Below are 61,576 nucleotides of genomic sequence, written 5' to 3' on the forward strand. Positions count from 1 at the left end.
GTCATCAAAAATGCCTACGCTTCAAGGAGCGCATTCTCCGTACGCTATACGTAGAGACATAGTCAAGAACGACGAGTGCAGATGGCCACTATCCGCCACTCGATGTGAAGGTGCGAGCTCGTAAGGTTCCGAGTGTGTGAAATTGAATCGAAGTCGATATTGCTGCGCCTCTAACTTTTAGGCTATTTTTGTTTAAGGTCAGCTTTTGAAGTAATATTACTAAAGCCAGCATGAAAAGGCGGTATCTATGCCCTGTCGAAAGTCCTATTGCTTTCAGTGGGGCCTTAAGTTACACCGAAGGAAATCGAACGTAGCAAGTACTATAAACAGAACGATTTCCTCTAGGTGTACTTGTAGAGTTTCGAGTCGAATTCAAGTGACATAGTTATAAGGTAAGTTGGACGCTTTGCTCTATGGAAATGTAGCCATCGAATCTTGATCTTAATAGAAGAATCCCGTTTTTTCAAACAATTCGTCGAGCGAACTTCACATTGAAAATGCAGATCATTAATCTAACGTCAGTGTTATCGAGAAGCAGGTGTTTGAAAGGTGCTGGTAGCTCTCCAAGTGAGCTCGTACAAGCTGTACGTCTAAGAAACAAGAGAAGGTGCAACTTGGCAAGGGGTAAGCAAAATTTGGGAACGATAGCGAAGGACAAGGGAGATGTGCAGAATACTAGAAGATATCTGAAAGTGCACTGAGATTGGAAGTAAAATGCTACTTAAACTAATAGGGTTCTTAGAAATAGAAATTGCTCTTCAGGGATTACAGTTAGTCCAGAAAACTCTTTTACGGAATTTCAATAGCAAACGTACTCGTAAAAATTACCGCAAGTCTACTTATTATTAAGAAAACCTTTTATTCGCCTCAATAAATAGACCCACATGTGCTTTCGTTAAATTTTCAAAAATGCAGGCTTATTATTCATGCCATATTGTACGGGCTCAGTATTCGATGTTACCATAAAAATGGCTTTAGCGTATACAAGATAAGCACGAGACATTTTTTTAAAATCTCCGATTCGGCCTTCATATCCTTGTTACTTGTGCGATCTTGTTCTCATTATCTCGAAGTAAGACACCTTCAACGCTTCTCACCTGCCCGACCATCTCAATCCTCCCTTCTTAGTTTTCACACAATATTAAATGAGACTCGTTTTTTTGTTTCAACTGTTTTGAGATGTTCTTGTTACTTGTTAATCATCAAACATTCAAATCGCATTGAAAGGTGCCATAGCGAAAAATAATGAACCCCTAATGTCAACTGGGTGGAGTCGAGGATGCATACAAGTGATTGTTTCGTAGTTGAGAAACGCTACACATGTATACAAGTTTCTTTTCTATAATCATAATATACATGCCTAAGCGTTAGGTAGGCTTACGGAAGATGCCCAAGCTTTTACTTAAAGAATGACAGTTTCGTTTATAATCTAATATATATATATATATATATATATATATATAGTCTTGAATAATACAAATCTTGATTGAATTTTAATTTTCAAGCTAATGACCGTCAACTTACGAGCAAATTCATCACAGGAATATAATTAGCAACTTGAACCGATGCTCTACCTTATGGCTGTGCATAATATAATTTGTCTATCTTAATAATTGTTTTTCTTGACGGAGCAACTAGTACTTGTATAAATACTGTTTATTCAAATAACATCTTGCGTTTATATAGCAACAGTAACGAAAATGTTTCGGGTTAGTGGTACAGGCCGAAACACTCGTCCGCGCTACACCTAGAATACTGCGTGGATACAACAAGTTGTCCGCGCTTTGAATTGACGCTTATTAATATTTGATACATAAGGTAAGTTATGGTTGATCATCGTGCAGGCTGTAAGGTTATTCCCAACAGTGTCGAGCCGTCATTGCAACACTGCGTGCTCCACTTGTCCGAACCAAGACACTTCTTCGGCTCTTGAGACCGTATTTGCTGAAGCACACGCGCATGTACGCACTTCAGCATTTTCTGCGACCGTCGAGTTATGAAATCCTAGTTTCCATTAATAATTTCCTTTACGCTTAAAAGCGATACCACATACCTAGCCTTGTAGTTTGGACGATCCCTCCGTTCATGCTTAAATTCACGAGCCTTTCGGCTTCGATAATTTGCTCCTCTCTGGCTGCCAGCACTAATAATGATGGTGCACTATGGTACCGCCATAAATGCGATTCAATCTGGCAGCATCTCGTCATTGTGTAACAATGGCTGAGGCCGTAGCAGGGTATATATATGTATATATATTGAAGAGTAAGTTGGGTTTCCATGGGATCTGGCTATATAGTTATATATAATAATGTTACAGTACGCGAAGTATTCTATTAATTTCAGTTCTTTTAACATTCTTTTCGAAGTGGACTATTTTTTCAAGAGGTCACAGATACAGGATCTCAGTGTCATCATTTTAGATCATTTCGACCTACCACGGCTACTTTCCTGATGTGATGGATAAACCGCCTAAAGCTTCGACGTCCCGCATCGATTTCTGACGTCACTCGTACTTAATTCTTTCTCTCCCGCCCTCGTCTTTCTCTAGCTATTTTTTCTCTGTTCTCCTACGTTTGTTGTTCAGCTTCTCCAGGTCCACCCCTAAAAACCTCGACCCATTAGAATGCAAAGGAGAGAACTTCTTCGAACTAATTTTTTTTCCAAAATTCTCTCGGGGGTCAGCGTTAAGAAAAACCTAGTAATGACCCAACCGGCGTCACCGCAAACTAGGCAAACTATTTGTAAACCAACACGATGGAGCCATTTATTTTATATCTGCTTAAGGAACTGAGCTCAGCCAGGATGAAGCGGGATGAGCCCGGCAAGGAGGAAGACCAAGAACAAGCATATGAAGGCAAGAATGAGGTTCTCAGCTGCCACCCAGCCATACTTCATTCGTAGTGTTTTTCCTAGACACGAAGTCCGTCCATTCGCCCGGTTTAGATTATCATTTTCTCGCTTGCATGGTTCCTTCTCTCTTTCATCCTTTTTGCTGTATTATGGAACTTCCTCTGATGGTGTGCCCTAATAGTACTGGTTTTGAGTCGCTGTCGACACGAAGCACGTGTATAGGTTGGCCGGTCGCTGGGTCGGTCGACTGCATGAGAAACACGGATCAGCAGCGCTGGGGTCTACTGCTTGGTTACTCTTACTGGGGCTACTGCGGTATCTCAAGGCTCCCACTGTCGTTGCGGCAGCATTAAGTCGGGTTCACACTCTTGCTGAAGGAATTGGGAGAAGGGAAAAACGAATGGGCATGGCACAGCGACAATAGTGGAGTGTGGAAGTCGGCAGTTCAATTGTGGTTCAGCTGACATCTCCCGGCTGCTCGCTGGCTGCGGCAAGATGAGGAGACTGAACCACCCCAAGTAACCCCAACGCACCCAGGCACACACTCAAGTTCAATTCCATACTATGCGGAAATGGAAAAGAAAAAGATTCAACTCTCACACTGGGATTAGTAACAGCAGCTGAACTTTCGAGCAGCTAGGCGAGTTGGCGTTGAAATGGCTTGCGTTGTTGGTGCCCTGGGGCGAGACTTTTCACCCCCTACTGGTTTCTATTTTCCCACGTATCTCCGAGTCGCACACACACAGATCCGCCGCACAGGCATTGGGAGTCAGCTCAGGCGTCAATGCGCGCACGACTGGCTGGCCTAAACATAAAATAGAAGATAATACACGTGAATAGAGACAAACGTAGAGTTTTATATATTTTTTCACTGTCCAATAACAACGTGACGTCTGTCAACCGTAGTACAAACGGGTACCTCCGTCTAAGGCTGCGTTCTTCCAAACTCCAGCAACAGTCCTACTTGCTTTTTTTTTCTCTGTCTACAAGATCTGCAAGATTACAGTGAGCAGCGGCCGAGAAAGCCCGGTGTCGCATGTTCGGACAGTCATAGCAACAACGTCAGCAATGCTAGAAACCCCAACATCAGACCTGGTCGTACCCAGCAGATCATGTGTACTATGACTGACGCTTGCCGTTTAGTCCTCATCTTTTCAGGAACTTTACGTAGCTCGCAAAGGCATAGAAGAAGTACGCTGTACGCATTCCGCCGTCACTTCTACATTGGTATATGTGTACGTTCTGTACGTATTACATTTGCTGTCTATTTGTATTGCGGTTGAAGTCGTAGTAGCAGTCATGCCGGTACCAGTGATAGTAGATGGTACTTGCCGCACAATCGTGTTTACTTCCAGTTCAGGGTCGTTTACGTTATTGTAACGTATGCACTGCAGGTATTCACCCAACTTTCTGAATCGTCAGTCTCAGCAACAGCAGCAGCACTGAAGAGTGGCGAACATGTTTGCTGAAATTGCTCCGGTCGCGAAGGTATCGCGGCTAACGACAAGCTTCATCTGCTTTATTATTCATTGCCAAGGATAAGATCAAAAAAGACGTTTTCTAAGGACAAAAATGTTCTAAGACCTTTGGGAAATTCAGACCGGTATTGGAATGGCGCTTTACAGCGGGATAAAAAAATAGGAATCTTCAGTGGAGACCGCTAAGGTCGTATGTATACCGTATGCGCATACACATCATGTGTTCCTGTATGCTAAATGCGTTTGTTCACTTAGAAGCTTTTCTCTGGAAATTTAACATCAACCTATTCTTTTTTCTCTTCTTTATCGTCTAATTGAGCCACTTAATTTTCCAAACACCTCCTTGTAGCCGATAGCTATGAACTTCATACATGTTCTTATTAAATATGTTCTTCTTTTTTTAGACGTACTCATTGAGTCGTCTACACGTGCTTGAAAACCCCTGAGCTTTTTTCTCTTCCCTCTGCATGAGTCAACATATATTGGCAAATAGCAGTTACGATTCTCCAATCTACCACACGCACACCAGTATACGCCGCTGGCTTAACTGACAGGAGATACCTTATTGAATTTGTTAACATGAATTAAGTGCCATGTTTCCGACCTGCCGATTTCTCCCGAATTTGATATAAGTTTTCTATTTATTTAGCCAGCGTGACACGTGAAATACGGCGACTTTATAAAAGACATCTGCTGTGACAAATATGTGCTAGCAGATTCTATTTACTTATTACCAATTGATAATCAACACTAGTTCGCTACTGTGAGATCCTTTTGCTTCTATAGTTAGAGTGGGATCATTCAGGACTTGAGCGTAAAGGTCCCGCAAGTCATCCGATAGTCAGACACTCCATTAGTCGATTGCTCTGTATTATATGATTTCGTTGGTAATGACGACAGCAGATAAAGTCATTCGGTCAAGGTCCATTGGTGTATCTAATCCGCTTTTACAGCTATTTTAAAAGCTTTACAGCTCCTGAAAAAACCCACGTGGAATTTATACCATAATACAAACAAGTCCGCTATTCATTAAACCTGTATAGTCAGGATATGTGGGATATATAGAGAGACACGAGTGATCTAGTTCACTGGCCCACTGGTCCCGCTGCATTCCTCTATTTTCATGCTTTGTCGGTTACTATCTTGAATATGTGCGGACGACCTGAATACTGATTGAAATCTATACTTGATACTACTACAAAACATAATTCTAACACTGTTAAATTTCGCACTTAGACGCATGTGATGGCGGCAGCTATCATTGTCGCGTACTAAGTATAGGCTCCAAGTACCTGATGTGCTTGCACAAAAATAGAATTGTTACCCAGAAATAAAAATACCTAATATCTGCCCGGTTTGTTCTGTCGCTATAAGAGGCAGTCAGTAGGTTGTTATAAAACTTGTTTCTTTTGCACAGAATTTTAGCTAAGCCTCAAGCAGTCGTGTGGAGTTTACTCGCTCCATCGGCTGTCGCTGACTTCGCCAAAGATACTTAACCTGGCAACGTCTAAAGCCCCGCTAATGTATTCATCCCGTACACGCTTGCCCCTCATCTCCGTCGAAACACAATTTGCATTCCCGCCGTCATTCAACTTAAAAATACGTGCCACGTGAAACCTCTGCCGGAAATAGGTCAGGAAGTAACTAATCAAGCTTCAAACCCACCCTCAATCCCAGAGCCCACGCAAACTCAGAGCGCGTTACAGCCTCAATTATTTTCGGTTCGAATAAGCTCAACTAAATAATATATATTTCTTACTGAATCACCGTTCCACAGATACTAGAATTAAATGCATGTTTAGTTCGGGAATGATGAGAGAATGTTTGTCTCGTTCGTGGACAACAATACTGCAACGATATAGCATTTTTTGCAAAAATCTGCTCAAGTTTTTCTTGGGTTTCGGCTCAGCTTCATAGTATTTATGGTAACAGTGAATACTTCTAGGAGACTTGTCGCCTCAAATGCTTTCCTTTGACATTTACAGCATTTAAATCTGTAAATTTTTGCGTTTCAGGCACTCGTAGGACCGTGGTCTATGCTTGGCATACTCTGCCACGTTACTCACGTCGTCATAGAAAGGAACAGGCCAACTGAGACTTAATTGAGGCCGACACATCGTACGAAAGGTAAATCAAGTCAAGTAGTAGTCCTTTCGTCCGTTTAACAAGCAGTTTTTTAGTTAGTTGTTCGGAAAATGTTGTGCTCTTCCAGCATCGTGTTGAATGACGCTAACCATGAATTAAGCAAATATATGAAAATACAACTAAATCTTAATAGCGCAACAAATTATAGTACTAAGTTTTTGCATTTTTTAAAAAACGTGTTGTTGCGTCTGGCAACGAAGGCTGGACCCGACCCGACGTATTCGTTAGTAAAGCATTTATATAGCTTATTTTCTGTATATTCACTCATTGAACTAGAAGTTCGATGAGTGAAGTTTTCTGCAATATGAATTAAATAGGTATATCCAGAGCTATATCAATAATCGCCCAAAAGGCCAGACATACTAGAATCACAATTTATATGTAAACGAATTTCGGTAAAAGGTAAAATCGGAGGTGGAGTCTTTTGGAGGTCTATTCTCTAACTAAACGAGCTACATCTCCAGTATTTACATCATGTACAAGTATGGCTTTGTCAGTTGGTCCACTCGAATTCATCACGGCCCCACCTTATTTTGTCGAAACGTTACACATTTACCCTTATAGAAATTTTTCGACGCGTACCTACACATGTATCTCCTTAGTATTTATTAATAGAGAGCATTGATTAATAGAACTAACATACACAATGAAATGCCAACGAATCAGAACAGATAAGGTTCGTCATCGCTGCCAGCTATTATCTATATAACGCTAATTAAATTGACGGCAGATACACCAAAACAAAGAAAGTTCTATTATAGCTACAGACATTTTGACAACCCTGGGTATTTTTAAGTAATTAGCATCCATTCGCTTATATCATCATTAGCATGATATAAAAGCATTTAAATCTTCTGGAAATAATTTAACTGTACAAGTTAAGTAATAAGAATAATCTATAAATAGATGGGTTACTGAGATGTCCACTATATATTTTTTTCGAAGCTGCTTAAACATCCTAATTTGTAGCTTTGCATACGAGAGACTACCATTTACAGTCAGTAAATAGACATACGAGTTGTCTATTCGCTGAAAAAATTGTTTGCTGATCCTACTCGCATGGGAAAGCAGAGATTTTTCTAAATTATGCAGAGTTAATAAATACCGAATTGGAACGTCAGGCGGTGAGCAAGCGTTCCAACACAATGGACATCAGTTTCTATTGCGAACCGCGTAAGGAATAATGAATCTAGGTCTTAGAGCAAACGAAATCTACTATATGCAGATGTGAAAATATTTCGTAGGCATTACTGATACTATTTATAGACCCCTTTGTATAGCCGAAGCTTCAGACTTGTTCTAACCTAGTCGCGATTCCGTTTTCTCAACAAACCGATGCGCTCGCAACGCGACAGGGATACCTGATCTGGCCGTATGGAAAGGTCCCGTGGAAAAATATCGCAAACAAAATTTATCGTTTTGCCCATCGATAGGTTCTCCCACAGGCCGGGAAGCCAAAATAGAGGTTTCGAAGGCGCTATCGTGACAGCTTTACAACGAAGGCTTTTTTCTAGTGCGCTAGGTCAGCACGCTCAAACAATAAAAACTAGAAACAGATCAGCGGCGTTCATTCTAAAAGGTACACTTCCCTGCAGCACTTCTGACACGACAACACTTCTGGTACTATCTTCTGTCCATAAATAGTTCTAGATTCATCTTAACTTGAACGCTTCAGCGAAACGTTAATTTCTTCAGTCAGTAGCCGACATATATGAAGTGTATGGGCAACATGAATGTTGTCTTTAAGGCTGCTCGGTGCACAAACTGTGAGAAATTGCCTCTGCCGGACTCGATCCTATTTCACCGCCACCCCCTCATTAGAAAAAAATATCAGCTTGGAATCATAACAACAAAAGGAATGTCTTTTGTTTACATATGGATGTTTATATATAAAGGTGAACATTTATTAATTTTAATGAATGCCTTCAATTAGACCCTGTAGTCATGGCCAATGCCAAATATACCTGCTTGGATATATACAAATGGCAGAGACATAGGGTACATATTGTTATTCGTGTGACGAGCTTTTACAGGAATAGGGAATAATTTAGAAGGCCCGGGTAGCGTGGTTATATGCGTACCCATAGACTCCGTGACCGATGGTACCCAATGGCGTGAACACGTCGGCTGCTTATACTGCGGGAACGGGAATCTTGGCCTCAGCGGAAGCTGCAATCGCAGCGGGGACAGCATAGTCGACCACGGCGGGGGCGGCCACAGCTACGGGAGCCGCGTGAATAGCTCCGTGCTGGACTGCGGTCGAATACGAGGTGGCCTTTGCTACGGTAACGGGAGCAACGTACGTAGCGGGAGCCACGGAAGCCGGATATGCGGGGGCGGTCACGACGGGAGCGGCAGCTACAGCAAGAGCAGGGGCAGTGTTGTATGTAGCTGCTGCAGGCAGCGACAGAGCAGTTCCGGGCTCGTTGGTGGCGATGTTAGCACGGAATCCAGCGCCATCAGCGACGTAGTGCACGGTACGAGCGCGTCCGTCGATATCGGTGAGTCCATAGGATCCGGCTTTTACGCCAAGCGAGCCAGTCTCTTGACGAAAAGATCCGCCGGTCGAGTGCTTCTCGTCGTAGCTGAAAGCGTAGTTGCCAAGGCCCTATGAAACAACAAAACATATAAACGAACGAAGAAATGATTTAATATTAAATCATTTATTATTATCATATATTTATTATTTATTATATTAAAGGTCACAAAATGTTTTACGATAACTGAAGTTTGTTTGGTTCACTTCAGTATTTAGAAATCATGGCTAATACATACTAGGCCGTATGAGAAGTTGCGTTTGCACTGATATGTTCGTACCGCATTTACACAACTGCTACAATGACAATTGGATGCAAACTTTCACAGTTAACAGTCACTACTTAATAACTTACATATACTTTTAATATGCTTTTATGATATTGACTGTACTTTGTATATTTACGTACTATGTACTATTACTTGAAAAAGATGCGTTAACAAGTGTTTTATGTATCTAGTAACTTGTTACACTGTTACTGTGTAAGTTACTGTGTAACTTCAAGCAATTTTACTTATTAACTCACATCCTCCGAGCGATGCTGGGTAGAGTGGCCCGAGGAGAGGAGGACTCCGGCGTTGGCTGCAACCGCAAGAGCGAGGACAATAAGGATTTTCATGATTGTTCCTTTAGAACACGATCTAAAACAGAAAGATCTGCGTCTGCAGAAGCCCAGCGATCCTTTTATACCAGGTGTACCCCAAACGTGAATGGGCTGACGGAGATTTGTCGGAACATGTTTGCGCGGCCTTCCAAGGTCAGAAAAGAAGAGTTTTAATGATTGATCTCAACAGCATCGGCACCAGCAGCAACAGAAGCAGCGGCTATACGATCACCACTACCACCACGACGGCTTTAATGCCGCTGAGGAGAGATACAGTGTGTACCAACTACACAACAACTCGTTCGGACGAGCGACGGCCACGGCCAGCGAATACCAGTGGATTTCGCGCAGCCACGAGCACTGCTTACTAGTCGTTGGCGGCCGCGGCCGAATGTGATGCCGGCGGCCGTAAACTTTCGTTTGATTCGACCCGCACTCCCCGCCCTCGACCTTCAGCAACGGTGGTTGGTAGTAGCGACGGCAGCTCAACGGCCGCGATAATTACGTGTGTCCCCATGGATCGCACCCAGCAAAACGCTAGGCTGAATGACCGATCGACTAAACGAGACGGCTAAGTACTGCCAAACAGATGACTCCGGTAGACGGCGCTGCTACATCTGTCGTCTGCATAACATTGCCATAACAACGTCACTGACCACTAAATACGAATAGAATCTACGTAACATGTAGAGAGTTGTCTTTTCGCTGCAGTTCAAGGCTGAACACGCTATTGAGTGCCGCAATTAGGAGATATGCAGCTGGAAAAGGGAACCGTAATAGGACATCGATTGTTTTGTAAAGGCGGTATTATTACGCATAGACGCTGATTTGTTAATACCCTATACTGTGTATTCTAGCATTAAGTACATATCTACATATAAACAGGACACTTGTACTGGGGAAAAACAATTTTTAATTGCATTTGATTTTTGAAGCATTTCTAAGGGTGTCTACTCCTTATACTAATTGCTTAAATCAAGTGGCATACTTTTTAATTGAACGAATATGTTTTGCTTTTTGTTAAAGACTTATCTAATAATTTTGTATAGAATTATTATTCAGGCACGATCTCAAAATACTATCAAGTCGTTTCATTCAAATGACTTAGTAGCTACAATCCCTTCAACTCAATTGAGAGTAAATGTTTTTTTATTAATGACGTATTTTTAAAGGTCAGCATACGATTGAGCCTTATTTTGAAACGAAACCCGTTTGAATTTTGCGTTAACGCAAGAAGATATAACGGTATGTATGTAATAGGAACGAGAGAGCTAAGACGCCTTAAAGATGAGACCCTTGAACAAATTGCAGTTTGATTTGATTTTAAAAATTCAATAAAAGCCATAGATATCTTTGTAGAAAAAAAATGAGTCACTAGATTAGAGTTGTAACATGCTGGCCTTTGCATTACTCTGTTTGGTTATTTTTGATCGAACAGTATTATACTACCATTTAATCGTTAAGGCAGTCCTCAAAAGAAAGGCCCTTCACTAAACTACTAGCCTAAGAAAGCATCCTGCTGATATGCACTTTCTCTGTACCTTGATTTGAAGTAAGATATATACGACTTGTCGGATCAGAAGTCCTGGTAGTGGGCGCCATAGCAACGGGTCATTGTAACAAATGCTAGATTTATGTCAAGTACCTTATCTCTTTGTGAGCTACAGAAAGCAAACAAAATGGCCAAATTTTTCCTAAATGCAGAAGTCATTGTCTAGAGAAACAGATACAGAAACACTACCCGTGTGACTCACGTATAATCGATCGCGTACCTCGTCTATTATCTTTTATAAGTTAAATTGTAGTTTAAACTTAATACGGTCGTCCAATGTTCAAGTTGTTAATAGCGCAGATGATTAAAAACTGTCGAAAGAAATACTTTTAATTATTGATAGGGTTTTGTGTTTTATCTAAACTTTTCCACTTAGTAAATAGCGGTTTTACCTCTATCACCATATAGCATACAGACGATCAGTAATATTTCGTGCACCTATTAAAACAATTGACAAAACCCTACCATCGCATTGCCAAGAAAGTACCAGAAACGTCTCTTCCTGTTTGGTTTAAGATATCCATATCACTAAATGCAATCTCAGAGGTACTCTACGGGGTTCAGTATAGCAGTACAACAGAATTACTGTGACCTGAAACTGTTTCAGTCCATTACGCTTGATAAAAGTATTTTTTTTCAGAAGAGTACTTTTACTGTATACTGATACCTTTCTCGTGCAAATCCGGCATAGGTAGGTAATTGAAGATAACTCAATTAGCTTGTTCTTCTTGCTAACCCAGGGATGCCATATGGGTCAAAGTAGGATTATATTTGATTGGTTATTTTTTAAATATCAAGTCATCGCTGTAGGGCATAATGCTATCTGACTGTAAAGATGAACAGGTGGGCGAAATGCAACAAATGAAAAAATCGTATTTAGAATGTCTAGCTTGCGTAGAACAGAGAAAAAAAAATAAATTAATCATAATTTAGAGCCTGAGAAATCAGGACGTTTGCGTTAGGTTTACAGAAGCCACCAACAGTTGCAAAATATACGTGTGCTTTTTTGTAACAGAATACCTACAGCTGAAGCACGACGACGTACTAAAACAATGATGAATTAACCTTACTTGAAGACGCATAGAAGGCCACCACGGTATGCTTTAAATCATATCTAGTATAATGATATTTCAGGAGACAGGAGATCTTGCAGCCAAAAAAAGAATCAACTATAGATGAGCTGTGTCAAATTTTTACGGGCCAAATTTTATTTTATACGGTTGTGCTTATTAATGAAAAGCTTCGTTTTCATTGCACCGGGTAAGGACGCTAAGGAAAGCTCGTTGTAGAAAACGAACCCCTTAAAGGAACTCAGAGAAGCAACCCCGGTCCTAAGCTTTATTTGAAAACTGTATTTAATTAATCGCTGCACCCTCTTTACATGTAAAAAAAAATCAAAAAGTCTGAAGCTGATATTTGAGTAAAAGTGTAGGTCTGGAAATTTCATTAAATATTCATAAGCAATTTTGTATATTGGTCAATAGACGCGGTCGTTATATTTTATGCATTATAAACGACATTTTATAAATAATGCTTTCTTGCTTTAATCGCTTTTCAAAGCGTTATAAAAAGTTTGTTCGTTTAAAAATAAGGAATGATGGATAAGGAGTTGCGAGCATAACAAATTGTCGTTGAATTTTTTAAAAGACTTCCTGAAAATCTCCGTAAGATTTTGGGTTGTGCTAAAAGCAAGGGCAGTTTTCAGATTGAAACGGAGACAATTATTTTTTGCTTTCCGGCTAATATTTTTGAACTAAATAAGCCCAATTTTTATTGGTTATGTTCGGACATTTTCCTAGTAATATTACAATACCACCACCGTGGAGCTTCTCGGCCTTCTAGGTGAAAAATCTGATAAAAACTCGCATCTCTCCTTTGAAACTAAATTAACACCGTTAAAATAGTTCTGCAGGACCAAAATAGATGATAGTCTCATGGTGCTCAACGTTTGAGCTGTATGGCGAACGCATTAGAATGCCCAATTTGAATTGCCGCAATATTTGCGGGGTAGTCTGAGGTATTTGTAGCTTGGGGTTGTCGTGGTGAAGGACGACGCCCTTCTCTGTGCACTGGTTCCACTCTGTTTTAGATAACGTCTCATTGTGATCCTGTTAGTTGTTTATCGTTTCGTTTTGTCGAATCAATCGTTTTGTCAGGCAGCAGGAGCTCATAACGCGCGATTCTCTGCCAATCGCCCCGATCATATAGCACCATCTCCTTTTTGGTATTAGCTTGAATTTGCTGCAAATTGTCGAATGTCTTCTTTTTTCTATATTTTTTACCTGCACATTATTTTTGTGTGTGACCCACTTGTCATCATCCGTCATTGACCGTTTTAGAAATGACGACTCGTCGTGTTTCTGTAGAGTCTCGAAATTACGATCGACTCAATTCTTTCGCGTCGACTCGTGTGGCACCCAGACATCGAGCTTTTTTGTAGCCAACTTTTATCCAACTCGTTGAGAATTGTCTGTTGGTGGATGTTTAGCCCCTTAGTGATACCGTGGCTACTCGTTTGTCAGCCTTCCTTGAACTTTCGCAAGAAGTTCATCAATCTTTTCCGTAATTCGCTGATTACTGCGAGGAGGACCTTTCACAGAAATTTCCAGAACCGAAGGAGCTGAACCATTCTTAGGCCTTAGTTTCTTTGGATAACGCATATTGACTACAAACAGGATGCATGTTTTAATGGGCCTGGCCAGTATTGGCGCCTTTAAAAATAAAATAATAACGAGTTTCTATTGAAATTTCACTTAGCTCTAGGTGCTCTATCTTATCTTTAAATTCTATCGCATCTATCCATAATATCAAGCCAATGTTTGCCTATGTCTAGTGTATTTTTACAGTTTTATATATATATTGATAATTAAGTTTGGGTTAATGGGAAAAATTCACTAAAAAATTCAAGCTAAGAGAAACAGAATAAATTCGTGTTTTCACTACTGAAAGTCATCCTGAGTTAGTGACAATTACTTGTTTTTGGTCAGCTGGAATATGAAATTGTACAACAATATCTTTAAATCAGCCAACTCTTTAAACTATCATATTTTTTTTAAGTGGCCGACTAATATTTACTCGATAAGAACAATCTTCAGAGGACCGTCCCGTTCGTGATACGTAGACTGCTGCCTAAGTCGTTTAATCTTCCACAAATCCTTGAATTAAGTGTATAATTGAGAATGCTTATTTTATTACTAGACATTGCACTGTTTTCGGCAGTCTTTGCCTAAGTTCGAAGGAACTACATTTCTAGAACAATCGTAAACCAAAAGTTACAGTTTGATATCACTTACTTGAACGATGTATCCTCACGTAGAACATAAGTTTTGCAAAGCAAAGCTGAAAATGGTCATCTTTATCAACGTTCGAAATTCAGATAATATGGCGTTGTATGTAGCAAGCATTTGTTTGGGTTGAGATTGTGACACGCTTTTTCCGATCGGCTGCGAAGATAACTGAAGAAATCTATAGTTTTCAGCAAGGCAGGCTCAACGTACTATCCGTTCCGGTCCTTTTATGGTTTTCAGGGGATACGCACTTAAATTGGAAGTACAATGAGTAAATAAGCTTGTAATGAAGGGTCCCCTCGAACTTTCTATCTTAGAAGTGAAAAAATTACTGTTACCTTTAATCCAAAACTTGCGGATCGCTTTCTAGACGAAATGTGAAAAGGCCAATGTCCAATAGCCTAAGGACGAGATGTGAAGCTCGAAATATTTAATTTTTTAGGCCCATTGCCTTTCTCTCGTTCTCCGAAAGCTCATCACAGTAAATATATACAGACATACTATGCTGGAAAACTTTGTGCGCAGGATAATATAAAGCAATTGAAAGACAGTCAAAATCGTCATAGTTGACAAGACTTTCCGCCGGCTTCCGCTTCTATTGTTGTTATTGTGATACTGGTACACGACCAAGCATTCTGTTGATTCGTTACGCTGTCAAATATGGCCGCCGTTGCTGATGCTCGAGATACGGAGCAGCGTTTGGCGTGACCAATCATTATGCAGTTCTGTATATGGACCTCATTTGTTCTTATAGTCGAAGATAGGTTAAGGTCCTATAATAGCAGGTCAAACAATCGGTCATCTTTATCTAGTGGTTTTGTCACCAAACGTTCACTGAAGCTGTAACCATCGATATTTTTCGAGGATGCTTAACAAAGGAACGTTGTTTTTAACGGGATGTTTAATTAAGGGCAACGATCAACAACGGCTTCTTGCTTATTGGATCCAGTTGTCGCAGTTTTCCTGATGCTTCTGATCTCACTGCCCGCATCGGACTGTGGCCAAATGCGTGTTAAATGTTTGCTAGATTTTTTTGGGTGACACGAAAGGTGAAAACACCATGAACGATGTGTAAAGGAAAATCAAATTGTTACAAAATAGGCCATTTACTTTAGTGATATGGTAAGTATCGCATAGTATTGAATGTAAATAAGATGGATCACCATAGATTACATGTCACTTTCGTAGTCATGACTACGTCACATCATTTCTCCCTAAACGCGCCATGTCTACCATATCACTTAAGTAAATGCTCTATCTTGTCGACCAGCTATTTCCCTCTGAACAATTAGACGGTACCACATCTGCGCAGGTCTTCATTCATTTTAACGTAAAGCCACATTCGAAAGGAGGGTCGAAAAGTAACGATTCAAAAATCAAATGAGAGAAGCTATTTCTGAATGTATTCTCCCTGGAAACTGTGTGTATGGCAGAGGATGGGATGATTATGAGGATGGTTATATTTGGCACTCAAAAATTAACGAGACAAGAAGACTATTCCTGACGCAGTTTTTCTTAACTTGCGCCCCCCGTTATATTTGACGATACTTTTAATAGTGCAAAGCTGAGTAGGACAATTTCGAGTTGAAAGATACTCTTTCCGTCTGACGGATAAGATGGGTATCGTTTTTCAGTTTTGATGAAATTGAAGATACAGACATATAAACATGCTTCGTAAATCCATATAAGTTTCTAAGGAATAAAGCGTAGTAATATCAAGTACATAAATGAAACGAAGCTTTACATATGCATCGCTTACGACGGTAGAATGAGGATAAGATACACTTCCCGTAAATACGTTATAATTGACACTGCAACTAGAAACTAATGATTACGCTTCCACCGTTGGCGTTCCACAGGCACTTGAATCGATAAAAGGCCGTTAGCTTAACTGGGCGCTTACCACGTTCCGGATCGCTGGAGGCGTCCGGCTAACTGAAAGACTTGGCCGGATTATAAACTAGTTAGAGAACGACCAAATTGTTTTGCAAAGTTTTTCTAATTCCTTTTCGACATATGTGTCTTCAAGAAAAAGTGCAAGTAGTACGCGCCTAGCGCTTATCTTTCCAAGCAGCCAATTTTCGTTTCATACGAGATACGTAAGCGTTCCAGTCGATGAACGTAAGCAGAAAAAAATCAACACCTACTAGGGCCAAATGGGTCGCGACATACGATACTATAGGGTTTGATCTTCAATCTTCATCAACAGAAGAAAGTACTGCACATTTTCGTTACTTGCAGTACTCCGCGAGGACTCGTGGTTCCATAATAGAAAGAATAATACATCAGTATTCGCCTGCGTGCTTTGCTGATGTCCATACACAAACGCTTAAAACTAGACAAACGAGTACTAGAAACGGCGTTCCGTATTAGGAAAATTGTGGCTCTAGAAAAGAAGAGAATGTTATGTATATGGAATCTTGGTTGGTATAATATTTTTGGTTTTACCAACAAAAATCGAGTTGTCTTACGACTCGACTTGGAGTTACGACTTTGTTTACTTAGAACTAAGTATATAAGTGCATCAGGGAACTGTGGAGATCAGGGCCTTTTGCGATGTGGACGAACGTTCGGTGAATCAATGCAGGTGTTGATAACGTGAGTATTTAGAAATCCAGTAGGGATATAACGAGCAGCGATATGTTAAATTTTAAATACAATGAAATTTATGCCTTAATTTACATATTTTTAAAAATTGACATATAATTATTTATGAAATTTTTTATAACTTGTGGAAATCCATTGCATGGTCTTAGCAATCGATACAGGCAGACGGAAATAGCTGTTCATTTGTACCATAAGCAAACGTTAGAATCTCGCAACTGCTAAAAATAGGCACAATATGGCTGTGACGCCATCCATTATATCAACGGCGTTGTTGGGTTCAGGCCCACAATAGAGTGCACATAAGTACATAACGAAGAGAGAATTTTTTCATTTTAGATCCGCGACTGTCGATCAAACTGACATCACTACATTATTCTATGAGTCTAACTAAATATATGCCAGAATACGCAAGAGACCGCTTAAATACGAATAGCTTATAGGGTACTATTTGGCTCTGTTGTAATATCGTACCTAACTATGTCAACATATAAGATCCCCATTTGTTGGTTTATCTGTTTAACAGTTCAACAGAAAGGCAACTGTTTCACATCGGAAAGAAACCACTCCTGAAACACGTATATATGTATATATATACATATACAGTTTGTACTAATCTGTATTATTCAGGTACGCTAGTGGCGCCTGTGCCATAGAAATTTTCCACCTACAGTGTACAATGTCACCGGTAGTATCCTACTGTTTTAGCTATCATGTTAGACGTCAAACGCATCAACTAGACAATCAATGATACAATTTATATCTGCGTCCTTCTACACCTAAGTGACTCTGCGATTTCACTAATTTTAGGTCTACTGGCATATACCCTAAGGCAGTCCTATAGGGAATAATCTAACACCTGACGAAAACTCGGGAAGGGTGGCACAAAAGGGACAATAACAGCATCGATCGGTATAGTTTCGCGCGAGCGTGTTTACAATGGGTCTTTAACGTGGTGTTTTAAAACTGCGCGATCAAGTAGAGCTTGTTCTTGTTCTTCTTGCTTTTCTTCTTCTTGTTATCGTTGCGGGTAGTCGTCGTCATCTTGAAACATTCATATTTGGGGTGGGCCGGGATCCGAGCCATTATTCAAAGTTGGTAGACGCGCACATATCCCGCGATGCTTCAGATCTTCTGTATCACCGTATACTGCTAAAATTATTCTTCCTCAAAATTAGGAAGCATAATTAATAGAGAAGTAACAAGGACAGCAGCAGTGAATGTCGGAAAGAAGTGGATGCGAAGATACGACGTGAAGGTATGCTCGAACGTATATGAAGTAGAGACGTAATTGACATAATCTAAATCTATTATGATGATACTTATGATAATTCTGTTGAAAATATACAAGATATCCGTTTCAAATTAAACATAATCGAGTATTGACTCGTGTAACCTATATACTGTACAGGGAAGATGTGTTTAACCTTTCAAAGAGATTATAAAGGCCGATCTACACCAAGCTTCCACTGGACATCAGGAGTTGCCGTGAAAATACGGTGCATATATTGCGTATAAATTTCAATTCCTATCAAACCTATCTAAAAAACTATTGTGCGTTGAGAGAGCGCCGCTTGCTGCTATATTCTTGAAGATCTGAAGATCGAAAAGTAAGCTTGATAGCACGCGTAATAATACAGGACTATGCTTCTTGCAATGTTCCATTCTATAACATATACCCGGAGATAAAACACATAAGCCCAATAACTCAATCAGACAGCTATTCTGGGGGTTCGGCGGAACTGTTCCTGTGGTCTGAAATTGATTTCGGGCATAGAAGTTGACCTTAACGTCCGCGCACTTCGATCCATGTTCGGTACAAAAGCTGTTTGCTATATTTAATTGGAACAACGCTACTAGTAAAAGGAGCTTCTGCCGCAAACGACTTCAACAGGATGACAGGAAGTAATCTGCAAGCGAGAAAGACTCTAAAGGTCCCAGAAGTTTTCTACTAGTCGATATATACGTCACAAGCTGGAAAACCTGGGCTGCTAAATTAAATAGAGAAACAACTGAGTAAGCCAGCGACGCAGTACAACAACAAATAGTTTCGACGTTCTCCGATCAATTGCAGAAAAAAGAATCATTCGACACTAACACAAATTCTATGACTTGTGTCAGTAAACGCTATAGTTGATATGATCAAAATGCGCTTGACACTGAAGATCATCATCAGTAAAACATGAGTGAAGATCAGCTGACAAATCGAAACGGTAGACAGGGTTGGGTATTAGAGAAGACATGCAAATAGTGATACCGGCTCGACATGAAATCTTATGATTTGATGATAAAACATAGTCAAACAGGGAAACGCCGACGGTGTCTTTTCTGTGTCTATGGACAGTGTACACTTCAAGGGTGAAGGACATACATTCGTAACTACACCTAGGCATACATGCAGTACTTCAGATATTAGTTTGCTGGACCTATTCTCAACAGTTGAGAGTTTATAGCCTCTTACATAAATGAATAAGTTAGGACATTCTAAATTCTATCAATGCATTAAAGTTGATTCGCTATTTAGAAGTCCTTCAATCGGTTAGAAATACTGCGCTCAAGATCATCGCTGTCTCCGACAACGACGGTTAAGTTCTTCTTGATACTACGTTAGATTTTCTTTGCTGACTTTTTCTAGCAACGCTTAGCAACTATACGAATAAAAATCAACAACACTATATCCCAATATCAGAGGAAGTATCTAGGGTCATTTCAAACACGTTGCGTCGTATGACTTATACGAGTCTTCTCGAGTTTATAATATTAATTTGAAAACTCTTCCATAATGCCCTAAAAATGGTACCAGGGGGCAATGAGTGGCATGTCTAGAAGGTGAGAAATCTATATCGGTCTCCGGGAATTTTTGCAGTCTTTTAGGTTCGTTCTAAAGGTTTCCGTTGCTGGGAGCTCAAAACGATAATGAAGGCTCCCGGACAGTGGAGCCAAGTCAGCTCAGAAATACACGAAGCATTTTCGGATTACTGTGCAGTTCCGCTGTTGTTTTGAAAAACGATGCTCCGACGCGATTTAATTGTTTGAAGCCGTCCGCCGTAACATCTGAAGATTTTCGTATGGCACACACACTGCTACGGAACAAATTAAGAGAGACAAAGCGATTTTATCGGCCATCCAGCCAACACTGTCTTCCTGCATTCTTCGATAACGTGAACAGTGGGATTTCGGCCTTTTTCGAAGAACTGCAATTTCAAATTCGGAAAATGTAGAGTTTAATATTACTCTGCTTGTTGCTGTCTGCATTTTGCAATTATATTCGTATGCAAGGAGTTGTGTCTAGGCCGCAGTCAGTGTTGCGCGGAGTAAATAGTTACATGTATGAACGGTCGGCTGAGGACTAGAGGTAACTGGATGAAGGTTGGGGTAGCAATTAATTAATGCTAAATCTTGATTACTGTTTATGCACCTTTACCGACGCGCGCATGACTGCAGACAATTTACCCATTTCGTATATTCGAGGTACTCTCGAGATCAGATCGCATGTCCATCATTTAAAACAAACCTGTGCTGATTATATAAAGCGGGAAGCCAATGACAGGTGTGAGTACACACCTGCATTGCGTCTAGGAATGGCATAATGGATAGCAGCAGTACCTATAAGTTAAGAAGATAAATTCGAAATTTTAGCTTTTGTTGAGCGCAATTCTGAGGGGTTATGGGCGTCCAAACTCCGACGATATTGTTCAGACTCTAATCGAAAACTACGTATAATATCTTTAGGTAGAATTGTCGAACTCTGAATAATCTCACACGGATAACGTAGACGAGGCGTTCGACACGGTGGGCCTCACGGACACAATAATTACATAGGTTCCTGCTACCAGAATAGTAGTAACCTATTTTTTTTTATTCATGTCCCATTTACAATTAGCCATGAGTGAAGTCAGCTAGCACTTCAAGCCCATCCGATACCATCTTTTGCTTCTAATATCAACAACTCGACGGAAACAGCTGTTGCCGTTCCTACACAGCTTCATTTTGTCAGTAAACTTTTTATTTTTCCCAGTTTCGGTCTGTGTAACTTCAGGTTTTCGGGCGAAAAACAAAGCAAGTAAAGGAACTCCAAAGAGAAGGAGGAAGCGAGCCTGCTGAAGAAACTGGAAATGAATGAGTAACGGCAGCAGCGTTGCCATCGCTATAGGCATCAGCGTACGTTGAAACTTGCTGGCCGTATCGAACCCAGCAGCGAACGGCAGTGTCAGCTTCTCTCTCTCTACCAGTAAAAGAGTTTTTCCCCTGCATGTGGCAGAAACCCGACCAAAGCAATAATGGTAGCATCTGTGAACTGACTTTGCCCCGTCGACTCGACGGATAGTCCAGATGGGTTGTGTCACGTGGCACTACATGATAACGGTTGACCTAGTCAGTGGCTTGTTAGGGTAACATCACAACTGTTAAGGGCTCCGTACTTAGCCAGGAGAACGAAAGGAAAGTAAACGTAAAGGAACATGGCCAGCTAACGTTCACGAGAGCCGCACCGATGGCGGCAGCTGGGTCAGCGGGCGAGCCGAGAGCGAGGAGAGAACAGAGACGTTTTTAAGTGCACTATTTGTTCGCATGCAGCAGCTTGAAATCCTGCAGCAGTGTGTGCTCTTGCAGCAGATTGCATGCCCAGGATCCTTGTGCGCATCTTACTTACTCGCTCACTGTCTATTTGGAAAAGAATATGGGCAAAGCCACTGACCCACTATTGCAGAATTCTCACCAAAGATCAACCGTATTATTTAAAGTATTTGGACCCAGTTCAATCAACTCTTGTAGTAGACGAGAAACCACTTTACTATTAAAGTCGAGTAGTAGAGAAACGGTCGTGGTGAGTGATACAATCGAATGTACGCTAGAATAATAAAATGTAATAAGCAGAATTTGCCGAAGTTCCAGTTTCTCATAATTGTCGCTAAATATTGGATCGGCAGGGGTAGCCTGAATATTTATGAATGTCCTTAACTAAGCACGAAAAAAATATATTGCACGCTTTTATGCAACGAACGTGCTTCTGCTATAGCTGGTGTTCCGCAAAGGACCCAACATTTAATACAGCAGTATTCGAACTGAGAAAGCAGCGTGGCTTGGTTTACGGTCTAAACGTACGAAAAAATACGTAAGAATTGGCATTTCAATTACACTTCCCTGTCGGTAATTTCCTCGCTATATATACTACTACACGGCAGTTAAACGCCTCAGACAAAACCACAAAAGTTGGAAAACACTCTCTTCATCAGTGAGCTCTATCCTCAACGCTCGAACAGCGCCAGACGTAACCTCCATCCCTTGCCACCTGCTCCGTGGATCTCTAGGGAGAGGATCTGCTCCAGGGGAAAGATGGCTCTACGACGCACTCATGCCTTATAAAACTCTATACATAACGACTACTGCAGCCCCAGCGCCTTCGGAAGATCTAAAATTTTATTCACCGACGACTTAGTTCGACGCACGTTTCACCCTTCAAGCTTGTTTGCTTATTTACTTCTTCATTCACACTCCCTCTTCCCGCAGCACTACTGTGTTTGTCATGTAAGCGAACTGATGGCAAAAAGGGTCCGGTAGCGAAGGATTTATTTCAACTAGTATTCTCCAAAAAGGTATCAGCCAGTCCTTGTCTTGCTTCAACGCCCTACACAAACTTTTTATTCTATATTACCATTTGCTAGTGATTCAGGAGAGACGGAAGATAGAAAGTAACTGCTGGTATTGGAATTGTAGGTTCAAATATTAGACTTATTAGTTGCAACAGAGAGCTTTACATGAATTTACGACAGTAAATGGGACTATGACCATATAATTACTTTACTATAGGCATGGTTGCCTCTAGCTATAGTCATTTCAAGCCTTTTTTATACTTCACTAAGCACATTCGTTTAATCATCACCGTAAATGAAATAGTTAATATAAACATATAATGTAAACGTTTGTAAAAATTGTTATAATATGATCAAAGGGCATTGTTTTTCTGTTGTAGTTCCCTTAACACAGCATATATACGTAGGAGAAACGTCTCATTGGAAAAATTAGTGTTTTTTCTAGACCCTTTGCAACTACATAGACTTGCATAAATAACACGCATTTTGAATTTGAGCTAGGTACGTTAATGATTTACTATTTGAAGCCTATTTTTTTTTTCGTAAAGGGAAATTCATTTACGAAGTAGATATTTGTTTGAAAATATATTTTTTTTGTAGTTTTTCGTATCATCTTTTTACGACACGGGCAGGGTCTTTACCACTGAAGTGAACCAAATTTGTTTGTTCCTTTCAAGATCTGTCTACTTCGCTCATTTTCTGGTAACTCAGTTTTACTTGTGTGCGTCATATAGAACAAAAATGACGTTGATAGACTCGCCCCTCTAATATAATAATCTTAGGAAGCTTCTTAAATATAAATTCTATTCATAATTCAAACAGGTCGTGCAGAGGCGAGCCGCATAAATGGACCTTCCCGTGTCTTACCAGTAGCAGTAATCACCTGCAGCCAATTTCGAGATGGCCAAAAGTCCCTCTACGTCGCGTCCTTTCTGTCAGGAATAGTGACTTTTTTAGCATTATTAACATCAAGCAACATTAGAAGATCAAAATTTCTAACGAGCTTCTAATCATCATATTAATTCCTTAATCTAATGTTGTCCTGCCAAGCGAATCTTATTAGGTTTAATTAAACACCAGCAGTGTATGATCGAATTTAAATGTTGTGCATTAAGAAATACGTCTAAAAGAATATAATATAAAAGTGTTTTGAGTAAGTATCAAACAATGTTGTTCCTATGCGCACAGCTCTGCGGATATCCGAAGTTAGTTATACTGCGAAATATCAAGATGTCGCCCGGTCTGAAACGATTGGCGCCATTTTTTAAATCTATGGTCATTGTTTGATATTTGCAAGTTCTGTTCACTTTAGGATGATCCGAGGAGATCTGAAACCTTAAGTTTCTTCGTCTGGGTTTGATTTGGGTAAACTATAGTAAGTTTAAAAACAAGTACTTCGCATTTGATTGCATTGACGTACATTAGCTACTGCAGCAAAAACCGTAGACATAATGTTAAGCACGACGAAGATGAAACTGTTGATTACGAAAAGTCCATTTATAGTCAAAAATTATTGTTACTGCGCCGATAATTCTTAGGGTCAAGGCGCTCGTTTTCAATACTTTCACACTATCTAGAGTTTTTTTTTTCAAAATTGTGCCTTCTATAGATATTACTGTTCCGCAGTGACACTTTTTTGGTAATCCTACTACTTAGTAAAGGGATTGTGTATCAAGCACGCAAATTCTAATTGGTGCCAACGAAACAGTAAATTTATTCAAATTTATCACATCGTACCCGAAGAACGTCAAGAAGGAAAAACGTGACGGCCTTAGGAAGAGATATGGCCGATGTTGCTGTTGTTGTTGTCGATGCTATGTTATTAGAGTCTGTACGCGTGAAGTGCATAGAGAACAGCATTCGCTGACGAGATGGTCACGAGGACCGCGGGTCTAGGGAAATGGGCAACGAGACCCGATAATTCAGAGGGTGCCGGTTATGATCATGTCGAGCGGATGTGACGCAACGCGTCTTCTCTTAATAAGTGGTTGTTGATGAAACTTGACCCTCCTTTCTGCTGGTTTTCTCAGTACTGATGGCTTGTGCAATCTGAGCTACAGAGGAATAGCTGCCTAACTGGCTGGCTGGCTAAATCGTTTCGGCCACGGAATAACAGTGTGGACTGATCGGAGATCGGTAGCGGAGAGTCTTAATGCAGCTTGCGTCCACACTTTTCGTTCAAGTTTTGCCGATTACGGGTTAGGTGTAGTTAGTGGACTAGGTAGAAAAGAAATAGGCGTTGGCGGGATTGGCCAAACGTGTCCTTCCGGAAAGAACTTTATACCACATACATTTTTCACATTACGCTCACATGACACACATTACAATTACACTTTAACTTACGTTTTTCGTAAGTGGATGATTTTAACGAACTAGTACTTCTAAAATGTTTAGTAATTTTGTTGATTTACTAATAAGCGCCAAGAAAGCTTATCCTAACAAAACAGCAGTACTGCATAGAGAGTGAAATTTTTTCAGAACTCTCAAGTTCACGCTTACCCAAAACACTTGTCCTATGGGCAAATTCATCTAAGTATCATTGTACGAAGCATCTAAAAATTATAAAATTGGATAACATACACTAGTAGTATAATCTTTTCATGTAGAATACAGTCCTTTTTAACAGATTGGTACCAGATCATGCTTTTTCAACACAAATTGGAAAGTATTCATTGCTCTGTTTCATACGAGTCCTTATATCCGAGAACTGGATGATGTTAACATCTAATCCCAAGATTATTAGCACCATTTACAATATGAAAGCACCGCTCGATAAGCAGTTACGCTTCTCCTAGTACCCCAAGCGACTAAAAAGCCTCGATTCATGTAACTTAAATCATTTACAAAAAACATGTAATTGGCTCAGATCGATTTATTCTAACATTAAAGTCATACAATAATATATTTATGATGATTTTGCAACTTTGATACACAGAATAAATGTTTTCGAAAAGGAGAGTATTTGCTGCCAAACGGAAGTACTGGAAATGTTTGCACCTTTTAGTCTTTTTAGCTTCATAATCCTCTCGTTTTTTGAAAAATATTGCATATGAAGTTATCTAATGCAAGCAAATACAAGGCCTGATGTTCTTTAAGTCTACTTGAAGTTGTAGTATGCACCTGGGCAGTCACTACCGCACACCGCAGATATATAATTCGTCTCATTCGTTACTAGATAAGATATTGGTTATCTGTGACGTTACGTTAACAAAACTCTGAGAGCTAAAGCTATGATGTTTCGTTAGATATTATTTTTCCAGACATTCTTCTGTATCTCTCTAAGATTTTGTGCGAAATAGCAAGAAGATCGTCCAATTCGACCTTTGCTCTGCACATAGCGCACAATCGTACCTATTTCAAACTCTAAATAAGACGAGCGTCAATTAATACATGCGGTTGTTTTGAGGTGGTAAAGCCAGTGGCTTCTCGGAGATGCCCGTGCCCCAGGTTGGGCTTTCCCCACGGAGTTTTTCCACAACTCTCTCACGCCGCAATGCCATCCTCTCTGCACCCCGCCGCTCGTCCACCCACTGTTCAGCTGCCCGTTCACTGAGCTGCTGTTCATAAATTTACCGCACGCTCGCCAATGACTGGTCAGGATTAGTTGGTAATTTCGACACAATTAAGGGTAATCCTCCAGCTTAGATTTGGGCAGATGGGCGAGTTTTTGGTCTTCCGACGTCAGTCGTTGATTGCAACAATACGTCACAATACAGGATAATGATGCTTGGCATCGTAGCTCGCATTGGGATATTGGGGCAGAAAGGGGGCAAGGAGTTAAACGATTGGACACACGGACCGAGCACTGACAGCAACGTGAACGCGTTAGCGTATGCAGCGGGCGCCATAGCGACTAATATACGAGCAAAACTACAGCAGGCGAGCGGTGAGGGCACACCGACGATGAGAAGGACAACAGACGAGCGGAAGAGACTAGGACAATACAAGATAAATACGTGGACGTGCTTTCTTGCGTGTACTAAGCCATAACTGCTTCTACAGTCGCCGCTGTTGTTACTACTAAGGCCGCTACCACAGGCTCCGCTTGGAGACGCACCCTCCGTTTGCGGTAGCGACGGAGTCTTTGCGAGTCGCAACGAGACGAGATGGCTATTCCTGGCCTCACCTAGAGCCTATGTACCGGCAATCGACCATCCTTTTCGGCTGTATCCGACAAGCCGAACGACGAAAGGCTCTCGCCAGATCGACCGTATGCACAGTCCTCGTTGTTGCAAGCTATGCTTTTCTTTACTCTCCAGTATCTATATGAAGGCGGCCATTCCTGTGGACAGACGTGCTTTCGTATGAACGATGTAAGCGCGAGCATTTACGTGATGGCGGGCAGGAATACCTCGCGGCAGAATTTATGTGCCTTTAACCAATCTGTTGGAAGGATTTACACGAAACCCTTTTACGGTCTGATCAGCGGAAGCCCGTTAGCGATCAAACTCTAACAGGAAGTGGAATGAGGTACACATGGAAAACTTCACTGCGTACGTGGATATATATGCCATTTTTATGAACAAATTACTGGCCACATACATCGTACATTCATGATGCATCAATAACGGATTTCAACCATTAAACCGATTATCTTAATCTAGTCCGTGATAAAACAGTCTTATTAGAGACGTATACGCGAGTTCCAACACAGCGTCGAGGAACTATGAACATAATATCAGCATATGTCTCCCTATTAGTTCTAGCTATATGGTCTATGTTGAATACGTACGGCGAAGGGCAAGACGTTGAAATAGCAGGGTGATTAAATGGATATGTAAACATTTTTCATTCACCTAAGAGAATCATGGTGTATATATATAGTAGGTGTCGACTGGACATTATGGCTTGCCACCTGAATCCTTCACTAGATTATTTACCGTGCCAATTCCCAACTCGTGACAATACGTTCCGTCGTACAATCGAATAAAATAGTCAGCGCACACTTCACGGCACTTCAACCAGCCAGAACGGCGAAGCACCTGTTGGCGCCAGCGGGGGATTTTGGTGAGAGCCCACCAGATGTGCACACAACAGGTACTGCTGGCCCTCTGATTTTAGGTACATCCGATTCGAAAGTGGACACATGGACGGCTACATTGTTACACTCGTCTAGTTCTCTGTAAACGCTTCGAAATTTTTGTAAGCAAACTCGCGCTCACTATTTAAAAGGAAAGCACGTGTTTATATTTGGGTCCCTACAATATGTGTCGCAATCCATCGTAATGTACATACAATGAATGATACGCTTCAATGAGAAACCATTGTCTACACACGGACACCGATTTGTCCCATCGTGAATCGCTATGTGCTCTTTGCCGTTTGTGGCCGATTTCCGAAAATTTGTTTTTCCGTAATCTTTTGGCGGAATCTGGCTATTACTAATAGAATAATAACTAATTATTATTAATTAAATCATAAATAACAAAGCACCCATTCGCAGGATGATACGACGTTCGAACGACTACTAGATGAAGTAATAAGGATTTCCCGCTGCGGCCTGGCTGTACGCATTCAGGTATCGTCCCTACCTCCGGTACATTCGATTCTATCTCTTAATGAATGTCGCGCCGAGACCTAATACGAAAATGTCCTTTGTTTTAAACCTATACTGGTTTAAATCGTTCTTACGTATTATATTTACGGTTAGAGTTATCACTCACGTATATCATGAGCACTATTTCAACTTCTTAGCCGTCAACTTTGAGTATCTTTCGAAATAATTATTTTTTGTCAAGTCAGTTGCGATTATTTGGGCGAGTAGTTGAGTGCTGCGTAAAAACAACCGCCTTGCCATCCCTAATTATTTCCTCTGCCTGAAGACGGTTTGTATAATAGAAGATCGATTTACTGAGATAATTTGCTGATTTGCGATTTTTTTTAATCGTAACTTCTGCTTGTAGCAGGCCCATTTGGAAATACCACTGAACGACTTTGTAAATATTAAAGGTAATTTGTACTGAATATTTGACGGGATATATTACAAAGTTCTACGTAAGTAAGTGAGCCGGTTAGACTATCTTAAATTTGCCCGCTTAATTGGATGATTTGGTTTATCATAGTAAAACTCATGAATAAGGATGATACAGGAAGTTAAATATATTTTTGAATTATGATGAGCTAACGAATTTCTATCGTTTGTTGTCAGGTATACGACACCTTTCTACCCATATAATATCATACGAAGTTATTTTGTGACTGCCTGTTGTTATGTTATGTTACAGGATGGCCTTCTAGAGAGCTCCCAGAGACGTCGCCATGCTTCTAACTTGCGCTGGAGGCAACGTTAAAGAAAACAATCAACTACGGTGCATTATGCACCGCACGCGTCTACTATCCGCAAACAAAGCTCACTATTTTCACCAGTCTTCCCTTCGCGTAAAAAAAGGAGAGAGAATTAATATTTTATTAGTAATTCTTTACTCGATTCAGCGATACTTAAGGTAACAAGCTGCTTCAATTGTAGTGCCTATATTTTCTGACACTATAAGTTTTTGAGCGATTTAATCGCGTTTACATAACAAATCCCCATCTCAACTGACAGGCCAGATACGAGGCAGACTGGTTAAGGGGTCGTGATTGTTCGGGAAGTGCTTTTGCTAGCCATAGCATGCATGATGAGGCCCCTTACATTAGCGGCCCAATTCGACAATTTTCAACTTTATCCCACATTTGAGGTGACTTCCTCCTCAAGAGCTGTAAATAAAAGATAGCCCAGCAGCATTAACACTGAGACCCTCTGCCCATGGGCGTACGCATTTGGCGTTTAACTAAAGCTAGAAGATAGTTCTAGCTTTAGTTAAATGCCAAATGAAGCGGTGTAATATGGCGGTGAAGGCGAGCTAAGTAGCGTGTGTACTATTCTAATGCAAGAAGATCTCTCTGTTAGACACTGAATTGGCTTTCTGCATGGATGAGATTCTCTTAGAACTATTCCCCTCCAAATCACCTTTAGATGGAAATAAATAGAAAACTTAGCTGCCCCCTTTTCTGACCTTCCGACATCAGCACGAGAAGCTCCTTTGAATGAAGTTTGAAATCAAGCCGCTAGCAACAATTGAAACATTCGCTCCTAGAAAAGTTCTGCCATTCAATTGAAATTATCTAACTTACTGACGTTGAAGGGGCGAAGTGAACTGAATAATCTCAAGAGAAGACTATTTGTTATTAACTAAGTGAGGGCGCACATTATAAAATGCTTTAAGGCGGTCAAAACGCTAACAAAGGGTTACTCATACCAGAAAAACAGACGGTTTTAACTTCAAAGTAAGCTGCTCTGAAGTACTATTTATATACGGCACGAACGTAGATTTGTTTAACCGAAAATTTAGGAATAATATATTTTTAGGATGTTTACCTTTTTTTGATGCAAGCGTTTTTATAGCAGCACGATACTTAACTGCGAGTGAGTCCTTAATCTTTTCTACCTGCTTGTTCTATTATTTCGATTCTTATCGCTTTCTGTGCTGTGTGAACCTTATATACTTCACTTATAATATCTTGGCAACAGTATGATCGTTGCAGACACAAGGGATGCCTATTTAATATTTTTTACCTTAGTGAGGGTAAGCAGCCAACAATAAAGATACTGAAAAAGCGCATCTAGAAGAAAGGCCAAGAAAGGGTTCTGGTAGAATTTGTTTCGATACAGCTCATCGCCTTAACCGAAGCCCGCACTCAAGCTTTCGAGTTTCTGCTTGAGACGCCCTCTAAGCTTTCGGCGAAACAGTAGCACCTGGAAGCTACGGTAGCGTAGATCTTCCGTTTTCTCGATTGAGGACTATCGGTAGAGCCCAAACATCGAATTTTCTAGCTTCACCGTCTCGCCGTTTCCGTCGATACGAACCTGAATCCTATCCATACCGTCCCAGTTCTCTCACCTAGACACAGAGAGAACCTAGGCGAGAAGGAAGAAGCAAGCCGCTATGCACCCATCGCAAACATTTTATCCTCTCCAATACATCAGCTGCTATCACCATAAGATGTGCGCTAGAATAGGCAAATAAATAGAAAATGACCGATCACTTTTATAGCAGCTGGAGTGTGTTGATAATAGAAAGAAAAGAGTTACACTATTTCAAATGTATTCACATATGCGTTTTAATTGGTGGATCTACGTGTAAATAACGATCTACGGATATTTAATCGGATCAATTCTTATACTTCGCCTATCCACCTATCAGGTGGTTTAGTTAAAAGTGTGATGTTGGCCTCTGCAAGCAGAGAACACTCAAAGAAAGGAAAAGAAAAACCGGAAAGGCCACATAGTGCACTATTTCTTTGTACAGGTTCGCCACAACTGGACAAACGGTAGCGATGATTCCACGACACAGTCACTAGCCTAACAATTCTGCATGAATAAATTTTGCAAAATGCTTGAACTACGCCTAGAATAGCCGTTAGATAACAGATTGACATAATATCTTTCAGTCATTCGATACGGTGTTAAATAAAGGAAACAGATGACTTTAATTATGGACTCGAAACGTTTCGACCGTCAAGGGAAAATAATTCCTACTTTTGTATTGCCGAGGTTTTATCGTTGCATTGATTCTTCCCACAGTTGTCCTGAGGGCAATTCGAAGTGTGCAGGATATTTAACGCAGATGAATCGGCCCGATGCACTGAGCGAGATTAAGCCAAATCGAAAGGAGGTACGAAGAATAGTTTCGAAAAGCTTCAGCATTTGGTAGTCGGTCCACGGTGGAACTAAACAGGCACTCATTGCATCAAGCTGCGAGAGAGAAAGTCCTTAAATGAAAATAAATGTAACATAGACAATGTTGTGTTGTCTACTACACACACTACTATACACCTATCCATCCTTCGAAGGAACAATTCGACTTGAGTAGGCATAGCGTAGTGTTCTACGAATTCTATCGGACAATTTAAGATTTACACTTGGCACGCCGAAGTAGCTCAAATCATTCTTGAGTGCGAACATATCCTAGCGAGCAAAAGCTCCTCAAATCAATCGCACTTGCATCATGACTCTTGGTATTGCTATCGTTTCTGTAAGTCTCGCCACACCGTCCTAGCATTTGGCCCTCAAATGAACCGAATAGATTAGCGATAGGATCGAATGGCGAAGACGAGGAACATATATATATATATATATGTATGTACCTATTTACTGACGCTTCCCTAGCTGTTGCTCCGCGCTTGTTTATCACCCAAACTTATACAGTAAATTATGACAGAATGCATCCACTGCTACAACACTCACGAACAACCGATGGTCAGCGGGTCATTACTGGGAGAGCACTAAAGCAACGCGAAAGACGCGGCGTACATTAACTAACGGCGTCATCAGGCGACGCAGGCCAAAACATCGAAAAGATTCGGAGTCCGAGTTGTACCGGTAATAGCATGTCGGTAAAATAATTGCCGGCTTGTATTCACAGCACTGTACGGCAAATCGTCTAGTTGTCGTTGATCGAAACGGAGAAGCTTCGATCCCCACCAGCCGCCGGCCACACAAAGAGCGATACCGAGTCGCTCTGTATATACTGACCAAACGACGAAAGAAACTTAAATAGACTGCATGAAGAGAACCGCGACGGCACGAACAAGCTGCCCATGTAGTATAACTTTCAACATGGTGATTCGCTAATATTGTCGAGACATAGGCAAATAAAGTTGTGTCTAATGTATGTTCGTATGCGTTTGTCTATGTAAGCTAGGTGGTTTTAGGCCCTTGAACTACTGAAGGTAGTGGTTGTATGAACGAACGACGGAAATAACGAGGAAAAACAAAACGCTAATGAAGCATCGGCAATAGCAACAGGTTCAGAAACCCTACTAAATGAGTAAATATTTTCAAGCAGCGTAAGAGACGGCTAGAAGAAGGGCAACTGGAAGAGCAAGCGTCAATTATGTAAACTCGACATGCGCAAGACCAAAAACGTTGCGAGGCGTGATCTTCGAAAAAATTATTCATCGTACTGCGCTACTGTCACCAAGATGAGATAATGGTGCTCATGCTATGGACGAGAAGAGCAAAAACTAAATACAAAGAATAACATCCTGAGACGACCGATGTCTTCACAGAGGCACATCAAGACAGCTAGAACCCAACGTATTCTTTTTCTTTGCCTCATTAATCAACTTGCTCTAAGTACCGAAAAAAATTTCGACCGTTCATAGGGTGACAATAGACCCTAGATCGACCGGTAACAGGAGCAAACAGCTACCTATGAATAGAAATATACATTAGTGGGTTTTTCTTTTTTGGGGGCAGTTTTCTTTTTCTATTTATTATAGAATACTTAGCTAGATAATGACGAACTTGTGACTTATCAACAGTCGGAAGATGTTGAGGTGACAATCGTACCGGGGACCCGTTTGAGGGGCATTCCTCTCCTATGGACGTGCGAGCTGACTGCAAGCTAAATCACTGACTTGCCAGAAACGACCTAAAGGAATAAAACTAAGGAATAAACATAAAAAAAAAACTAACTAAACGACTAAAAAATAAAGAATAAACATAAACATATATTGACGCACCAGGAATATGATCCTGTGACGTAATGTGTGCCGGCGTTACGTATTTATCAATGAGTGAACATTTCGTCTGAGTTAAATCGCCAGCTTAAACATTTCGCTGATAGCAGCGGTCGGATCACATCTCTTTTCTTCTTTAGGGTAAATTATTGACAATGAACTCCGCTCCATTTGTGGGTGGTAGGCCTATCCTTAAAGTTCCCGAAATTTGGCGTATTGATGACGATCTATTCTTGAAGTCTTTAGCCAGAAAAACTAGGAACTCAGCATTAAGAAGGAAGTACCGGCGCTATTTTTAAGAGAACAAATTGCATCCATTATTCAGTTGTATGGTAAACTGAGTTATCTAATTCGTGCAGTTGACTGAGCAACAAAGACCCCTTCATTACCTACAAAATCATGTATTATCAGTGTTCTACTTTATCTATGCGCTCGTCTTGCACACTACTCGCGCTCTTTTAGTATGATTGTCCCTATTTATTTAAATTCAATGTTTCTTCTAATTATTTACGTATCCTCATAACGTGTACCTTAGAGAAGCTATTCTCTTCCTTTATGAATACTCAGGACGCTTCAGCTAGCTTCGGCTAGAAGAACGAGCGCATTTTCAACAGAGTGTCATTAGTAAAAGTATGCGTTACCTCATTGGATTTCTCTCACTTTGTATCCAGTGGGACATTGACATTTGCTGTTTACTCGAACACCACATGAACAACCTAATAGCTCCGGAGGGCAATTCGTGTCGTTCCGCACCACTTCTATCGTAGGGGCGACTTGTGCGGCAACCAGATCTGATTGTACTTTCACGATAGGAAAATCATCCAGCCTTAGCTGTACCTTACAGCCTTAGTTGTTAGGCTTGCCAAATTTTAACTGACAAAGTGTTAAGCAAAGCGCAATTAGGGATTCACAGATTACACACAAATTAAACATGCTTATGATTTGCAATGTTAATAAATAATAATTCGTCAACTGTTTACAATTGTATCGTACGATTGGCAGAACATACCACATTGACCCCCGGGTCCATGAAGAGTTGTTCAAGCAACCTCAGTTCCTAAGTTTTCTTCCAACACTAAAAATTGTAATATAACTTCAAGTTTTATTTTATAGTTAGTACACTGAATAATTGAAAAACTCCTTTAGAAACGATTGCTGTCCGCTCGTATAAAGAACAAGATAGATCTTCTCAAAAGCCGCATCTTCAAGGTGATACCTTCAAATTAAGAAGAACTCTAGCGGGCTGTTTGCCCTAATGGACATACGTTCATCCGCTACTTCGAATAGCACACGAAAGCTTATTTTTTTTTTTGGAAAAAAATCAACAAAATCCATCATGACAAAAGACCGCACAATGCTCTCGGCATTTCGGCTATTATCCAACATTTTCACGCTAGAAAAATACAAACTCCATTTTTTTTAATCAGCGTTTGACGTCAATAACGGTTTTCATGCGGTTTCAGAGAAATTTCAGGAAGAATCTTATGAGACAGGTCGAAAAATTGCCACTAAGGTTTGTGTTCGAAGGCCTCAAACAGTCGCTTAGATTTTTCACACGGAGGTTAACAGCCCCCCTAGAAACGAAAATATCATCCAACTACGCTCTAACGGTTAGTCCTTCGAGGCGAATCCTTTGTACCTCTTTGGCACGTTTGACCAAAAAATTAACTCCCTTATAATTTTTTGTACGTAGTACGCTTGAACGACACATTAACTAACGTTGCTTGATGCGTGGTTGCTATGAAAAATTTAATTACGAAATAAAGAAGAATTACTTCGAAAGTGACTAGTTGATGATTTAGGTCTTGTATTTGCGCTGGATGTTCATTATATTGAATAAACATGACCGTTAGGGACCATATACAAATCATTTCATTGGAATATCTTTTTTGTTTAGATAGTTTTAGAGAAAGGTAAGAAAAATGTCCAATTTAAACGCGTGCACCTAGTGGTAATATTCGATGTTTACTTACCAAATGTAAATATGTTTGGTGTGATAAAATAGCGCATACGTTCTGTCTAAACAACATTAAAGAATACCAAGCAGTAGTGCCTCTATCGGTTTCAGCCGCCGTGAATTTTACTGCTCGCATATATATCCAGTGTACAATTTGACAGACGAGAGTAGACGCCCGATTACGTAGTTTGAGTCACGGATTTAGGAGTTGCGTTAATAGCCACAGAACCAAACTGGCTATTACGTTACTCCGTCTGAAACGTTTTTAACCAGCTAAATATTGTTAATTTATTATTCAGAATATATTCTAGTTATAGCCGTTCTGTGAAATTGTATAAACGGTTAAATCGAACTGACCGCTGGACAGATTATATTATATCTTTATTTCGTGCATTGGGAGTTTATATTCCCTCCGGAAGTCCTTTTTTACGGGACGAAGGTCTGTCCTTGAGATTACTGACACCATTACGACTATTATGTATTTTAGGAATGTGGCTTGTGTGACTCTCTCTGGGATGTCTTTTGAACAGACGTTCAACATGGCGCCGTCCGTGAAACAAAATTACATTACAGTTCTCGGGAGTTAAGCTCTCTATTAAAATACTGTGCTTTATTAATATATAATGTCCCAGACCAAAAATGCTTTAAATCATCAACGGTAAAATTACTAACTGCTTATAAAGATTCGCACCGTTGACTATATGCATCACCGTTTAATTCTCGATACTTTCGTTTACAGTTCTACGGCATCGATCCGAAGCTTGTAGGACCGATTTTAGGAAAACGTTTCAAACGTTGATCGTTGTCTACCAAACAGATACGAGCTTACAGGGTTTGCAGGGGTTTACCAGGTATAGTTGAATTAGGCGGTGACTGCGCACTGAAGACTAATTTGTGGGTCGATCGGAAAACGGTCATCTGGCAAGGACGGTTCAATAAACAGCTCACCTTTGGCCAGCATCGAATGAACACGACGACTAAGATTAGCAGGATGTAGACACAAAACTACGTGTCGAAATCAGCTACACGCGATGTGTTGATTAAGGCTACTATGTAATGCAAACACAGTGAAATTTTAATGCGAATATTACCTTTTCCATTAGTAGCGCTGTTTTTTTTTTTAAATTAAGCCAATAGAGCAAAATACGGCTGGACCCACATTGAGAAACCGAAACATTTCTATTTGGAATCGCACGACGTTAGATTACATTCATATTGGAATTAGTAAATATGTTAAAGAAGCACGCGGTGCGTGCAAAATTTCCATTCAAAAGAAATTCCATAATTTTCTTTGAACGAATGGATGACCCAAATCTCTCGGCTTGTTGTTTGTCTATAATTAGAATATCTGAGTACGGCTCTAATGCAAGGACCATATCGCGAACAGCATCAAACGTTCAAGCCCATTGATTTTGGCCCACTGATCAAAATAATCATTACATTTCGTGTTATTACATTATTTCAATAATCATTACTTAATCCCAAATATATTCCGAATCAGAATGCGGTTCTAAGGAACACTTACTGAGACAGTCGACCATTTTGGAATTATATGGAAGGTATGTACAGAGGATGTGGATTGTGATGGCCAGCGTGTTGTTAAGGCCTCTTTCTAGGATACATTACGATCGGGCTGAGAGCTTGTTGTACCTGAGGAAATGTCTACGAAGATGGATTTCTATAAATAGTTCGTTAAGAATAGAATAGCCCCCATCTTACAGGTGTTATCAGATATAGTAAAGATCGAGAGATGAGTAGAACGGGAAATTGGGTTTCAGCTTGCGAATCAAAAGCCCAAAGGGTAGTGATATTATGTGAACCATTAAAGGCAACGTACCATTACTGTCACGCAGAAAATTATTGACCAAACCCGGTCTGCATCTAGAACGACACCGAGTGCTTAACAACGAAGCGTGTCAAAACAAGAGCTTACTTAAAAAAGGATCTTCTACTTGTTTTATTTTTGGATTTTCGAGACCGAACCTATGTCAAAATAAAGGCTACGTCTAAGTCTAGACGCAATTAATCCTCGCCTCGATTTCTTATGAAGAAAACAATATTTGAAAAATTAATTTTCCAGTTGGACATTTTCCTAAGGCTAACAAAAGAAAGGGCAGATATAGACCACTTTCTGGTTAATGCAGCTGAAGGTCTTCTAGGTGATACTGTTTAAATTGACGCTAATACGTATGGGTAGTGGCTAGTCTGTGCGTATTACGTTGACCACGTAAGAGTGGGCTGGACTACAGGATATTATTGCACGATGCCTTGATTTCTTTTTTACTAACATTTATCAATATTCTGAGTGCGCGCTTAGAGTAGCATACCAATACACATTTATTTAGTGATATCTCGAAACATTAATCCGTTCTCTTTTATTGTATCCCACTTTCTTATAATTGATTGTTTTTTAATACGTACAACTAGATTAGAAACAACTTTTCGAGGTTAGTCCCACTTTCTGTTTATCAAAAAATAACATCTGGCAGAAAATGTTCAACGGAGAAATGGAATCAGTGGGGAGCGAACTAAAAGGGCAAGATGACTGGGGTAAACGGTCCACTCCTGCAACAAGTGTAAAGTAGTTTTTGTCGTAGACGCATTCTCCTAAGGCACCCAGCCTTATCGAACTGCTGCTTGTCTCGGTAAAGTTGCAGCAAAGTACTTTCAACTTGAAGTTAGATCTAAACTAACTTTATTTTTCGCTGTATGCGCACTCACAACGTTTGCATTGCTCAAAAAATTAGTATCTGCTCTACGAAAGTGAATGCAGGCATATGATTTTAGACCATCTTACTTGGTTGCGCAGGGCATTGTCCGTCGGAGAGCCACTGCAGTCAACCGGCCCTGTACGACGGGGTTCGTTTCGTTCAGTGATCTATTATGGGCGGAACCGTTTCGCCTGTTGGTTTGCCTTTTCTGATTTTTTTTCGGTGGCTTCTTGCTTTGGCGCTGGCGCCGGCACCGACGGCGGCCCCGTGCCACCGCTAAGAGATCTGGTGCAACGGCGCTGCTGCTGCTCTCCGCTCTTGATGTCGATACTCCTTTTTTATATCGTCCCATGCGCGATGTTCGTAGAATGGCCGCGCGCAACGCATCAATGAGTCATCGGTGCAGCATGGCTATTTCGATAATTCCACGAAATGTGCTGCCGCTGTCCACCGCTGTGATAGTGTGTCATTGTCCTTAACAAGGTCTCCGAGGAGAGAGACACGACGGGGTTCGTGAATAGCGAATATAAATTCCGCTGGCCACTCGAGAAGAGTCAGATCTCCGTGTGATCCCAGACTAAAAGAACAGAGTAGACATGAAGGCCTTCATCGTCCTTGCTTGCGCCGTAGCCGTTGCTAACGCCGGAGTGCTCCTCTCGGCAGGCAACTCCGTGCAGCACCGTTCTGAGGACGTAAGTGTAAACGATAACTACAATAATGATGACGACAGAAAAATCCCTCTTATATTCGAAGTTAAAAGAAGAACATGGCAGGAGGCTTTTTCTGTTGTCGCCTCCGCTGCTATACGTAGTCCATGTTAGTCCCGAACGGTCTGGCTTTACATACAAGCGAATATCTGTTGCAGTAATAGCATTCGTAAGCTAGATACTAATCTAAGAGATGTAATATACATGTTTGCTTTGTCGCTGCTGTTGTTGCAATTATAGGGTCTCGGCAGCTATTCCTTTGGCTACGATGAGAAGCACCCGACCGGTGGATCTTTTCGTCAAGAGTCTGGCTCGCCCGGCGTTAAGGTTGGAACTTATGGACTTTCAGTGGCCGATGGTCGCCAGCGTGTTGTCAATTATGTTGCTGACGAAGCTGGATTCCGTGCCAGCATCTCAACCAACGAACAAGGAACCGCTCCCTCGCTGCCTGCTGCCGCTGCCTACAACGCTGCTCCGGCTCCAGCAGTTGCTATAGCCGCAGCTCCCGCGATCGCTGCTCCTGTAGTAGCTGCTGCTTCGTACGCTGCCCCCGCTGTTGCTACGATCCATGCGTCTCCGGCTGTAGCTACCAATACTGCCTTTGTTGCCCAAAAAGTCGCCGTCGCCGCCCCCGCCGTGGCTGCCTACGCTGCTCCCGTTGTTCACAAAGTCGCCTCCGCCGCCCCCGTCGTGGCAGCCTATGATGCTCCCGTTGCTCACAAGGTCGCCGTCGCCGCGCCCGCCGTAGCTGCCTACGCTGGTCCCGTTGCTCACAAGGTTGCCATCGCTGCTCCCGCCGTGGCTGCTTATGTCCCTGTTGCTGTCGCTAAGGCCCATTCGTACTCCTCCGCCGTAAACCACGGAACCGTCCATGCTGCCCCGACTGTAGCTGTGGCTACCCCCACCGTGGCCGCCTATGCTGCCCCTGTCGCCCATATTGGTCACAAGGTCCCCGTCGCTGCCCCCGCGGTGGCTCACTACGTTACCCATCAGGTGGCCGCCGGCCCCGTCGCAAAGGTAGCCGTTACTGCTGCCCCAGCAGCGGCTGCCTATGCAGCCCCCGCGGTGACTCATTACACCACCCATCAGGTAGCCGCCGGCCCCGTTGCTAAGGTTGCCGTTGCTGCACCGGCTACGGCTGCCTACGCAGCCCCTGTCTCTCATGTCGCCCATGTTGTTGGCCACAAGGTTGCCGTCGCTGCCCCCGCCATCGCTTCATACTCAGTGGCCACCCCTGCCATACATAAGCACACCTACGTCGCTACACCCTCCATCTACGGCTTCGGATACCATGGCCTCGGATACGTATGACTCTATCACCAGAGGGTCATGGTTTAGATCAGCTACTGAATAGTGTTCACATTTGAAAATATTTCGGATGTATATAAGGAAGTTGCATTGGCAAAAATGAAAATGAAAAGAGCAAATGAGTTGAGTAAAGCATATGCAGGTTAAACGTACCTCAATTTGTGTTTGATGTTATTAGTTTATCATTAGTAATTATATCAATAGCTAAAATTGTACGATACAAGAGAAAGCTAAACAGATCGGTTTGTCCCTTAATAGATCACGGCAGCCATAGGTAAGATGTAGGCTTAAGCCCCTAGAAGCAGTCTTCTGCTATTTTCCTTGGTTTACCATCATTGAAAATTATAAAAAAAAGAAGAGCCTGAAGGCATTACGTATCTCGCTATAACAATTCCCTTTAACTCAAGAACCACTGTACTGGAACAAATGACTTAGCGCTATCTATATTAGAACCCAATCATGCGTAGGAAAGATAGGATGAGAAAATGGCTACATCTTACTGTTTATGAAGACAAGCTTATAACGTATTTTGTGCAATATCAAGGGGCATTATAAGAAAATTAAGTTTAGTTCAATTATATAATCTCATTGAGGAGGCTATGAAAAGTGTTTCTCAATGTTTTTGCCACGCTGTGAAAAATATTAGAGATGACTTCCGAGACAAGTCCAAGACATGCATCATAGCAACAAGTAGTTATATAACCATTTAAAATTGACGGGCATCATTTATTTACAATAGTCACGAATAGAAATCAACAGTTAGAGGATCTTGGTTTTTCAGTCATATCGCATGCAAACGCGTTTAACCCAAAGGTGTTCATATCTGTGAAGACTATCTACCGTATTAAGATTTGATACGCGGCAAGGTTAAAGCAGCAGTCTCTTTTGATTCGCATTATTTCTCGACCGTATGTGTCTTTGCTACCGAAATCTACTTACTTGAAGCTATCTTCGAGACATTTTTACCGCTAAAGGGAAAGCCACAAGATACTTATAAGAAGACTCTTACGTAAATCATATAGTTTCTAGGGTATATATATATCTGCCTATACCAGGATAGGCACGGATTACATTTTCTCACTGCTTTATCGTTGCGATGCTTATAAAATATTTCATCCACTTGCCTAAACTAACTGAATATGATTTAAACTAGAAAAAAATTACTATACGGTAAAAATTGAATATAAAAAAATGTAAAGATTCTTAATAGTCTTTCGAATTTTCATTCTTATAAAAATGCCAGTAGTTTGACACAACACAACCAAGTTGACAGATGTTGTCGTTGTTGACCACATGCCACATGTGCTTACAATTAACAAAAGTTTCCACAGCCATACCCTCATGGCGCACTATATATAATAATACTAGACAACATCATTGACACGTTCGTCTTATTGCCGGTAACCGGTATCATGGATAACTCCCAGTGGCTATGTAAGTTTCGATACGGCCAAGCGAGGTTCTAGTAAACAGTTTCCTAGCACTCTTCGGACGCCATCTAGAACTAGAGATTACACTGCACAGCGGAACTTACTTTAAATCTATCGTAGACAAAACTTAATATTTAATCTAGATAACTTAACACTCAATCATTTCAAGCATCGTCTTCTCTAGACATAACCTTAGCGACTCTTCGTACGATGGGGATCTTTCTTCTATCCGTCATTCTACAGCTGACCCCTTCAAACGAGAGTGATTGATCAAATAATTACACTTCGTAAGATTATGTGCCAACAACGTAGATACCTTTTATGGTTGTTTTTTGCGAAATAAATAAGCTTCACGAAACGAAAAAGCTTGCGGCAAAGGTACCTAATATCGCATTAACAGTACTCTGTAAGCTATTACATTAACTTCAACAAAAAAGTTGCCAAAGTTATAAAATAATTAGTATAAAAATTATAGTATTATAAAAAAATAATTAGTCGTTAGTGATGATAGTCTGTATAGGATGACAGCTTACGTCGTAGCTTGACAGTCTTCCTAAACTGTACGCCTTCTGAAAACTGCGTTACTGAGTTCTTACCTTTGCGGAGTTGTTACCCGTAAAAAATCTCCATTTTTATCAGCCGACTCGTAGGCGATAGACAGGGCCAACGGTTTACGATTAGGTGGCCGATTGAAACAACAGATACCTAAACATTAGATGAAATCTCCTTCTAAATTTGCCTTAAAGGTGCCATCCTGGTTTAGATGTATGTAGGCACTTCGTTTTCGGTACCTCACTCGATACAATGAGTCCGTGTCAAATCATGCAATAATATATTGCATTTAGGGAAGGAGCTCCAGTGTACTATTTTTCAAGATTTTTTTTTATATATGGGTAAACCGTCTGTGAAAATGAAAGCAGCTATAAAGTAGCGTTTTGCGTTATCTAGTAATTAGTTCAGAAAATTTTAGTACTGACCTTGCTACCTACAATGTAATGGTAGAGTTTTTTAAAAATAAAACACAACTTTTCTGTGTTGTAGCTACACATTTTGTATTGTTGAAATAAGCTGCGCACTATTCCATCGCTGATTCAGTGGTAACTGATTAAAGAGTTGTTTATTTACTAGGTAAGATGTTCTTCCAAATAAACAAAATAATTGCTCTGTTCACACCACAGTTTATGGGCAACTCTAATCTATCTGATTCAACACAGAGCCTCGAATAGAATTTCATTACGTTATTATTCTTATTCGATTCATTTAAATATATATTTTTTGTTGTGAGGACGTTGTTAGGCTTACTAAGCGAAGCAGTATCAAAAAGAATCCTAGTAAAAATATTGTAGCCTTCATTTGGGAAACCAACTGACTCAACTGTCAAAATGAACCAGCTCAATTAAGAGCTGTAAACGTGACATTTCTTCGAAAAGCAACATCTTAAGTTTTGTATATAATCAAGTGGGCCTTCATTTAATATGGACTCTTTGTTGTACCAATACAAACCTAAGAATACAATGATCGATTTTTTCAAGGGGTTGTCAATACGTTCAAAGCAGCGAGAAGAAATTAGCCGTGAACGTCTGTACAGAAGAGAAAACCGCCAAAAGTAAGCAGTTCCAACGGAAGGTTCTAGTGCTAAATTTAGAAGCCTTCATGCGCGTGATAGTTTGCTCTTTTCCTAATTTCTGCTTCGGTATTAGGAGTTGAAGCACGCTACTTTAAATGAGCCAACCACCCAACCATAACGGCTTCTTTGGCCTTTGTCAGGCCGTTCTGTCGGCCTTCTTAAATCCCTCCTTTTCCGCTTCATTTTACTGCTGGTGTGCTTCCTACAAACAAACACACATTTCGCATGTGTCCGATCTCTTAACTAGAGCTTATTGTACATAACCAAGCATTTCATATAAGACTGCTCTTCGCTAAACGGCTATACCTCTTAGACTAGCAAAAGGCCTCTTGAAGCTATAATAGAAGATTTAATCTTCTAAAAAATAACTATAAGCTAAATAGTCAATAACGGATTCAAATGTTTAGACGTTGCTAACTTTTGGGATATTTAGCGCCTGTGGGCCAGCTGGACATCTATTGCAAAGTTGCTGATCGACGCGCCGATCTAGTCTTTCCTTCGAAACTACACTTTCACAACAAGAAAAAAAAAAATGCTCACAGATCCGTTTGCTTTACTATGGCCATTTCAAGTTGGTTCTTTTTGTATCGAATATACGCAATTTTTCCGCAATCAGTAGTGGTATTTTTATTGCCCATTACGCAGTTTTTCGTAAACGTTTGGCCGGCCCGTGCTCGCTCCGTGTTTATCGTAGGAGCGAGCATTAAACGTTGGCTTTGATTATCAGATCCGTCGTAAAGATACGACCACAGAATGAATAATATCTTCCGAAGAAGAGTGTTGTCAGAAATGCGGCCTAGCAATTGTTCGACACACCAAATTTCTGAGTTTTGGGAACATTTAGAACGAGCAACGGGTAGTTGAACCGTGGACGGCATTTATCGTAGGCACGATAGCAGTCACGCTGGATGATTTAATGCTAACGACTCTCATCAAAATGATTCTGTAGTGTGTAACGTTCTCTGTATCCTTCAAACTGGTAGTGCAAACATTTAGAATGACCTAAAAGTGGGCACCTTTTTAATTGTATAAAGATAATTATCACAACACTGCTATAACCAGTAACCGTACTCATATAGGTAGTTTATGATGATATGTAGGTACATCTTCAGCATTTTAGCAGTATTGTGGGCAGCTTTTTCAGTGCTTCCTTCTAAAGATTTGTGCGCTTTATACTTCATAACTTCTGTTCATAAATTTCCAGCGAAATTCTTACCTATCATTGCAACAAAACTTCTTCTTGGGTAAACATTTATTTCACAAGAAGCAAACAGAGATCAGTTTATTAGTTCCTTTAATTTTTTTCCTTCTTTAACTTTTCACGAGCGCCTCTCTTTTGTCTAAGGCCACATACATGCAGGCTGTTATTAGGAGCTCAAATTTAAAGCGAGTAAAACTACGCTCCTCATTATTAATCGGCTAACTGAAGTTTCCTTGCACAGAAAAGGCTCGACTCCCGTAGAACTGGGCTCGTATTCTAGTTATGTGATGGGTAAATCATCTAGGGATTATTAAAAGACGAAGGTTCGTTAAAACGAGCTGTCTAACTCAAATATGTCTGCACAGAGCGGGGCCATTCGATCAAGGATCTCGTCTACGACGTCCCATAGACGAATCGCTCTTGGTGTGCACGTAATAGATAAATGGCTCTACCATAAAGTAATCATCAGCATGTAGCTGGCATCATCACTGGCGTTGCCTCGTGTAGCGGATGTCATCGGTTACGCGATGGAACTGGTTTGAATAATGACTGAAGAAACGGACGCGTTATCATCGCTTCACCCCTGCATGCTAGCCACTCTCGATTACAAGCACGTGTAGGATCAATGTCCGAAAGCAACAATGTTAGCGCAGACAAATGGCTAATTAGATGGGTTCGTTTGATTGTAGTTGGTGATCTGCTCGCTTGTCCCATCGCTTCCTTCCCTGTTTGGTGCTTTCATACGTCTTCTTCTTCATTTAAACTTCTGGGCTACACGAAGCCCACCGTTCGGTCCGTTTGGTGTTCTGCTTCGGCCTTGATATCCCTCGCGATTCTTCTGGACGCGAAAATTGTCCAGAGGCGCGTCCGTTTGCTAAAATACAAAATACATACACACTCACAGAAACACACATACGTATGTGATTACGTAGGTATTTATTGCGTCCGGTAGATTTATGTTATCTATTGTATTCCTGAGACCTTTGTTGTCCTTCTCTACCGTGTGACGACATATCTGCCTTGAAAATATAAGAACAACAGGCAGAATAGTCTTTTCAGCTGGCACGAATGTCTGAGTAAAATGTAACGCATTGTGTCAAACATTTTTTTTTAAAAATACCACAACCTGATACAAGTTGACAATTCCGACATCTATACTGTTCGAAGTTGTAAGACGAGAAATTCAAATTATAAAGAAATGTAGTTCAATGATGAGATCGCAAGTTTCTACTTTGATTTTTTTTTTTTTAATATAAAAGAAAAATAGTGAAATTTTAATTTTTAAATTGTAATACAGTCACTAAGACAATTGTACAGGGGCCTTATACTTTATAATACCTCGTATGGCCGTGACGTCTTAAATATCCACGGTGAAAATACAGCGAAATCTTCAATAGTACTTCAAAAGTAGATCGATATCTGATCATCAGGTATAATACTAGAACATCGAACTAAATCATTTAACGTATCCAAGAAGTAAAATTTAGGTAGTACGACGATCTCATTATTAAAATTAACTAGATAGACTAGGTATGTATGAGGACAATTCAAGATCAGTAGAGAGTAATACATTGCCAGTAGCTTCTATAGACTGTCATCGTTATATGACCCTTATGACCGAAGCTCAACATGCATAGGTTATATGCTATAGATGGTACATTACTTAGATTCGCTATGGAGGACGATGATGAGATAATAATGGTGCTAGTTACTATTATTATTATTATTTGATCGAACTTACATTCAAATAGTATAAAGTAGATTACCGTATTTTTCCTGTTAACTCAATCGTTTGCATGAGGATCTCATGTTACGAAATAGAGATTATACCCATATGTCGTCTGCCAATACAACAACAAACAAACGGATGCCCGCTCCCAGTCTGTCGCGCCTGTTTTGTATTGTAGGTAATGTGACTGTTATTGGAAGGTGTCCTCCTAAGACCTTTAATGTGTCTTTGTGGAACAAGTAGAAAAGGACTGTGACCAAAAGATCCAATAACAGCAGTAAAAACTATGATTCTACTTTTCATCTGGCGATATCGTTGCAACGCAATAACAAGGGGCCTGTTGCCCATTGCTTAACACCAAAATTAGGGAAGGGTCGAGGCCGTTTTTTGGTGTCTGGATGTCCGTGTGATGCATAGGCAGCGGCGGCGGCGGCGGCCCAGGCTGTGTATGCGAGCAGTACTGGGTTGATATATTCACTGTAGCTATTTAAAGGATGTGTCACGGAGATCGAAAGATCTCACACTCGCTTCGAACGCAGAAACCACGATGAAGGCCTATATCGTCCTAGCCGTTGTGGCTGCTGCCAACGCCGGAGTGCTTTTCGAGTGTGACTCTTCGAACCGGCGAAGTTCGGAGGACATATGTACCGCCGAGAACATGGCCGTCCGATAATAAACGATATTTTCGCTGTTTAGTGCTTACTCACAGTGCATACACGTACACATGAAGGAGTGCGAACAATATATATATTAAGATGGTGTAGGGCAAAATGGTAACGCGCATTAATAATTTATACTGAAATAGTTGGTTACGCATCAAATAACCTGCTCTTAGGGTCTTAGCAATTACGCTTTCGGTTTCGATGAAAAACATTCGACTGGTGGATCTTTTCGGCAGGACTCTGGGTCGCAGGGGATGAAAGTTCGCTCCTATGGATTCTCAGTTATCGATGGTCGTCAGCGTGTTGTCAAGTACGCTGCTGACGGAGCGAGATTCCGCGCCAGCATTTCGACCAACGAACAGGGAACCGCCCCTTTTGTGTCAGCTGCTGCTGCTGCCTACAATGCCCCTCCAGCTGTTGCTATGGCCTCGTCTTCCATTGTAGGTGCTGCCTCGTACGCTGCCCCGCTATTGTTACTCCTGCTGTAGCCCCTGTTTTCATAGCCCCTGTCGCCGTCGCTAAGGCCACCTCGTATTCGTCGGCCATTAATCACGAAGCCATCCACGGCGTCCTCGTAACTCACTATGCTGTACTAAAATCTAGTAATTTACAAATACAATTAGAAAGAAATAAGAAAAATAGATAAGCATCTTGGTTTTCTTCAAGTCAAATCGCCAGAGTAAAAATATTTATATTACTAATGAACTTTGATGTTTAACAAGAAAGTATTGAAATCGTGAAGGTTTAAAGAGTGAACTAAGAGAAAAGAGAATAAATTAGATAATAAACTTTGCCTTTATGTAATAATAATACAAGTTTTTCTATTTAGTGCTCTAAAAGACAGTAGCACTCTTAGCATTTTTGGATGCTCTCTAAAACATCTAAAAATTTGCTAGATTTTTAAATGCTTTAACATACTTCGATTATATAAGTACTCAATATATATATGTATATATATATATATGTTACTACGAAGATCCTTAGACAGTTGACAGAATATGCAAGTTTATAGTTATCTAGTGAGAAGCTCCTAATTTCGAGATATACTCTAATTATAATTACTGTCTTTCAGCTTGAAATCGTATGTTTCTATCGCTAGACCGCTCTACTATAGAGGACATTCAATAGCTTATGAAATCGGTCTCATATTCTGGCCATGATTTCGAAGTGAACATAACCTCGCAGTGACCGTATTTAACCTCAAGACAAGTCAAAGAATATCAGGCATAAATTTGCCGAAGGGCACATGTACTTTGGACTACTAAAGACTGAGAGAGCCGCAATGTCATAAGCAGATTGTTCCATGTCGAGCCGCATATTTAGACGCCTGTGCCAGATTGGTGTGTAACGGCAGCTGAAAACCGGATTTTTTTAAAAAAAAAGACGCAACGAAAAATATCCGTTGTAACGGTCATTAGATTAATGTATATATATATGTATATAATAGTGAAAAGTAAAATTTACTGGGGTGGAGTTTTTGTAATAGTTGAGGTCTAGGTAGGAGAAGTCGTGTGATCGACAGGTCACTGTGAGTCGCAGTTATTGACTCGAAGAAAGAAATTATAATCCTTCACATTTTTTCTACAAAACGGTGAAAAGCATCAACACGAAAAGGGACAGCGGCTCCTGCCCGAAATAATCTTCCGCTGAATCGAACAGTTCGAAAAATTCAATTGAATTTCAATTTAGGTAAATCACTTGAAACTATTATAACCTTTGAATGTCTATAGACGCTAGCAAAGATGACATTTTTGTTTGTATAAGCATATAACACTTATGAATCTCATAACGGTATTGTGAAGGAACCCATATTAATAACGTTCGTAAAATTTTATCCCATTGTTGTGTATTGTTCCAAATTTACTTTTCGCTAGTAATTACGATAGTTTAATGTTTGAAGTTGAAATATGTAAGTAATTATCGTTTGAGGTACAAGTGTTGTTGTTGCCTTCACGTATCTACGAACCGAACCCGCGCGACGTAGCAGATTCGTGAAAATTCTAATGAGGTCGACGTTATTTCTCAACGAGTATTCTTCGTTGCTCTTTTCAGTATCTGTCAATTGCTTTGTAGTCGTCGAATCTTTTGGGAAAAAGCTCGCAACTTTTGTTTCCCTCATAGCGCCATGCTTCGAGGCCGAATGGCAAACGCTTTGTAAGAATAAAGACTATACACGAATCTCTGTTTGTTTCACGGAAACTGCTTTGAAACATACGCGGATGACTTGAAAATCTAAAGAAACTTTAGACCCACACAAAAATTCATCGTTAACTTCGATCGGCATGAAAAAAATAGTCTCCAAGATGCACGCGGCTGAACCTGAATCGACTAGGTTCCTATCGTTGTGTTTATATCCGTGCTGTAGATCTGATGTAAATTTAGACTCAAAACGATAAGCAGATTTTCCAGACAACAAAGCTCGCCTATCTTGGCTATGTTGAATAGACTGAACCACGTTTTGAATAAAGATAGTCTGACAACAATTTCAAACAGCGCTTTTCACGCATTCTATAAGCTTTTATGGGTACGCTACGACCCGACAGTGAGACGAATCCTATACAAGCATTGTATTGAGCTGATCTAATCGTTAGGTAAGTAACTAGCGACCATAGATAATTAACTAAGCGACTTAAATTTCGACGCGGGGCGTTTTTAGGTTGGACGTCATATAAAACAGCAAACCTATTTTTTCACCCGTTTAATTTTTATATTGTAGCATTGGGCTATTCAGGCGTCGTTAATGGATTGGTTAACTAGTTTTGTTAGATCTATATCTATAACAAATATATGTTTTGCTTTTGGCTGGTGGCGACTTAGGGCTTATCATACGTACAGTGGACGTACATATTGTACGTCCATAATCTGCATACCGTAAAAATAATCATAATAATATGATATTTTCTATTTTACGATTTTACTCGATTTTGTCTATTTGCAAGTTTGGACAGATGCGATTTTGAGTATATTCTGATTTGCTACGCTTTTCTTACGATATGAAACAGCTGACGAGTAAGAAAAGATTAGAGATTGAACAGTTCGTTAAATAAAGCTGGAAAATAAGCCCTCCCACCTTGCAGTCACAGGAAGGGCCCATCCCACCATTTATTATCATATCCCTATACTTTGTTAATTAAGGCATTACTTACCTAACCTACAAGTGTTGCAACTAGTTATTTTCCAGATAGTTAACCTTTTGTTGATGGCAATCTGTAGGGGGTGTCCATGATTTCGTTTAATAATGCGAAATTACGATTGTGTGATATGTTACATTTACTATTACACTCAACGTGTTTGGTCTTACATTCAGCGACAGAGGTCATCTTGTTTGCAGATGACTTAGCCATAGATCAGTCGGACGAGTTTCAAGCACAGCAGCTCTGTTACAAATTAGGCTGACCGAAAACCTGGCTAGAACGGAGGACATGCAGTTCAGAAGGGAACGCATAGCAGCGACGATGGACACTTTGTACCTCGTCAGGTCGCTCCTTGTTTATATATATATACACTACTTGGGTTGCTCTACTCCGTGAACAGCAAAAATTTTACTACGCAAATCACCGAAAGAAGCGAAAAGGCAGTGTGAACCGCACGGCTTACCATAACGCCTCATTGCTTATTCCTCGCAACTTATAACTCGCAATTAGTTTTGTTCAATATTAAAATAGTTCTAATTTTAATGTATGGCATACGCGACTTTTGAGAAGATTCTACGGCGAGGAACTTCGAACAATCAGATTGCGCTAACGGCTCGTTTCTTAAAAGTACACCGGAATTACATATAATGATTCGAAATTGGTCCGCGTATTTCTTTACTGATTCGGCTCAGCTCTCCGCCAACCTACGTCATCGCTTTGAGCTCCCAGCAAAGATTCCCGGAGATTGATGTAGATTTGTTCACTTCGGATGTGATGAGAAATAACAAATAAAAAAGGATGAGGTGACTAAGTAGACATGTCGTAACTCGCTTTGCCGAACACGAGTTCCATTCTAGGTTCTGCAGGAAACCAAGCTTGCACGAGCCTAACAATACATGTAAATGTTCCATGCTGCGGGGGAAAGCGTGATATACGTTATGCCGCTCACTGCCCTGTAGGGCGCCTGGAGAAGTTTCGAATGAATATTATAAACTCAACAAGGCTCGTAAAATTCATATGACGTAAAGTGTTTGAAATGGTTACTATACTTCCTCTGATATTGGGATATAGTATTGTAGATTTTTATTTGTGTAGTTGCTAAGCGCTGCTAGAAAAAAATTAACAAAGAATATTTAACTTAACTTTAACGTAACGCACACGTAATACCAAGACGTCGTTGTGAGAGATAGTGACGATTTTGAGCGCATTACTTCTAACTGATAGAAGAACTTCTAAATAGAGATTCAACTTTAATGCATTGGCAGAGTAACTTATTCACTTATGGAACAGGCTATAAACTCTCAACTGTTGAATTAGTTCCTAAAATAGGTTCAGCAAGCTAATATCTGAAATCTTGCATGTACGCCTAAATGTAGCGGATCAAAGTTGCGAGTGTACGTCTTTCACTCTTAAAAAGTTTGCCGGTAGTAGCCTATGTATTGGGTACATTATGTATCGGACTTTTCTGCGGTAACGAATAGTCAGGATCTTACAGACGAGAGATATAAAATAGACGTTTTAAAGCAACTACAGATTGTTAAAAAAAAAACTATGGGAAGCACTGTCCCCGTTTAAAAAGTAAACTCTAGTGCGTCTCCCTACTGACCGCAATTTGTCGCAGTTAAATTGTGTGAGTATTTTGCACACTTTAAAGAGATAGAAGAGTGTGGTAAGCTTTGTTCTTTTTTAGCATTTTATTGAAAATAATATAACTGACCAGAACCTCGAGGTTGGAAAAATTTATGTTAAATACGTTTACGTTATCAATTTACGTACGCGTTCCGTAGCCACTTAAATACGTACAATATAAAAACAGGACGGCCTTGCTTGGCGACTCTACATCTTGCAGTACTCTGCCAATTAGTTGATGGCCTTTTTTTCTGTTTGGAACTACCGATTATATTTGCAACACTGAGGATCTCTTGCTGCACCCCAATGTCTCTTTCCGATTATGCGACACACCCCTTAAAACCGGGCAGAAATATAGTACGTGGCTATAATACACAAATTCATCTCAGACCGTTTGCACATAACAGCGTAACGTTTCGCTTATAGAACCGCTGCTGTAATGTGAGCACTTGGATCAATTTCGAAATAAAATCATCTACACCGGCTTTAAGCGCAAAAAAAAGTTAAGGCTCCTAGTACTCTAATGGAAATTAATAAAATGTCACTGTCAGTCTACTTTCACCAAGTTTACCGCTAATTTTCTATCCCGTACTGCGGAAATTACGATTATATACCGTTGCCGTTAACTTGCATGTAAATTGGTAAAACGCTGAAAGGTCATCCTATTTATAGCCGTATCAATAGTTTTATTAAAAGATGCATCAAGCCAACTTCCAGTTAAATTGAGTTCTAAGCATATCCGTTTCTCTGTCCGGTTTAACAAAAGCTGCTGGGCGGTAACTCGTCGTAAAAAACTAATATTAATAATAATAATATTATAATATAATATTAATATAATAAAGCTTTATTAGCCCGTCGACATGCTAGTTCTCCATAATCTATCAAACCACTGACTCTCTATTATAGGTAACTGTTGTACATGAATGGTATTAAGTTCCTGCGTCTTTCACAACCTGTATTTTTTTGTCGAACTATAGTACTGCAATTATACAAGTATGTCAATAAGTTTTGTTTTTGCATAGGGAAAATATACGAATGGAGGCCAAAACTTCATGTTGATCTTAATACAGTTGTATCAGGCGCGAAATCTTTCAGGCGCTGCCGTTTTGACCTAGAAAAGAAACATCAGGACCAAGTCGCCGATCGTAGCCTGCACGGTACCGCGCCGCACGACGGGCGCAGAAGGCGAACCGGTTCCGCTATTTTAAACGCGGTTATTTCACTAGTTTAAAGATTAAGCTGGCCAAACTCTTACTATTTCATATGAAGGCTAAACCGTTTGAGGAAAAAAAGTAGACACATCAAAGCACCAGTGCCGTCTTGGAAGAAGATGTAACGTTCTACGCTGAAAAGTACTAACTTATTGTGCTGTTTATGGAGAACTTTGTTGATTTAGGTGTGGTACAAGTGGTACTAGGATAACTATCACAAAGAGGTTGCCCTTTCTCAAATCTGTATCAGAATCTAGAAGATATTTTGTTACTGCATAAAACCAGTTTTTCTCAGACATTTGATTTTCATTATAATCCTTTTTTCCGTGAAGTCAAGTCTACGCACAAAGGAATAGCACAATTGTATAGGCTGCTTTCGGTAGAGCCGATGTATATTTATATGGAAACTTTTTCCCGTCTTAGATTGTAAATAGGTATCGCTCTCAAGTGATGCTTCACGCAAGCGTTAATCAGCAATCAAACGGTCAGAGCACTTTCGTTTTCGAATCGTGCCCATCCCTATCCGTCAGTGTCAGTGTGGGAACTAAACATAAATGATCAGTAATTACATAAATATTCCATTCAGCTACCCGAGGTCGTAATATGGCTGATTAACGTATTGAGGTCTACTTTCCAGACCAGCCGCTTCCACGCGATTTCGTATGAACGCGAAAATAACAACTTACAATTCGAGAACAGAACTCAGAAAATCAAAGGACTTTCACAGTGGATGTAAATAGATGACTGACGTTAACACAATGAAGCGTAAGAGCATCCTTCTTCAGTCAGCAGCTTTGAAGTAAACAAACAATGAAGGAAAGAAATGAATTCAGTCGTAAAAACATGATCCTGTAGTTTTTTTCTTTGTAGTGAAGGGTATTTTAAAACACCTAAATGTGACGATTAAAAATGGCTATTATCCTATACGAAGTGTGTTACAAAATGATCTAGTGGCTGCAAGCTGGCAGTCTTTAGCTATTGCAGATAAATACCATCCTTATAACAATGTTTTGTTTTTTTAAATAACCATCTTAAAATTAATTCATTTTCGCCTAGTTGACTCCGTCTGAGTCAAACGCTTGTATTTGCTAAATAGATTTATATTTTTTAAGTAGATGATACTTGGAAAACTGGATGTTTCTGGGGTTCAACGCAAGCATGAAAGGTCTATCTTGCTGTATCTTCTATCGATGCCATGATTATATATGCTTTGAGGTGACGCATTAGGTTGACAGTCTACCGATTGTATCCGATACTATTGCCAGCTCTGTCTCGGCATTCTCGCAAGCGTATTGCTTAGCCGTTTAGCCCAATTCAAAACAGTGTCTTTCTCGCAGATATTTCAGGTTTGTATAAAATTTTTACGTAACCTATAAGTCCAGCCATGTGACTCGCTACATCATTGCATCTTCGCTCGTGGTTGCGAATGACAGTTCTTTAAGCGAAACCTCTCTATTCGAGACGTTCGTCAGGCATGTCCGTATCTGGGTGTATTAGAATTTAATATAAATACGGTGTTACGCGTTTACGATACGTTATCCTATAAGTGGCCTCGCCCATGCAGCGTACAACAGCGTCTGATGAAGCGGCTCAAAGCAACTGAAAGCGCGCCGTTGTTTGGGATTTTTTTCGTTTTGACGATAGAAGAAAGTCCTTATTCTAGCGTATGCCCTTATAGACGCGTATGACAGGCAACAGCATAAACATGTTTGCTACAAAAACAAAATTCAATTTTTGTAGCTTACATACGTGTAAGAACAGAGTTAACAGATGACTTATATATCCTTCACATGTTAGTCAACTGCCTCTAAACTTAGGTTATGGAATCACGATGCGAGTGGTAGAGCTGAGCTTCTGACGATTGGGCAGGGCTGGCAAGGGAAATCTTTGTCTCCTTTGTCGTGAGCTAGTTTTGCACTGGCTCGTTGATCCGTCTCTGTCCACAGCGTCTCTTGGGCGCTTGGGAACAAGAAATAGACATCTTCCAATCAGAGTGTATCTGTAAAACTGCAGCAGCAGCAGTATATTCTACGGCCGCACAGATCGTAGCAGTCGACTCTGTCCATGAGCAAACTGTGTTCTTTTTATTAGTTCTGGTAATCTTAGAATCCCAGAACCAAAAATTATTTTCATTGTGCACTTCCCTGACATGATCCCGAATTACTAGTAGTAGTTTCCCGATACCTTCAGGTCGTTTATTTCAGTTTTCCCAAACTCACACGATCGTCTTGCGACGGGGAGGAACACGGGCACCTGTTGTGGAGAAAAGGGAAGGACGAGAACTTAGGCTAGGAAAGCGAAGTAGAAGGCAGAAAAGCATTACAAACGAAGACTGATTGAGACTTCAACGAAACCTTGGCGCCGGCGCCATCGATTTTGTTCCGTGCATTTTTCCCTTTCGGATTACGGCGACATGTATCGCAATGGGTAAGTTGTATTCTAACCGTTTATTTTTGGCTATTTCGATAATGACAATCCAATTCCTTCGACTGCTCGTCTCGCAGACGTATTGGTGTGGGTAGTATTTTCATTAAAAAAAAGAAGTTTTTGTCTGTCGATTTATTCCACAGGAAGAACCAGGATTAGTGGTGCATGGGCAAGAGAATGGAATCTATTCTATCAAGTAAATCATCAAGTAAAGGAAAGAAAAGGAAAAACGCGGAAAACATCTTACTAGTGATGTAACTGTTGACCCCTGCATCTACACAGCTAAAAAACTCAACAGATTCTCGATTTGTGTGTCTTAGTATTTCGTCCGCTATCCATGTTTTATACAAACGACGAAATAGTTGTTGTTCCTGAAATCAGCCGTTTTTTCCTTTGTACCACAAACTACCGAAGTAGGTTTACGTGGACAAAATTTAGATTAGATAATTTTACTTTTTGTAAGTAGAACGATTTTATGAAGACGCAAAGACGGACAGTCCCGCACATCTCCGGTCAGCTAAAAAGTGAAAAATTATCATATATATGAGTAGAACAGTATGAGAAAATATTTAACGTTAAGGAAACCTTCAAACTGGGCTCAGGTTCGAAAGCTCAAGCCGTACTCATTCCTAACCACGTAACTGCCTCTTCGGTAACAGATGTAGAAGCATCGTAAAACAAACATCTTTATTCAGTTGTATTATATTGTAGTAAAGCTTCAAGTTCAATTGAATTTTATGATATTTTACGATATGAGCTGGAACAAGTTGAAACAAACTCGGGTAAATTTACGTACGAGTTACGAAACGGTTCTTTCATACGCTCCGAAAAAAAGAAACATTACCAGATAGACCTGCAAAATTAGTTATGAGCGGACGCGAACTGTTTTGTCCTACAAGAGAACTTTAGAATCGAACATAGCTGTTTACGGAATTGCAGCCATTAGCGGATGTGGTATGATCCATTGTCAGCATTGTTCATTAATTTCAGTTATTTGACTCAGAGCCAATTTCGGCCTTCGGAGTTGCGGGTAAAACTTACGCAACAGCTATTTCTCTCTTATACCGTATGCGTCCTATTGCGAATAATGTATAACGACCAGTGCATATTGCTTTCGTGGCAATGTCCCAAATTTGTCGATGCAGACATTTGGCCTAAATCCGACGACGCATTGCAATTCCTCTCTAATCCAGTTGTTTCCTAAAAACTTAAAGGAACCTAAAAACAAAAAAGAATAAACGAAGGAAAAAAAATTCCATTTTATGAAATATCCTCTTACATTTTCACATTTTCCTTACACATCTCATTAATTAACGAATTAAACGAATCGTAACGAGCTAAAAATTAAGCGAATTCGTACAGACAAAAGAACAAGTCCCCTACCCTCTGTAGTGTCGACCGCCTTGTTCTTGGCATAGTCTTGACTCCGCGGTTATCCTCTCCTCCCCTCGGCATTTACAGGAGACGTTAGCGAGTTATGGGACGTGTCGGAGACCCCGTGGCGCCTCTGCGTATTGTCCGTGACTATGACATGCGTTCGCTTAATATATTAAGTACGTCCATGTTACGTCAAGAACGAGAACTTTGTCTGCATATATACGTGTGTGGGTGTGCGTACTTGTGTGCATGTGGCTACATAGTTGTCTATAACGCGGACAAATCTGCAACTGCCAAGGACAGCGATACTGCGTAAAACCTGCCTGGACGAGAACCTCGCAAGCTTATTCCTGTTGTTTGTAGGTGCCAAACCAAAGTTAATTGTCGATGATATAATGGATACGAGATTCACATACCATATTCATAACGGAAACACGTGCACCAAAATGGTGACAAATACGACAAAACACGAAAGGCTAGCTGGCCTTGCCTTTTTAGGACAGAAAGCTATAGAAAGTTACATGCGAATTCGTCGCATGGCCATAGCGTGGGTCGGACTTGCTGTCCCGTAGTTTCCGACGATCATTCTGCTCAGTCACGGTTCGGATCTATTCCAGATACACTAGGCAGAATCGCGACCGGAACCAAGCTAACGGGCTTAAGTACACAGCAACTACGCAATACCATCGCTGCTTAACGCAGAGTAAAGGTGGTAACCGTGTGTCTGGTAACCGTAAAAGTAGTGCGTCAGCGATTTATCGGTCGGAGCGCCGTGCGAGTACTCTGCTTGTATATATACACATATACATACATATAATGCTATTTGCAATAATATGCTACGGGACCAAACCAGTACCAGGCAGTATACCCTTGTCTATGCAACTCAAAAAGCGACCTGAGGCACCGAAACCGACTGTGCTTTATAGTGTTGTAGCAGAAGACCGCCGTGCAGCAGTCCACGTCTCTTCGACGATGGATTTCTAGCTTGTGGAGTAGAAACCGGCAGCAAGAGAGTGTGCAATATAGACGGTGCGTATTCAGCACAACTCAGCGGTCAGGAAGAATACCAGACGAGCAGAGGTAAACCCCCGCAAACACAATCCTCGTGGCGCTACTGCCCAACTCTGCCCGTAAGCCCCTACCTTGCAACGAAACACAAATGCAAGTCTGCATCGGTCATGTCATGTCGAACCAGCACTAAAAGATTCCGAAGGACGTATGCCCGTTCCAGAACAAACGAAGCGGTCGTGGCCTTTGTGGTCTATAGAAAGCGTCAAAGAGGGGGAAATATATACGTTCCTGGACAAGGATTACCCGTCCCTAACAGGCCCCTTCCCCAACAACTTAGAAGTCAGCCTCTAAGTTGCTCTATATTATTGAGAAACACTGAAAATTATTCGTCTTAACTGAAAATGTTTCTGTCTCGCTTGTTCAGAGGGATAAAATATGTTACATAATGTTATACAGTCAACAGGCTATCGCCACTGATCAAACTTATAATTTTTATGAAGACTTATATATAGCCTGTAGAATCGCAGCATAATTTGTCTAACAAGCATATAATAAGGTTCTAGTACACTGCTACGTACCATACGATCTACGTCGATATACTAAAAAATATATTTTCCCCTCACACGGGATACACGCGGCATACGCGCTAGCTGTTGGATATCATGACTTATGATAATCGCTTTTATCAAATGCATGAAAATCAGCCAGGTGGTGAATATTCCTGGAAAAATCAGTGACTAAGGGCCAAACAATAAAGGACGTGATATAGAAGTCCCCATTGCCTTCGAAGGCCTGACGATGGAACGTAGGACGATTTTACAAGGAAAGCCATGAGACAAGAGCAGCCGAAGATACGCATTGAGTTGATCAGCGTTTAAGCCTATGGGAGGCTGATAAACACATAGTTAGACATTATCAGGAACTGAGTCTAACATCAGGACAGATAAGCTGAAGAGCGTTGATTTCAATGTACACACACGCACAGAAGAAATATGTTTCCTACACCAAGGACAATTGCAGCCCTGTCGCTTTTGAAAGCCGCCTCATGGGAACTAATTAGGGCAAAACAAATTAATAAAGCCTGGAATCTGTTCATTGCTTCCAACTGTCCGGGAATAGTCACCACTTGAGAGACTACTGGATTTAAAAATTATTATGTCATATGGGTCATACAAAAGAGTACGTTCATCAGGAAAAGTGTGATATTTGTTATACGCATTGCCGGATATATTCAGGTCTACTACTTTGTACCCTGTAAAAGACCAAAATTTCAATTGCGATTCATTTCCGTGGATAGATGTGCCGGTTATTTTTGAAAATTTATTTACATTTTTATATAAACTTTATCGAAATTCTTGACTGAGGTAGATGTTACAGACGACGACAAATCTACTGTTCTACGGAATAAAAAGTTTACTAAAATTGATGTCTGCTTGTTGAGCACCCTGAAACCTTTGTGAATGATGAGAAAATATTTCAACCTAAAGATAAAAGCGTTTATAACATACTCTAGAAACCATGCAAAGTACGTTGGAAAATACAACATCAGCTAATATGAAATATTACGAATATTCCTAAAGAATAGCTACTCAGAGTTCTACCAACATGCACACTATGGTCATATTTTTCTAGATTTAATAATGATTGTTTACATTAATCATGTTATTAATGACGGTGGAGTTATTGGCGTGTATGTGAATGTAGACGCGGAAGTATCTGCCTCCCGCTTTCTCCTTTCAGCGTCCATCCTAAATAACGGTTATCGTATAGGATGGCGGATTGATAGAAGGTAGCATAGCTTGTCGAAACGGCAATCAGCGTCGTATGTAAAACTAGCGGCTTGCAGCGTCCTCGCACCTGCACTAAGGCCCTAGTTTCGTCGTCCCACTTGCGTGCGTGCGTTGCTTCACGCATCCGGTATTCTTTAAATCTTAGCAGTAGGAATAGTAATGCACCATTCTATTTGTATTTCATAGCCCTGAATAGCTTGACCTTCCTTCTGGATAACGCGTAAGCTGAATTTGCTTCATTGCCATCGCTACGCGTATGAGCCAGTCGAAAACCTGCTACCTTTATCAGTTTGAAAGTGACGATAACGGCTATACGAGCATTCGCGTCACCGTCCTTTTTATGGTTTGATCGACGCTTTTCGCTGACTCGATCACTCGAGTTAGGAGCCGCGTCTATTTTGGTCGCTTATGTGCTTAGCAGATCCTATGAAAACTTCAATGTTTGGCGTGACAAGTGTGCGTTGTGGTTGACGGCAACGAGTTGACCGACAAACCATCTTTTGCCTCCTGCGCTCGCGTCATGATCTCTCGTGCTTTGAAAGTCGAATGAGTAAGCATACCCTGCATGCTTAACCGAGGTGCGACTACGCGATGTGGTCTAGTATGCAGGCCATAACCGGAGGCGAGGAGGAGTCCTCTTTGGTCCTCCTAGCACCAACAAGGATGCAAGTTCCACAGCCTGAGGCATTTGGTCTGATCAGCTTGACGGGCTCGCTAGAAGAAATAGATCTGAGCGCCGACATCACAGGGCACTGGCCAATATCAGAAGCTAGGCATATGACGACAGGACCTGTTCCAGGACCGCAAGTTGGCATCCTGCGCTGCCAATTTATTGGCAAAGCGCGACAATGATTCATGTAAGTGAGTGAAGCTGGTAAACTAACGGTACGCAAACCTTTTTAGGAAGTCGTCGGCTTCGCTTTCGTACAGCACACGCCTCTGTGAAGGCAGCGGAATTATCCTCAGCACAGAGAAGCACGCGAGGAATAAGGCAAGGTCACGGGCAAGAAAGCAGAAACAGGAGAAGACCACAAGCAATAGTAGATCTTGACCTTTGTAGGCGTTTCGGTGCAATTTTGTGCACCTACAGGGATTGTACGGAAGCTGGGAATAGAAGGATGCTATAAGGAGTTGGAGCCACCCGGCGAGAATAAGCTATATTACGTAAGTCAACGATTTTTTGGTAGTGTGTCTGCTTCTCCTAGCGGCGCCGCCCCCGTCACGGTGATATGCAGTTAGTCAATCAATCTGAGTCCCCCCCAGTAAAGATATTCAAGCGAATGAGGCGGCAAAGAGCACAGCAGTGGTCTGCATACCTGTAACAGATCTTTCCCAGGAGGTTTAGGGGACAGATACAGATCCGTAGCGCTGCGATAACTTAATGAGGCGTGTCAATGGGGCGGCGACAGCCAGCCATCAGAGCTAAGTGGGCGTAGCATCGTGACTACCATCAAGGAGTTAATGGACATTTTCGTCAGGCCATACAGAGATGAGCCTAGTTAAGATGCTACCTTAACACATTCGATAACAAAATAATTCGCAGAACGTAATAAATGCTGCATAATTCAAAGAGCGAAAAGCAAATCATGTCTTGGGAATAGCAAGTGTCGAAGGAAAATTATTAAGGTAGCTCGATTTCCTTAGCTTTTAATGGCATATACATCACTTATTATTACTAATTTAACTTTGCATCAACGAAAACTAATCGATTAAATTGCCTGTCTCAGGACTTCGTTGTGTATTTAGAAATTGCAAACTACCTAATCGGAACGTAATATAGGCGTATATTCATTGGAGACCTTCATAGTGTTCATTTAGGCCATATCAACAACTACTTTTGACGAGTTGCGACACTCGGAGGCACTTAGAGAAAATCCCTTTTGCTTAACCCACATTCCGTATTAGAACTATCTTCTTGCCTTAAATATCAAATATATATATAAATAAAAAATAGTTTCATTATTGATTGTAGGGAATTTATAATCCCATAAAAGGTACCTTATTCAATCCAAGTATTGGCTAATAGTATGGTACGCTAGACAGTCACATCCTGCCTAGCACGTTACTACCGCGTCTATTAAGCCGACTGTAAGCTCTGGTAACCAATCCTCTCAATCGATTAATATATGCAGATATACAGAAGCCAGTATTACCAACAAAAATGCTATCCATTTAGCAGTGCCTCGACTCTATATAGCAATAATGACGGAAATGTTTAGGATAATTGGCGGTATATATACGTGTGTGTGTGTGTACGTATTGAGTTATTTTCCAGAACCATTCACAGTCGTTTAGTCTGAATTATAGACGAGAAAAACGACCGACTGGGCCAGCTGGCCTATTTGCCTGTCTAACTTATGGCATCATTTAGTCCAGCCAGCTTACTCCCTGGTTGGTGCAACGATCTATTATCATGGGGGCTTTACGGCTCGCCACAGACTGCTCGCTGCTTCGTAATAAGCCCACAGGCTCCGCTCTAGTCTGTTCAGCAACACTAGATTGTTAGGCCTACTAG

General features: G+C 40.7%; 2 protein-coding genes and 2 long non-coding RNA genes across 4 annotated transcripts; 2 read left to right on the forward strand and 2 right to left on the reverse strand.

Moving 5' to 3' along the window:
- Positions 1–8,332: 8,332 nt before the first annotated feature.
- On the reverse strand, positions 8,333–10,011 carry LOC111254256 (uncharacterized). Its single transcript, XM_022814908.2, has 2 exons — positions 9,536–10,011; positions 8,333–9,081 (listed from the first exon to the last, which is right to left on the reverse strand). Exons 1-2 carry the CDS (start codon positions 9,626–9,628, stop codon positions 8,605–8,607), a joined length of 570 nt encoding a protein of 189 aa, XP_022670643.1. The 5' UTR covers positions 9,629–10,011; the 3' UTR covers positions 8,333–8,604.
- A 16,207-nt stretch (positions 10,012–26,218) lies between these two features.
- Positions 26,219–35,021, forward strand: LOC147754623 (uncharacterized). Its single transcript, XR_015317349.1, has 3 exons — positions 26,219–27,684; positions 28,091–28,165; positions 28,872–35,021. It is a non-coding gene; the product is annotated as an uncharacterized LOC147754623 (long non-coding RNA).
- A 3,333-nt stretch (positions 35,022–38,354) lies between these two features.
- On the forward strand, positions 38,355–39,985 carry LOC111254693 (uncharacterized). The gene is made up of 2 exons (XM_022815808.2): positions 38,355–38,510; positions 38,766–39,985. The coding sequence occupies exons 1-2, from the start codon at positions 38,415–38,417 to the stop codon at positions 39,834–39,836; spliced, it is 1,167 nt and encodes a 388-aa protein (XP_022671543.1). The 5' UTR covers positions 38,355–38,414; the 3' UTR covers positions 39,837–39,985.
- Positions 39,986–44,124: 4,139 nt separating this feature from the next.
- LOC147754624 (uncharacterized) lies at positions 44,125–50,190 on the reverse strand. The gene is made up of 2 exons (XR_015317218.1): positions 50,080–50,190; positions 44,125–47,081 (listed from the first exon to the last, which is right to left on the reverse strand). It is a non-coding gene; the product is annotated as an uncharacterized LOC147754624 (long non-coding RNA).
- Positions 50,191–61,576: the final 11,386 nt, after the last annotated feature.

The sequence above is a fragment of the Varroa destructor genome, unplaced genomic scaffold (assembly GCF_002443255.2).
Source record: "Varroa destructor unplaced genomic scaffold, Vdes_3.0 BEIS01000007.1, whole genome shotgun sequence".
Classification (NCBI taxonomy): domain Eukaryota; kingdom Metazoa; phylum Arthropoda; class Arachnida; order Mesostigmata; family Varroidae; genus Varroa; species Varroa destructor.

Bases quoted from the DNA above. Each gene is read 5' to 3' on its own strand.
- LOC111254256 (XM_022814908.2), bottom strand. From the start codon at position 9,628: ATGAAAATCCTTATTGTCCTCGCTCTTGCGGTTGCAGCCAACGCCGGA. The intron at 9,082-9,535 runs GTGAGTTAATAA...GTTGTTTCATAG, and splicing joins CCCAGCATCGCTCGGAGGAT to GGCCTTGGCAACTACGCTTT.
- LOC111254693 (XM_022815808.2), top strand. From the start codon at position 38,415: ATGAAGGCCTTCATCGTCCTTGCTTGCGCCGTAGCCGTTGCTAACGCC. The intron at 38,511-38,765 runs GTAAGTGTAAAC...TTGCAATTATAG, and splicing joins TGCAGCACCGTTCTGAGGAC to GGTCTCGGCAGCTATTCCTT.